At 37.2% G+C, this 71,356-nt stretch overlaps 7 protein-coding genes and 1 non-coding gene across 21 annotated transcripts; 4 read left to right on the forward strand and 4 right to left on the reverse strand.

Moving 5' to 3' along the window:
• The first annotated feature begins 2,580 nt into the window (after positions 1-2,580).
• Positions 2,581-7,921, forward strand: LOC114305557 (uncharacterized). 13 transcript variants are annotated; one of them, XM_028250663.2, is made up of 6 exons: positions 2,581-3,141; positions 6,456-6,552; positions 6,647-6,771; positions 6,899-6,974; positions 7,281-7,340; positions 7,575-7,921. In XM_028250663.2, exons 1-5 carry the CDS (start codon positions 2,995-2,997, stop codon positions 7,295-7,297), a joined length of 462 nt encoding a protein of 153 aa, XP_028106464.1. In that variant the 5' UTR covers positions 2,581-2,994; the 3' UTR covers positions 7,298-7,340; positions 7,575-7,921. The 13 variants fall into 13 exon arrangements, 8 of the variants coding, with proteins under 8 accessions (XP_028106464.1, XP_028106465.1, XP_028106466.1 ...); XM_028250664.2 differs by having other exon boundaries at positions 2,582-3,141; positions 7,564-7,921; XR_003644416.2 differs by having other exon boundaries at positions 2,584-3,141; positions 6,899-6,996; positions 7,564-7,921.
• Positions 7,922-8,075: 154 nt separating this feature from the next.
• LOC114305560 (uncharacterized) lies at positions 8,076-9,094 on the reverse strand. Its single transcript, XM_028250670.2, has 2 exons — positions 8,392-9,094; positions 8,076-8,258 (listed from the first exon to the last, which is right to left on the reverse strand). Exons 1-2 carry the CDS (start codon positions 8,729-8,731, stop codon positions 8,242-8,244), a joined length of 357 nt encoding a protein of 118 aa, XP_028106471.1. The 5' UTR covers positions 8,732-9,094; the 3' UTR covers positions 8,076-8,241.
• A 2,041-nt stretch (positions 9,095-11,135) lies between these two features.
• LOC114305558 (uncharacterized) lies at positions 11,136-15,740 on the reverse strand. Of its 2 annotated transcripts, XM_082875934.1 has the most exons (3): positions 12,107-14,074; positions 11,637-12,029; positions 11,136-11,516 (listed from the first exon to the last, which is right to left on the reverse strand). In XM_082875934.1, exons 2-3 carry the CDS (start codon positions 11,974-11,976, stop codon positions 11,500-11,502), a joined length of 357 nt encoding a protein of 118 aa, XP_082732060.1. In that variant the 5' UTR covers positions 11,977-12,029; positions 12,107-14,074; the 3' UTR covers positions 11,136-11,499. The 2 variants fall into 2 exon arrangements, with proteins under 2 accessions (XP_082732060.1, XP_028106470.2); XM_028250669.2 differs by having other exon boundaries at positions 11,637-15,740.
• A 215-nt stretch (positions 15,741-15,955) lies between these two features.
• On the reverse strand, positions 15,956-16,854 carry MEE60 (maternal effect embryo arrest 60). The gene has a single exon (XM_028250671.2). It carries the CDS (start codon positions 16,710-16,712, stop codon positions 16,140-16,142), a length of 573 nt encoding a protein of 190 aa, XP_028106472.1. The 5' UTR covers positions 16,713-16,854; the 3' UTR covers positions 15,956-16,139.
• Positions 16,855-17,911: 1,057 nt separating this feature from the next.
• Positions 17,912-18,589, forward strand: LOC145790497 (uncharacterized). Its single transcript, XM_082868441.1, has one exon. The coding sequence runs from the start codon at positions 17,912-17,914 to the stop codon at positions 18,587-18,589; it is 678 nt and encodes a 225-aa protein (XP_082724567.1).
• An 818-nt stretch (positions 18,590-19,407) lies between these two features.
• Positions 19,408-22,387, forward strand: LOC114305569 (uncharacterized). The gene is made up of 3 exons (XM_028250679.2): positions 19,408-20,435; positions 21,000-21,399; positions 22,139-22,387. Exons 1-3 carry the CDS (start codon positions 19,408-19,410, stop codon positions 22,385-22,387), a joined length of 1,677 nt encoding a protein of 558 aa, XP_028106480.2.
• Positions 22,388-24,299: 1,912 nt separating this feature from the next.
• Positions 24,300-25,649, forward strand: LOC145790557 (uncharacterized). The gene is made up of 4 exons (XM_082868667.1): positions 24,300-24,344; positions 24,869-24,992; positions 25,102-25,181; positions 25,326-25,649. The coding sequence occupies exons 1-4, from the start codon at positions 24,300-24,302 to the stop codon at positions 25,647-25,649; spliced, it is 573 nt and encodes a 190-aa protein (XP_082724793.1).
• Positions 25,650-51,882: 26,233 nt separating this feature from the next.
• TRNAD-GUC (transfer RNA aspartic acid (anticodon GUC)) lies at positions 51,883-51,954 on the reverse strand. Its single transcript has one exon. It is a non-coding gene; the product is annotated as a tRNA-Asp (tRNA).
• Positions 51,955-71,356: the final 19,402 nt, after the last annotated feature.

Below are 71,356 nucleotides of genomic sequence, written 5' to 3' on the forward strand. Positions count from 1 at the left end.
ATCATTAAAGTTCTCTTTAAAATTTAAAATTTAAAATTTAGAACTCTTTATCATTATTGTTTACTCTCCCATATATATGTGGCACCTAGGATGTAGGGGTTCACCCTCTACCTATAGGATTCATTGTTTCTTGGTGGTACCACTTCATCGATATTATCGTTACATTGAAGTTTTACTCTATTTTCACAGCATTATAATTTTTTTCCCTTCTCCTTTTTGCCTTTTACTATGGCTAAGAGAGGAAAAGAAAATAAAACTGCCTCACAAGTCAAACTCAAATTTTAACATTACATATAGTTTAAAAATGCGCAAACCATAATGTTTTGTTTTTTAAATTCAAAAAATATGTTTTTTTGCGAATTTTTTATAATTCTGTAACTATTTTAAATTTTTTTAAAAAGAAAATGCTAAAAACAGTCATAAGGACTACTATTAATGCTGAAAAAAATATGTAAAAAATATATTGCAGTGTATTGAAATGTATGAAATTTTCTTGAGATATATAAAAATTCTACTGAGATTATAAATATTTTAATATTTTTTTCATCTTATTAACATTAGCAGGACCTTATTTAAAAAAATAAAATATTTGTGAAAAAAATTATAAAAATTAACTTTTTTATTTTTTATGATTTTTTTTTCAAATTTCTTCAGAAATATTTTACTGTTTTGATATATCTAAAAAGTAAAATAAATTAATTAAAATATTAGAAAAAACTAAAACAAAAAACAAAAGGCAAAAAACTCAAAAATAGTTTCCAAAAACTAAACCAAATCTCTATCTCCAAATTCTTTACCCATATCCTCAAACTCATTCCATGCCATTCAATTTCAATCTAACCTCAGCTTTAGCCTATAGTCAAGTATTCAAACTATTCCCTCTTGAGATTGTTCAAAGGAAAAATATACTGACAAAACATGTGTTTTGATATCTCCTTCATTGCATGGTATCTTCTTCTCTGATTATTTATTTATTTATTTATTTATTTTTGGTAATAGAAGGAGAGAGAGAGAGAGAGAGAATAACAGAGTCAACTGTTTGGCGAGGGTGACTGCCATATCCGAATAAGCTCAAGTGGGTGAGTGAGAGCGACGACCTTATCCATCTATCTTCTTGTGGGACACTACCCTACCCAACCCATATGCTAATCTATGTCAGGGAGATCATAAAATATTCTCATATTTGTATTTTTTAATCAATCATCATTCATTATATTATTTATATTTCTCAATCACTCGACATAATACTTTACTTACCTACATTCTCCCTCAACCACAATATTATAAATTATTACGTGTTTATATTCCGAAATTATTAAATAATTACGCATACCTATGTCCTCTCTCTCTCTCTAAAAGATCAATTTTTGTGAAGCAAAGATATGTCAAACATAGGTTGAAGAAGATGATGTAACAATATCCATTAATTTAAGGGGACACAACACATGTGGACCTGTGGTGGTGGTAGTGAGGGATTGAAGCTAGCAACTTGTCCACTTGGCAAACCCATGTGTGTGAAGCGTGAATGGAGAGGGTCTTGATCATTAAAAGACATAATTAATGTACAGAAATATATACAGATCATCATTGAAAAATACGTTGCTCGAATTCATTTATTTTGGACCTGTGGTGGTGGTAGTGAGGGATTGAAGCTCGCAACTTGTCCACTTGGCAAACCCATGTGTGTGGACAGTGAATGGAGAGGATCTTGATCATTGAAAGATATGTAAACATAATTCATGCACTGAAATATGTACAGATCATCATTCAAAAATACTTGCACGGATTCATTTATTTTGTTATATGTAACTTATACAATTTATTGAAGTTTTGGCACAACTTTTTCGTTCTTAAATTGCCCTGCAAATATCTCACATCTTCATTTTGAATTTTTATAAGATTTTTTTTAAAAGGAAAATTCATCTACATGATTTTGTCAATCAGAAAAAATTAACCAATTGATTTTTATTGCACAATCATTGAGTATATTGAAAGATACTCTGCGGTTTATATTTAATTTTGTAGGATAAAGACCATAATTTGGATCACATTATCTATAGCATTATTTTATTTTTCAGAATCTGTTTTCTTAAAAATATGAAAAATGAATTAAGAAAAATAAAGATCAAAAAGATGTTTTTAATTTTTCTAAAGATTATTTTTGCGCACACAAAAAAAAATGATTTTGAATCTTTTATTTTTTCACCAAATTATTTTTTTATTTCAAAAAGCAAGTATTCTTGGAATATCATGTGACATTGACACTCTTTATATAATCTTTTCAACAAATGAAGAATGACAAAGACACTAATACAATGTTTGATTAACTTATTTTTCATAATTATTATTTTTAATTGAATCTCATTCCAAATACAACATAAATAAATCATTTCTAGTCCCCCTAACTATTTAACAATAAAATAAAATAATAATAATAATAATTAACATTATCTCGATTGTTAAAGTGAACAGAAATGAGTGAGACCTCTAAAATTAGAACTGCATTAATTTGTCATTTTTCTCCTCCTATTTTGTCTTTTACCTCCCTCTATTTTTTTTAAATTTTTTTTTTTTAAGGGTGACAGCTCATTAGAGCTGGTTTTGAGCAGCTCTAATTAGAGCTTTCTAGCATAGTCCTAAAGTGAAAATAACTTCAAAGCACCAAACAAATCTTGGAACATGATCAATTTAAGTTAGTGATGACTCGAGGCCTATAAATAGCAGAGACCGTTTGATTTTCTTGACAAACTGAGAACTTCACGTGCTCTCTCTGTTCTTCTTCGCCTCTCTGTCTCTCTGCTCTGCTTCTCTGTTACTGTCTACCTCTCTCTCTGTTTCTCGTCTGTGCAAAATCTTATCCATTTCACTTTTGTGTCTGTGTCTGTGTCTGTGTCTGTGTCGGTGGGTCGTTCAGAGAGATATACATCTATTAATAGAAAGGTAGTTAATATAGTTGGTGAATTGGTTGAGGAAAAAAGGAAATTGGTAAGTAAGATGGAGAACACAAAGCAAGTGAGTGGTGGTGGTTCATATTCATCTTCTTCGTCATTTACTTTGGATCTCTTTGGTCCCAAAGACCCCTCGTCATCTTCTTCATCCTCCACCGACATTTTTGGCTCTGTTTTTGGTCCACCCTCTACGGTAACTCCCATTCTACAACTCCTCTTTACATTTTGGATTTTATTGCTTTGAATATTTATGTGTTTTCTTTTGGATGAGGTTTCTAAATTCAAATATACTCGAAAAAATAATCTTCAAATTCTACTCTTTTTTTTTTTTTCTTTTTTTTTAAGGGATATGATTCAAACATTAAAAGTTATTATTATTTAATGGATTTAGATTTATTTTTATAGATAATTTACTCAAAAATTACTTAAAAATAAATTATTGAGATCGACCAAGTAGAGTTAAGGTGGGTTGTAAAATAACAAAAATATAAAATATAACTAGTAAATCACAAAATTGTTCCTCCATTAGGCTCGACAATTTTTTTATAAATTAATTTTTTTGTTAAATTTGCTACAGTACCTCAACAACTTTGTTGAGGCACTATTCATTAACTACATGATTTATTATTATTTTTTTTAGAGCAAAATTGGGCCAAAATCTTTAAACCAGTCGTCCACCCGGATATTCCCTGGATATCCCACTGGATGTCCCATGAGTGCCTGTAGCAGAAGAAGAAAAAATGCCAAAAATTAGTCTAACTGGTCGACCGGTCGGTCAATCGACCAACAACAATTTTTTTTTTTTTTTGGCATTTTTGTATTTTTTAAGAATTATGTGGATGACACCTCATCAATTTAATAAAAAAAAATAAAGAATAACTAATACAATAAGAAATTAATATTTTAATAAGATTGAGTTAAAATAGAGAGTTTGATACAATGAGTATTAAAAAGATGACTAGCTAAAATAACAAAAATAAATCTTTAGTTATAATTTGACTCAAAATTTATTGAGACTGAGACTGATATGGATGCTCTAATCCGCTAGAGAAAACCTCATCCATCTTTTAGACAATTTTCTCTCCGGTCTAGTACTTTGGGCCCACAATAGTATCCGTTAAGATAATCTATGTGTTCATCTTTTTATCTCTATCGGTAGATCATTCATAAAAATATTAAATTAATCTTATAATTGTAACTATAGGATGTCATCATTTTTTTAAATGATATTATTATTATTATATTTTTATTATTTTTAAAATTCCATCTATTTGTTTAATATAAATATGATAAAATCATGTCATTGTAATTATCCCATTAATCTAATTAATTTTTGGAAAATTTGGGGTTGTGTGGGGTGTCCTAAATAAGTGCACTTTTTATCTTTTTGGACTAAAAAATTGAGGAAAAAAAGATGAATATTTGGGTTAACTTTTTGACTTTTTACGAAAAAATATGTATTAAAAAATTATATAAATAAGTGTGTAGGAGAAAGTAATGAAGTAGCACATACACTTTGGGCAGTGTAGTGGGCTGGTTAGGAGATGGAAAATGATTGCCTCTTTTTCGGGCTTGAATTGGACGGTGTTGTTCGGCCTGTGGGGGCCCACTATGAGTCCCGTTTTGCTAATCGGAACCGTTCAATGTGTAGAACTCGTCAAATACTATATGTTTGTACAAAATCACGTCAATTGGATATTGATAGCTATCTGATCGTGTTAGTTTTTTTGTCAACTGTTAACTATAACACCATCCATTTTTTATACAAAACTGATTTGATCATGTAGTTAACGATATCCGATCAACGTGATTTTTTATAAGTATTTAGTACTGAACGACTTCTACATATTTTACGGTTCAGATTATCAAAACAGGACCCGTGATGGGCCCCCACCGGCCCAACATTACCATCAAACTTAGTGAATATATGTATGTAGTTTTTTTTTTGTTCCTTTTATTGTACTCTCCTTTCAGGTCAGTATCTAGAGTGGTGTAAAATTGATTTGTATTAAAATATTATGTATATAATTTTTTTATATTTTTAATTTGTAAATAGTGATGACTTTTTGATTTTTTTTTGTAACTTTTTGACTCTTTAGATTTTTTTAAACACCCCAATCCAGGCAGTCAAAATCTCTCCATTGAACCATTATTTGGTAAAAAAGGACAACCCAATTTATTTTTGTTCATAAACCCCCTAAAGAGAAAACACATAATTGAATAAGAACATAAAATATCTTCTTCTTTTTTTTTTTCTTAGACAATATTGTCAGAGTAACTTGTTACTGTGAACCAGAGTAAGACAAAGTAAATAGAATAATTGTCAAATAGAGTAACATGTTACTGTTACTGTTTACATCAATTTCAATGGTAATAAAAAAAAAATTATAATTTCATAGTCAACATGGATCTTATTTGATATATCTCGATGAGAGAATTCTAAAAATATTAATTTTATTAAAAACCAACATATACATCAAAAGTTATATTATTTTAAAGTTTAATATTTTGATAATAATAACATTTAGACTTTTTAAGAAAAAAAAATTTATACTTATCCTTGATATTTTAAAATTTTATTATGATAAGATTTTAACCAAATCCCCTATTATTTTTCTACATTTTCTAAGTACATAAGATAAAAAAATGAAGGTTCAAATCATGTTAACAGATACTGTATGGGCCCAAAAAGCTGAATTGGACTCATCCAATCACAAGCCCAACTTAGGAGACGTTGCTCACATTTTTTTATACTATAATAACAGGGTTTTTAGTTTAGCCCTAAATTATTTATTCATAAATTTCTATTCACCTGCTTATATTCTACTTAATTCAAATTATTTTCTTATATTTTAATAATTTATGAGTAATATAATTATCAAAATACCCCTAATTATAGTATGCGCATTAACAGTGTAAATGTTACATAATGTGAATATTATATGAATGTTCACATCACTAAATTGTAAAATGTTCAAAAAATACTTTAAATATAAGGATTAGGATTTTGTGGACCAAATATCCATATAATAGGACTTATTGAAATATAAGAATGTATTATGAATTAATTGGGATACAAGTAGTTAAAAAATGATTTTCTAATAAATCTCCCTTTAGTTTAAGGTCCTGATATTAAGATTTTATAAGATAAATGACATATACAATTTTCACAGTAGTTGAGGTCCAATATTTTCACAAGAGAAATTTTTAGTATTTCATAGAAAATTTTTCAACTTTTCACAGAGAAATTTCTCTAATAATATTATTGAAGGATCTTAACGAAAAAAATATATATATATTAGACCTCTCCTATTACCCAAAGTTAAAGAGGGATGCTTCACTAATTTTTTCATAAATAAATTAGCACTTTCAACAAAATCTGATTTTAGTTCTTTTTCATTATTCCGTTTATCTGGCGTTAATGACACTAACGGAAATTGACAAGTGTATCATTTTATGAAATTAGGTAGCAAGTTCTAAAGTGTTAATATTTTGTTCTGATTTTAGGGTTTAGGGAAGGATTCTTCTCACACTGGATTTATGGGGTCAATGAAAATGCAGGATTTTGCAAGTCAATATGGCATTGCCAAACATGGAACTCCAGGTTTGAGAAAAACTCATCAAACACCAATAAACACCTTCTATTTTTCTCACCAAATTATTTTTTTTTTAAAGTGTATATCTGGTCTATATTTCAGATAACATGAGTCAGAGAGGCAAAGGTGAAGCTTCAGTAGAGCCATGTTATTTCAGCTCATCAATATACTATGGTGGCCAAGAAGTTTACCCACCAACTACCCACACCACTGTTTCTCAGCATATTGTGAGTATAGATATAGCCCTTTTTACATTCACTAAAAGCAAATACATATTCGACACTTATAATAGAGATTAAATGACTACACTACATAACATCACTGATTTTTCAAACATTTTCACTACTTGATCAGTTCAAGAAAGATGGGAGAGATGATGATCCAAATGGAAGTAACTTGAATGGTGCTTCAAGAGGAAATTGGTGGCAGGGTATGATTGCTGACGATTTGTAGTAAAGCGTATTCTCTCAAGTTTTTTTTTTTACCAAATCCAAGTTCATAGTAATTTTAAACGTACTTCCCAACCACATGTTTTGTGAATTCATCATTAAACAAATCAGTTTGGGAAATAAGTTCAAAATTACTTGAATTTGGGAAATTAGATATATATATATATATATTTTAAAAAACGTGAATTTGGTAAATAACTCGTATTCTATTCTTGGGGTGGTTTTATTTTTATTTTTTTTGGCGCAATATTTGCTGATGTTTTCAAATATATGTTCTTTTCCTGCAGGGTCACTCTATTACTAAGTTTTGCCTTCGTGTCATGCCAAGTCCCAATCCACAGAGAAAGGTAATTTAGAGTCAACGATTTATATGGAGAATTTGTATTTATATTTTGCTAAAAAAAACACCGTTGCTCTAGAATTGATGCGTTCTTTTTGGCAATTTATTTATTTATTTTTTTTTTTTTAGGACAAAAGTTGATCATTATTTTTTGTCTAATGGCTCAATCAATTTGATAATTTGAAGCACAGTGTGGGCTCTTCAATGTTTTTTATGGTTCCTAAATTCAGTTAACTTGCAGAGGGTTGGTGATAAACTCTACAACTATCTTCACTATGTATGAGCACTGCAACTGTCTTCACTCTCTATAAAGCCTATAACTGCAACGACTCGCAAACTGTTGGGGTTTGTTCTCACTGTTTTTCTTTTCTTTTTTTTGAAAAAAAAAAATTGTCTGGGACTCTACTGGACAATACAGGCCAAGTCTTCTATATGAGCCAACAATCTGAGAAGTTTAGTATAATTTTTCAGTACTAGTTGTAGCTAACTTAAGTTATTTGTAATGGAACTGCTGTAGTTGTTTTTAGCTTTGGCTTGTGTTGTATGCATAGCTCCTTTGATGGTATATGTCCAAAACCTATTCATCAATTTCATGTTCTTCCTCAGTTTGATTTAGGTTCTTTAGATGTCAATATGATTTCAATTTTGAGTTGGCAGGCTGGACTAGGTTTCCACACAAACAAACTGAATCCAAGCCATACACATATACTGAATCCATCATCGACGCAACAAGAAGCATCTCTTATTACAACGACAATTTTATTTTTAATCACAAAAGTTTGGATATGACAGTAACTTTATTAGCACGATACACTTGCTAGGATAACACAACTCTAGCAAGACTAACAACACACTGGTTACTCTGTATGCCATATCCACAAGAAGAGATGACTTCTAGTCTTCAGTCTTCAAGGTAAGGTATAAGCTGCAACACCCAATTCAGAATTAGAGTGCCAATTTTCAAAAACAAAAAACAAAAAAGAACATTGCAAAGGTTGGAAAAGAAAAGATTGATCAGAAGTAAATGAATTGATAAACAAAAGTAGTAAATATCGAACCTCCACACTTATAACCAATAGGACGATCAGCAATGTTACAACGCTTGGAAATGGTCATGGCGACTTCAGGCTTGACACCGGAAATTTTAGCAGTGTTAGAAAGCATAACAGCGCAGAGGCAGGGAGGGTTCTGGTCCAATTTCTTCACCATAAGGCAGCAAGTACTGGAAGGCGTAGCATTCGCATCCATTGCTGCTGGTCCACATGGAGCCAATTTCAAAGCTTCTGCATCCGGGGAAGATTTTCCACACTCCCCAGCACCACCGACTCCATCGAAATTAGTAATGCCCAGAAACAAAAGAAATCCAAGAACACAAATGTACTTCATTGGAGCTTCCATCTCTACACTACAATGTATGATCACTTAGAACTCCATTGCTTTATACTGAAAACAAGACTAGCAAGTGGCTCACCCACAAAGTCATGGTGGAGGAAGCACTAGAGCAAATTTATTGTTTCTATTGTAGCACTTATTGGGGTTTATCTGGCCATTTTAGCCCAGTGAACAGTCAACACCTGCTAAAGTCATTAAACACATCATTCTATTTTCATTTTTGAAGATGCAAGGGGGGTTTTATGAACAACTTTCGGCTTGGCAGCAACAAGAATCCACTCTGAGATTTATGGAGCCTTAGGCGGGCTTTGAAAGTGGGCCTTCCTACGTATATTTTTTTATAAAAAAATTACGGATAAAATAATAAGTTACCAATAATTTTTTTATTATTTAGTAGCTACAAAAAGTTTCCTTACACATATAACTATTAAAATTTATTTTCATATATTAATATACGAAAAAAAATCATTACAAAGACTTAAAAAAGATAAAATAGTGTCTTGTTATATTATAGTTTAGCAATAATCAACACAAACAATATAATTCATTGATATCTGATAACAAAATGATTAAATATTGTAATATGATATCTAATAGCACAATCATAATTCACACAAATCACAATCCACTAATTATTTGATAACAAAACCCAAATTATTAGTAAAAAAATGGGAGAAAAAACTAAAGCAAAATTATTCAATTAAATTATTAGAAAGAGAGAGGGCAAAAAAATTAGGGCAAACAAAATTAAGGAAAAGAAATTAGAGTAAAATTATTCAATTATAATATGATAAAGAGAGATGGCAAAAAAATTAAGATAAAGTTATTTATTCTATTAAAATCTTGACATTAGATTCTATTTGTACTCATTATATCATACATATTTGTTTGGACTAATTATATAAATTTTTAACTAGACCTAACAATGATTATATATATATTTTTTTAATTTGGCCCAACAGATTTTTTTGAGCAGCCTTTTAGACAGGGTCCCAAACAATAAAAAAATAAAAAATAAATAAATAAATTGGGCTTTGAACTTTGAATATAATATAAAACTAATATATTTGGAGCCTTATTTTGGGTCAAAATTTGAGAGCCCTAAACACAGTTCTTAGTGGCTTTAGCCCAGGGTTGGCCGTGCAAGAATCAAATATCAAAAACCTCTTGCTCTAGAATACCGATGCATTCTTTTTGACAATTCGGTTTTCTCATTTTGCTTAATTAGTTTGAAGATTAGAAGCACAGTGTGGACTCTTTCTTTCGATGTTATTTTAGTATGCTTATTAGATGTAATAGCTATTAGTTGTTTGTAACAGAACTGCAATAGTTTTTAAGATTTGGATTGAATGCATAGCTCGGTTGAGGTGAAATGTAGATATTTTACTTTCTCTTTCTCTCTCTCAATGTGTTAAGTAAATACATAATTTCGAGAGTAATCAGATCAAAAAAAAAAATTTTAATTATTTGCGACGGAAGGTTGTCTTAATCAAAACCTATGGAAGTATTTGTGAGGGTAAGGTTATGGTGGCAAATAATCCTTGTTTATTGCAAAAAAATAAAAACTAAAATTCCGTCATAAAAATTTAACTATTTGCGATGGCATAATGTTACAGTCACGAAAGGGTGTGTAAAATAACCTCGTTTTATAAATTAATTGAATGTTTACGGCGGCATAATTTTGCCATCGCTAATAAACTTTAATTTTGAAATGAGCATAATCTACAAATGAGCTTTCTTGAATTTTGATGAATGATTAATCTAAGTTGTGATTTTTTCTCATTTTTTATTTTAGGAAGTGCCCTTTAACTGAATATATAAAATCGATTTGTAAGTAGCTTGAAATATGCATTTTGTATTTAGTTTGAAATGTGCAAGGAATGTGGAAAACTTTATGGTATATCTAATGGGTAAAATGATTAATTACAGCAGGGGCAATGCAATTTCAAAAATTATGAGGGAGGTTTGTGTAATTATCAGATACCTCAGGAAATGTACATGTAATTAGCCTTAATTTTTTTTTATGCAAACAGTTGTGTGGTAGAGATGGAAATGATTCCTTTCCATACCATTATCTTCCATATTCCTATATATTTCATTTTGTAAACATATTCTGAACTCACAATGACAATTAGAACCGTTCATCATGCACCGTTCATAAAAAAAAACAAACTGTTGATCATGCAGGTACTGAGAGAAACCTTCAAGTATACTGTGCCCTCAATGAGATCATCAATCTTGTGATCAAGGTATCAATATTTTTTGCCTTAGGTTCTTTAGATGTCCATATTATTTCAATTTCAAGTTAGCAGGTTGGACTTTGTTTCCACAGTATTGAGTGCTAACAATCAACACAATCTGAATGCAAACCATACACAATCCATCATCGATGCAACTGCAAACAATCTGATTACCACAGTAATTTGTTTATTAATCACGAGTCTGCACATGACAGTGACTTTATTAAGGTAGATATACTTGCTAGGATAACACAACTTTAATCACAAGGTTCGACACGACAGTAACTTTATTAAGGTAGATATACTTGCTAGGATAACACAACTTTAATCACAAGTTTCGACACATGACAGTGACTTTATTTAAGCTAGATGCACTTGCTAGGATAACACAACTTTAATCACAAGTTTGGACACGACAGTGACTTTATTAAGCTAGATACACTTGCTAGGATAACACAACTCTAGCAAGACTAACAATACACTGGTACTTTGTATGTCATATCCATGAGAAGATGACTTTGTGGTCTTCAGTCTTCAAGGTAAGGTATAAGCTGCAAGACACAATTCAGACTTTTAGGACTAAAAAAATAACAGCAAAGATCAGAAAAGAAATTATTGATCACAACACAGAACTAAATGAACTAATCAACAAAAGTAATGTGGTATCAAACCTCCACAGTTATAACCAACAGGACGGTCAGCGAGGTTACAACGTTTGGGAATGGTCACAGCAATTTCCGGCTTGACACCAGAACTTTTAGCAGTGTCTGAAAGCATAACGGCGCAGAGGCAAGGGGGATTCTGGCCCATTTTCTTGACCTGAAGGCAGCAAGTATCAGAAGGTGTAGCTTTGTCATCCATTGCTGCTGATGCACAAGGAGCCAATTTCAAAGCTTCTGCATCCGGAGAAGATTTTCCACATTCGCCAGCCCCGTCGACTTGCTCAAACTCAGCAATGCCCAGAAGCAAAAGAAACCCGAGAACACAAATGTACTTCATTGGAGCTTCCATTTCCTCAATGTGATGTGTGTAGCTCAGATTCTTGCACTACAATGTATGAACACCTACAACACCATGGGCTTTTATACTGGAACAAGACTATACTGGAACAAGACAAGCAAGTGGTTCAGCAGGAGCTTACCAGAAAACCCATAAAGTCATGGTGGAGAAAGCACTAGAACAAATTCATTGTTTCTATTGAAGCACTTAATCCATTAAATATAGGTATAGGAGTCATCTGGCTATTTTAAGCCAATGAACACTCGGCACCCAAGTCATCATTCACACTACTTTTTTTTGTCCTCAAAGATACAAAGGAAGCTTATTATGAACAACTGTCAGCTTGGCAGCAACAAGAATCAAAGATCACAAAGCTACCTCATACTCACTCTAGAAGTCTATATCTCACCAAACCCAACGAGTAGCTGCTTTTGATGAACCCATTTGAAAAATCATGTCCACTAATGATCCTGCAACACTAGTCAACCCCATTAGTAATATCGTATGAAGCATGGATACTCTGAAATGGTCCCCGTACACGTATCGGATACGGATACACATCCGATACGGCGAGATATGTATACTAGTATCCCAAATTTTTTTTTAAAATCTTTTGAATTTCGGATACGTGAGGATACTTCAAGGATACGCTTGGAATACTTTCGGGATACGGAGGGGCAAAAAAATAATTTTAAAAACTTGTAATGGGGTCACTGTGTAAATTAACAAAAGCAATCTAAATAAAACAAAAAAAAAAAAACAAACAAGCAAACCCTAGCTCTTAGCAACAACTCGAACAGCAGCAACTCTAACTCTCTATCGCGATTCGCAAACAGCAGCAACAAACCCTAGCTCTCACTCTCTATCACGATTCACGAACAGCAACAACTCTGAGTCGTCGTCGTCGTCGTCGATCAAGGTTCGTCCTCTCTCGCTCTCGCTCTCACTCTCACTCTCTCTCTCTCTCTCTCTCTCTCTCTCGCTCTCTCTCTTGCTCGCTCGCTCTCACTCTTTCACTTTTCTGTCAATGTCACTCAATCTCAATCCCTCTCTCCCGCTCGATCTCACTCTCTCTCTCTCTCTCCCTCTCACTATACTGATCCCTTTGAATTTCTTTTTTTTTTTAGCTTAGCTAAGCTAAGCTATTAGTACCCACTTTTTATTTCCTCAAAAGAGAACATCAAAGAGCCTTGTGAGGTTTTTTTTTTTTTTTTTTTTTTTTTTTTTAATCATTGAAAGGGTAAATTTTTTTCTCCCTTAATTTGAATTGCATTATGGTTGTTATGGGTCTTTTGCTTTAGGTTTTATTTTTATACATACTACATTACTAAAAATTATAAAAATAATATTTTTTACAAACGTATCTCCGTCATGCCAGTATCTTAGTTTTTCAAATTTTGCCGTATCGCCGTCTCCGTATCATATCGTAACCGTATCTGTGCTTCCTAGGTAATATCAATTAAGCATAAAGCTTCGCTAGTAACAAAGCACAATCTGAAAGAGTTGAAAATGAAAATTGGGAATTGCATCAATACTACCAAAAAATGTTTCATCAAGGGGCTGGGAAAGATCTAGGTGTTAAGTAGTCTGGCAAATTATGACTAACCATTTGTTAATATGAATTCTAAGAGCATCTCCAATGCATCCTCCATAACTTCAAATATAAAAGATTTGCTCCTCCAACCCATCCTCAAAATCCATCTCTATTTGGGAGGAGGATGAGTTGATCCTCCATATTTGGAGGGAGGATGAAAAATAGAAGATGCCCTCCAAAACACTATACATTCTATATTTTTTATCATATTACAAATAACTTTTAATATGTAAATTTAATTTTATAAAATTCGCATCATTAAAAAGTATGAAATCATACCTTTAAAATGAGTATAATATTAAATATATTTTACAAAAATTTTAAAATTAAATATTTGTTAATGAACAAAAATTACTTTTTGATGAAGGGAAGATGAAGGTTTGTGGTTGGAGTTTGAATGAATAGTAACATTCTCTATATTTACTTTTTGAATAAAAAAAATTATTTTCATCCTCTTAGTGAGAGGATTGGATTGGAGATACTCTAAAGAGTCGGAGACAAAGACGAGTAAAAAAAAAACACGATTACACGCAAAACTGATGAGAGTTGATCTTTCTCCTATAATGCTGTCAATATTGAATTTTTCATTTTTTGTACCTTCATACTTCACAAGCAAAGATAATCTATCAAAGAATCTTACATTATAAAAGTTTTAGACATTTTGAATAAAAGGTACCTAGACGAGGCCCAATCTTTGTTTGGTAGTAACCAGTAGAGGTGGGGCAAGCATCCACTTGATCCACCAAAACAAAATGACCTAAATCAATCCGCCACAGAATGGACGGTTTCAATAGTCCCAGCGGACAAATGCGGATGCATTTTTCCCAATCTAAGTTCGGATAGATGGCAAATGAGAGGCCACCTGACCTAATTCGATCCGCCAATACTTCTAAGAAAATAAAGTTATGCTTTTATACTTTGTGTGTTAAAAAAGAATTTTTATTTAGTAATTATATTTGCTATTTATAAAAAATGAAGAATTAAAAATTTTGTGTGAAAAATAGTAAATAATTATTGAAAAATAGTTCGAAAACACACCCAAAACAGTAAAGCCCAAACCGCCAAACCAATCCGCATCCACCTGCACGGCCTGCTCAATCTACATCCGCCCGCACGGCCTGCTCACTCTGCATCTGCTAACCAAGTAAATAGACGCAGATTTATTTTTTTCCAATCCGCTAAAGTTCGAACAGATGGTAGATGAGAAGCCACCCGACTCAACCCGATCCGCGAGCACCCCTAATAACCATGGTTCATAAGTGAAGCAGTTAATTATTTTTTTTCAAATTTTCTATTTTCAAACATAAAAACAACAGGGCAATTGGTGCCATTGGTTTGCCCAAGAAGAGAGGCTGATGCTTGCAGCTCCCCAAATACAAAAATTGAAGTTCTTTTCTATACCTTGGGGTTCAACACTGAAGGGACTTGTAAGTTCTATTCATTTTTCTGCCTTCAAAGTTTTCTTTTCTTTTCATACTTTACAAAACATTGTTACAGATTCTTACCCTGACCACATAAACTCCCAAACTAGGCAATCTCCTTGCTCTTAAACCTCAAAGTGGAAGCTCATCCTCACATCCAACAAATAGTACATCCCCCCATGTCTCACAGCTATGCATCATTACAAGTTGATTGTAATATTACAAAGTATAAGTACCTACGCATTGATAGGTTCATGCCACAAATATACAAAGGCAACTCAGGTTGCAACAAGAGTTCTACATCACAATTTAGATATGTTTTTTATATCATAAATATATTGTGACAAATCAGGTCACAACAAGAATTCTACTTCACAATTTCCTTCTTCTTTTTTACCTTTTTATTTTTTACTACAAAATTTCGCGACTAATATAATATGATAGGGATATGAACATGGTTCAATTGCAGGTAGCAACTTTTAACAGCATACCATCTCATAACAAAAGACACTAAACTTTATATAAGCACCTATTAAAAATTCAAGAAGAAAACAAGAGAGCTTCAATAATTGAAACCCATGAACTCCACATAAATATCCAGCTATCACCATCACCAAGTTATTTTGGCTCTATTCCACCACAAATCATTACACTAATGTTCCATCATACCGGACACTAACATTATGTTTGTTTTGATTTTTAGCAGTTTTTAACATTTGGTACCACCACAATTTTTAAGGCAATGTCTACATTCAAATACACTAAGGCCATGTTTGTTTGGGCGGATTGGATTAGCATTCCCATGACTAATAGTCCTAGGACTACGAATCTGTTGGATTATGTATCCTATCTTAACTAATAGTCAAGTTTAAAAATAATTAATCCCTACTTCAATTGTTTAACCAAACACCAGATTAATAATTTTATTGGACTATTAGTCCAATCCCAAGCTCATGTTCACCCAAACAAATAGTAATTAAAACAAAATGCATCTCTCTCCATAGATTCAAATATATACAATTTCACATATACCAGCAGATTGGGACTCAAATTTGGATTAAAACAGAAATATCTAATTCCATTAACACGACATTCTCAATTCAAACAAATCGCTTTTTAAATCCAAAATCCGACCCTATCAACAAAACCCAGAAGAAACCCTAGCGAGTAAAAGCATACAAAACAGCACAAACATAGATGACAAGAGCAGAGGGAACCAAGATCACGAGAGGAACGACAGCTCCATAGCTATGAGAGCTCCCACAAGCCAACGTCCCAAGCTTGATCTGCACCACGTTGACCAAAGCCAACATGAGGAAAACACACCCGCAAACCGAACCCGCAGCCGAAACCAAGTACCCGACCCGAAGAACGCCCCGATTGATTTGACCCAGATCGAATGTGAGGTCACTGATGTGGTAGGAGCGGTGGTTCCGGGTTTGGTTACCCGAATTGGAGATCCGAATGGCTTGTTTGATGCCCAAGGCGACGAGGCTGGAGAAGAGGAAGGAGCTGAAGGAGTAGACGTGGAAGGTGACGAGGTCCTCCGCGATTTTGGGGGTGGCGGCGCAGGATTGATCGGCGATGAGCCAGTTGGAGGAGTCGTAGGGGTTCCAAGCCAAGCCGATGAAGACGGCTAAGGTGAAGAGTGAGTTGACGTTGACGATTCCATCGAGAGCTGTTATGTGGATGCTGGTGCTGAACTTGGTCGGAGCCGAGTCGGAGTCGGCCATTTTTTCAGAGTTGATCGGACGGTTGAGATGGTTTTAGATCTGGGTGATCGGGTTTTCTTTGTTTATGGATGTTAAATTAGTAAGATGAAGAGATTGCTTTTTCGAAAGGGGTGTATGAACACTCTGACTGTTGGCAGAGTGACGAAGACGCAATGAACTAGGGAATATTGCCAACGTGTTACTCAGCCTTCGTTCGGGACTTACCTTTTTAATAAAAAAGTTAAAAAATTATTTTTTTAGTCAAAAAATTAAAAATTCATATTAAAAAATTAAAAATTATATTTTCTCACTATTTTTTACAAATCTTTTCGTAATTAGCTAAAAAATCATCCCAAACATATAAGTTTTTTTTATCTACTTTTTTAGCCAAATAGTTAAAAAATTACTAAATTAGTCTGTTCCCAAACGAGGTCTCACTGTCGGAATTAATAATTAATTTATGAATAAATTATATTTTACCTTATAAAATTTGATAAAACTCACTTTGCTTGGTTCCCATTTTTTAAAAACAGTTTTCAAAAAATTTTACACTCTTATTTTTCGTGTTTTTTTGTTTTTACTGAATTTTTTTTAATATTTTATGCAAATTTTTTACTTTTTAGACACACCTAACATAAATACACCTAAAAAGTAAAAAAATTGTAAAAAAAATCTTTTAAAAATTCACTAAATACCAAAAATACAAAAAAAAATACAAGAATTTAGTACATTTTTTATATTTTTATGTATTTCTTAATTTTTTAAAATATTTTTTCACAATTTTTTTACTTTTTAGACACACCTAAGTAAGGTGTATCTAAAAAAGTAAAAAAAAATGTTTAAAATTTTAAAAATATTCACTAAAAACAAAAAAAAAAACACGAAAATCAAAAAACTCAGTTTTCAAAAAACTTAATCTAAAAAACTCAAACCAAACACAGTGACTAGAATTTCATCTGAGATTTTTGAAATGACAAAATCTCCCTTTCAGACCCTTCTTTGAACAATCAAAACTAACATGAAAACATTTCTTTTCTTTTCATCGAAGATTATGGTCTTTCTTAGCAACTCTCTAGTCCATCCAGCCGTTCTAAAAATTCAGATACGAAAACACACGACGACTCCTTTGGCGATTTGAAGGTGGCCTCACGCGAGGAGCAAGATCACCTCCAACAAAGCACTAAGAACTCAAGGCTAATGGCGATCTGGATGATGAGAACATGGCTGATCCCCTTTTGATGCAGGGGTTTAATGCTCCAGATCTGCTCCCCAAAGCACCTGCGATTAGGTCTTTCAATAAGGCTCTCACTAATCGACGGTTTAACAAAAGGGCTTTTGATGATGATCTTGATCGCCTTTCTACGGATGATTTGGGGATTGGTTTCTTTCTTATTAAATTCCAAATGAAGGAGGATTGTGCTAAGGTTTATACCAGTGGTCCTTGGATTATTCTTGATCATTATCTCACGGTGAGAAAGTGGACGCCAGATTTTAAATCTTCTCAGGCTTCAGAAACTTCCACTGTTATATGGGTTAGATTTCCTTTACTCCCCATTGAATATTATAATGAAAAGGTTCTCTTCCACATTGCTAAGACGATTGGGAAACCGCTTAAAATCAACATCAATACAGCTACTTCTTCCTGTGGAAAGTTTGCCAGGGTCTGCATTGAAATCGATCTTAGTCAGCCTCTGTTGTCCCGTTTTGCGATTGGTAAGTATATTTATGGTATTGAGTATGAACATGTACACTCTTTTTGCTTCGGGTGTGGTAGAGTCGGTCATCGAGTAGGGAGTTGTGCTGCTACTCCAACTAAGATTTCCGGTGACAACAATTCAGCCAGAGCTCTAGGTCATGTTTCGACCGTTGGAATAGAGGAGGTGGCGAGGCCCATGTAATCTGTAGATGGGCCCAATTCTCATAATGACCCAAATATTGCTACAAACCCCGATAATTTTGGTCCATAGATGTTGGTGAGTAGGAAAGGCCCTACGAATAGTGTTGGGCTGAGATTGGAGACCAGAGTTGGGTTTAAAGGGAAAGCGCATGCCAAGGGGCAAGGGAGACCACTTCAGCCAAACAAGACTCAAGGAGCTAGCTCATCCCTGCCCCACACCCAGTTCTTGTGATAAAACCGCTGCTTCTAGTTCAGTTTCTGATATAAAGGTATCCTCTCAGAATAGCTTTTCTGCTCTAGCATGTACAGAGGAAATGATCATTTCCAATGCACCTCTTGCGTGTACAGATGAGCTGATGGGAAATTCGGAGGCAGTTAGACCTACTCCCTGTCCTCAGCTTCCTGCGGCTGGAAATTCATCCTTGGTTCAGTCCCCCACCCTTGACTCGAACTCCCTTATCCTTCAAAATAAGAAACCCCCAGACCTTCCTTCCTCTTCTTCTGAGCTGTTGAATTCCAAACCTTCGAGTGCTGAGAAACATGGAGATACCAGAAGAGAATCAACACAAAATCCAGTTCAGTACGATCTACCTTGCATTAGATCAATAGAAAGAAGCAACTCACCTAGTAAGTTCTGTTTGGTGGATTGGAGAAGTTCGCCTCATAATAGAGAGAGAAAAGATGAATCCCTATGGCAGCAAGAACACCATAGTCAAGCTGAGCTCCATCAACTCCGATGTATTCGATCGGCTGAAAGTAAGGAAAATTTTGGGAACCCCTGATTTCGGTCCCCTTCCGTCCTTTCCTAACCCTATGTCAATGAAGTTACTTATATGGAATTGTAGAGGAGCTGACAACAAAGTTTTTAAAAGAACCATGAAAGAGCTTGTTCAAACCCACAAGCCATCTATCCTGGTCCTGATGGAAACAAAGGTGGAACTGAGCTCTTTAGGGCAGTTCTTCAACAAAATGAGGTTTACAGCCTCCTCCCATGTAGATTCGGTAGGGCGCAGTGGTGGTATATGGGTTCTTTGGGACCCCTTTCGGGCGACGGTGAAACCCTTAGAGGTCAATGCTCAGTTCATTCATGCTAAAGTTCAAAGAGATAATTTTGAAGACTGGATTCTTTCAGCTATCTACGCCAGCCTCAACCGCAGAAACAGGGACCTTCTTTGGGCAAACTTGGAAGCTATAGCAGATAATATGACCTCTCCATGGTTGGTGGCAGGGGATTTTAATGATATTGCATCCCTAAGTGAAAAGAGAAGTTTTTCTACTAATATCAGCCAAGCTAGGACCCAAAAATTCAATGCAAGGATGAATAGATGCAATCTTATGGACCTGGGATGCTCTGGACCTCATCTCTCCTGGTCTAATGGCAGACAAGGCATGGCTAATACCCTTGAGAGACTCGATAGAACAGCTTGTAATTCTGAATGGCGCCTTGCTTTCACTGAAGGGGCCGTTCGTAATCTTCCTCGGGCCTACTCAGACCACTCTCCTATGGTTGTGTACACAAAAGGTATGTCTTCTCTCATTCCCTCTGCTAGGCCTTTCCGTATGGAAGCTGCCTGGTTCACGGATCCTGAGTTTAAGTTACTTGTTAAAGAAGCTTGGAGCACTAGCCATAATTCGATTCCCGAAGCCACGGTTTTGCTTGCTAAAAATGCTATTTCTTGGAATAAAACCCATTTTGGAAACATTTTTCGTAAAAAGAGATGGCTTTTGGGGCTAATTGAGGGTATCCAAAAATCCCAATCCATTAAGTATTCTCATAATCTATTTATTCTTGAAAAAGATCTTGATAAAGAGTTTAATACCATCTTGTATCAAGAAGAGTTATTGTGGTACCAAAAGTCTAGATCTAATTGGATCTCCTTGGGGGATCGTAATACTAAGTTTTTTCACATTTCAACGATTGCCAAGCGTAGAAGATCCAGGGTGTTTACCCTAAAAAATGCTCAAGGGGCCTGGATTTCTGAGTCCTCTATCTTAAAAAACCATGTCCAATCTTTTTTTGGGTCCCTTTTCTAAGCCGATCAGCATCTGAGATCTCACCGTGTTTCTACCATCTTGCAATTGAAAGTTAGCCTTGATTCCAACCGTGCCATCACTAGACCTGTTATTGATTTAGAGGTGTGGGATGCTATCAAGAGCATTAAAGCCTTCAAAGCCCTTGGCCCTGATGGTATCCAATCCATCTTTTACCATACTCATTGGGATATAGTGGGCCCTTCCGTGTGTAAGTTTATTTAGAATTGTTTCTCCTCTAAAAGAGTCCCTGATGATTTTAAATACTTCCTTATCACCCTTATCCCTAAAATTGATAATCCTGAGTCTATTCATCAATTCAGACCCATCAGCCTTTGTAATGTCTTGTATAAAACCCTCACTAAAATCTTGGTTTGTAGGCTTAGGCCTCTTTTAGCCAGTATTGTTGGTCCTTTTCAAAGCAGCTTTATTCCTCAGAGCATGACTTATGATAACATCATTATAGCTCAAGAGATCATTCATACGCTCAGACGGCTTAAGGGCAAGAGGGGTGATATGATCTTGAAGATTGATTTAGAAAAAGCTTATGATAACGTGTCTTGGCATTTCCTTTATCAGACCCTTGTTGATTTTAACTTTAATGATCATTGGATTGAATTGATTATGAATTGTGTTACCAATGTTAAAGCTTTGGTTCTATGGAATGGTGAGAAACTTGAGGAGTTTCCTATAGAGAAGGGGTTGAGACAAGGTGACCCCCTATCACCATACCTCTTTGTGTTATGTATGGAGAAACTCTCCAATATGATATCTGAGAAAGTTCATCAAAATAGGTGGAAGGGTGTTAAGCCTTCTTGTAAGGGGCCTCTCATCTCACACCTTTTTTTTTGCTGATGATCTCTTACTGTTTGGGAAAGCTTATGTGAGTAATTGTAATACCATTATGGAGGTGCTAAATGATTTTAGCGCTGCCTCTGGTCTTAAGATCAGTTTAGCTAAATCTAAACTATTCATTTCTCCCAATATTACATGCCATGAAGCTAGGAGTCTTAGTAATGTGTGTGGCATTTCCTTGACTTCTGATCTTGGAAAATATCTTGGTATCCCTCTTATCCATAAGAGGTGTAATCGTCACTTCTTTCGGTTTATTACGAATAAAATTCAATGTAGACTTTCCAGTTGGAAATCGAACTTGCTATCCTTGGCTGGGAGGTCTACACTGGTTTAAGCTGTCTCATCTGCTTTGCCCTCTTATGCTATGCAAACTCTTACTCTTCTGGGGAGTATTTGCAATGATATTGATAAATCAAACCGTAACTTCCTCTGGGGAGATACTGATACTAGTAAGAAAGTCCATCTTGTGAAGTGGACGAATGTGTGCCAAAGTAAAAAGATGGGGGGGGGGGGGCTTGGCCTGAGAAGGGCTAAGTCTCAAAACTTGGCTATATTGGCTAAGTTGGGTTGGAAAATTTTGATTAAGGAGGACTGCCTTTAGGTTAAAGTCCTTGAGGCTAAATATTTTCCTAACAGTGATTTATTCTCGTATTCTAAAAAAAAGTCTGTATCTCACATTTGGAGAGGTATTCTCCAAACTAGAGCTATATTGAAGAAATGGGTGAAATGGTGTGTGGGTGATGGTTCCCGTATTTCCATTTGGTATGATTGGTGGTGTGGTGATGAGGCTTTGGCTTCTATTTTCCCCAATCATCCTCTTATAACTTCTGATAAGGTGGCCTCTCTTTTAGATGTTGAGGATAACTGGGATATGGATGTGGTCCACACTAAAATACCCAGTGAGGCTCTCTGATGTGTTCTGAAAGTAACGCTACCGCGTTTTGTTACATTTCCTGATAGTCCTCATTAGAGGGGGTCTATTGGGGGAGGTTTCTCCACTGCTACAGCTTGTAGAATTGCTTCTAATCAAATGGATGAGAATATGGATTTTGAGTGGGTTTGGAAACTGAAAATTCCACAAAAACTTAAATGTTTTCTCTGGTTGATCCTTCTGGGCAAGCTTCTTACCAATGATATGAGAATGAGAAGAGGATTGTCTGATAATGCGGAATGTCCTCGGTGTGGTTTCCACACTGAAGATAATGAGCATATCTTTCGAAACTGTGTGGTCACTAAGGCTATTTGGAGCAATGTGGCTGGTAACCCGTGGCTATCTGCTGATAGCCAACTGGGTCTTTTCTCTTGGATCAAAAAGAATTTGAAACCTCGGCAGCTTGTTGACCCTTTTTGGAATCTTCTTTGCATTGCTTCTCTTCGGCAAATTTGGCTTGACAGGAATAAAAAAGTTTTTGATCATGTGGATCCCATTTTGAATCAGTCTTTATACCTTATTCATAGTTATGCTAACCAGATTTTGCAAGCCTTTAGTATGAATGTTGCTTCCACCTCACAGATAACCCCTCTAATTAAATGGTCTCCTCATTTTTCAGGGAAAATTAAGCTCAATACTGATGGGTGTGCACGAGGAAATCCAGGGGATGGAGGCTTTGGTGGAGCCTTTCGAGATGAAGCAGGATCTTGGCTGTCCGATTTCTTTGGCAAGCTCGATAACTGTTCTAGCCTCGAAGCTGAAATGTGGGGCATTTATCGCAGCCTGACCATTGTTTTGAAGAAAGGACTCCGTGAAGTTATCATTGAAACCGACTCTACTATGGCTGAGGAGCTTCTGACCAAAGGCCCACCTCCAAGTTGTTCATTCCGTAGCATCATTGAGGACTCTCGCCACTTGCTGCAACGCTGCTGCTGTTCCATTCAGCATATCATGAGGGAAGCTAATCAATGTGCAGACATTCTTGCGAACATGGGAGCTGATCAAGCTGAATTTCTAGTGGTTGTGGAGGAGCCACCTGCTGAAGTGCGTAGCCAAGTCCTTGCCGATATGGTGAGAGTGGTTTATAGGAGGCTGTAGTGCCTCTGTTTTGTTTCTTTTCTACTTTTGTTTCTTTTTCCTATTCCGCTGTACCCAAAAAAAAGAATAATCAAAACTATTTTGGTTCAATTTTTTTTTTTTTTTCCTCCATAGAGTTTTTTGGGTAAGTACCTCCATAGAGTTGGATTCCCTCTAGTCTCTCGTTTGGATTTGAGTGGCCGTTTGTTTTCAGAAGTAGAATGAAAGGAATTGATAGTAAAGAAATTAAGTAAAATTATATTTATTTTGATGATAGTTGTTAGTATGCAGATTGTTAAATTACTACCCTATAAACGAAATATAAACCATTAAAACAAATAAAACTATGATTTTTACTTAACAAAAAATACAAAAATATTAAACATTAATGTTCAAAAAAATGCCCAACATGTAATAAAAAAAAAAAAAAAAAAGTGCTGCTATTAGCACCTGCCAAAATTCTCTAGACTTCCATTTTATAATTTTTTTTTTATTACAATTATACCTTAAAGTAAAATTACATTAAAAGACATTATTTAACGGAACACCCACCTATCAAATAAGAACTAATACTCTATAATATTGGACATCCAACCTCACCCCCACTCCCACCTCCAACTCCAACTATACGTATTCCATGTTTTTAAACCATAAACCTATTACTTTTCATAACCAATCAATATAAACCCTAAATCTATTATTTTTCATAATCATTTGAAACCCTGAATGTGTCATCTTCATCATCAACCCTATTAAACTTGAAAGTTTTGCTTCAAGTATAACGTATACTTCATTACTTATTTCACTATGTAGAACAATGGAGGACGAAGACAACAATTCTAATGAGATCAGCGTTCCATTGGTAAGTTTATCTGTCTTAACATTCTCAGTCATTTTCGGTAGTTCTTATTTTGTTCGAGCTATTCAGTATTAGTTTTTCGACTGTTAAGATTATGTTCAGTAATACAGTATTGAACATAATCCTTTCGTTCAATACATAAGTTTCGAATATTAATGCAGATAGTTAGTACTGTTAAATCAAATATCATCTCTATTTTTGGCACTGTTAAATTGAACAAAACCATTAGTTTGGGGACTGTTGAAATGAACATCATTTTTTCAATTTTGAAATTACATTCACACTTGTTTTTAGGGTGATGCTTCGACTAGAGGTAGTAAGGTTGATTCAGAACTTATAATAGATTATAGTAATGAATTTATTACTCATGAAGTGGGTCTTTGATTGTTTTACAAATAATGTATCTTTTTTATGTGCAATAATTGGTTAGTTTAATTTATTTATTTCAGATATTCAAGAGTTGAGATGAGTTAATCCGATAGGCACGTCAAGTTAGAAGAACAAATGGATTCGTTATTGTCGTGCAGAAATCAGATGAGGGTGGTATTCGTGGTAGGAAGCTAAGACTTAGCATAGCTTATGAGAGGAGTGGATCTTATAAGGACACTCGAAAAAACAACAAGCCTAAGATAAAAAAAGCAAGACTGACTGGTACAAAAAAAATGTGAATGTCCTTTTTTATTGAAGGGCAAAAAATTAGCCACAAATGATGACTGGATATTGATAGTTGTTTGTGGTGTGCATAATCATCCTACTGTAGAATATTTTGAAGGTCATTCTTATGCTGGAAAGTTGTCACGTGAGGAAACCTCTTTGTTGGTAAACTTGCCGAAGAGTATGGTATGACCGAGTGAGATATTGGTTACATTGAAACAACATAATGATGCAAATGCTTCCACAATGAAGGCAATTTACAATGCACGTCATTGGTATAAAGTTGCTCAGAAAGTTGGGAGATCTTAAATGCAACAACTATTAGGTCAGTTAGTGGTAAACAAGTACATTGAGTGGCATAGGAGCTGTGCAGATACTGAGACAGTGACTGATTTGTTCTTTGTACATCCTACTAGTTTGAATTTGTTACGTGCATTTCCAAAAGTATTGTTGATGGATTGTACTTATAAAACCAATCGATATTGGCTGCCCCTTCTAGAGATTGTAGGTGTGTCATCGACAGACATGGCCCTTTCAGTTGCATTTGCATACCTTCAGTATGAGAAAGAGGATAACTACACATGGACACTTGGTATTTTGCGTAATGTCATAGATGAAAATACTCTTCCTTCTGTTATTATCATAGATAGATAGTTGGCCCTTATGAATGCCATATGTATGGTGTTTCCTAGAACTACAAATTTGTTGTGTAAATGGCATATTAGTAAAAATGTGCTTGCTAATTGCAAAAAAGCAATGTCCCAAGCACTTTTTGTGATAACTTAACCCGTACTATGCTTAATTATGCATGTAATTATGTGTTTGATATGAACTTACAAGTTAAAGTATATGAATTATGTGAATTTGGACTAATATCTGTTGAATGTAGGAATATTTGTTGCAATTGGAACCTTGAACTGAAAATTGAAAGCCTTAGAGGTGCGATAAGCTAAAACCGACTTTAGATCTGTAATTAGCATGATTTATAGATCTTACGGAGAAATTTTGAAAAATTACAATTCGTAATGTTTAATTAGCCTAAATTATATATCTCTAGCTCACTAGCTCTCTTGTATTCTTCATTCTTGTTGGGAATTGCTAGAGAGTTGGGTTAGAGAGAGAGGAAGAGAGGCAGCTAGGATTTTGCTAGAGTTGCAAAGGGTAAACCTTAGATTTGAGTTACGGTTTGTTAATTTACTTCTAATCTTTGTCTCTAACTAATATTTGTTATGAAATCAATAAGAAATTAGGAACTTAAGCTAGGGTTTTGAGTTATATGGTAGCTTGAGCTAAAGGCATGAAATTGAACTCTAATCTCTCCATCTTTGTTTGATTTAAGTTCATTCTTGTGATTAACCCATGAAACAAACCCTAAATGATTCATGAAAATAAGATTTGTTGGAAGATTATTCATGGATATATGTATTTTGAACTTGTATGTTGTGAAATCTTGAATTTATGAAAAGATGAGACTTTAATTTTGAATTCTAAGCAAGACTGATGTGTTTGAGTTGTAAGTACACTTGTATAAGGTTAGTATTTCATGTTTTAAAGGAAGATTACATGAGATCTTAGCTTGAAATTGGGTTTGAAAACTCAATCTTTGATGAATTTTTCGAACTATCTAATTTTGCCCAGACCACATGAGCGGCCACGGAATCCTCACGAGCGGAACATGAACAAAAACAAGAAATTGCATTCTGCTTAAACCAGAGCTCGAGCAGCCCAGTAATTGCACGAGCAGTCAAAGTGGGCGCATGTGCGGCCAGCCTTGTTTTAGCTTATACCTGGTAACTTCAAAAAAGCATATCTCCTTCATTCAGACTTTGTTTTAGGTGCTTCTTGAGCCTAAATTCAAGCCCTAGAAGTATAGTTTCTAATGGTGGTGGTCTTACATCCAAATTTTAAGTACACAAATAGATGTGCTCAAATTAGTGAAGACTGTTTAATTTTTTTTAACCGTTTCATGTCATTTCCTACCCTAATTTAGTTCCCTTTCGCTTCTTGCTATTTCCTTAAACCTTAAATCTGTAAACATGATATTTTCAATGGAAAACATATGAGGTTGTTGTAGGAAAAATTAATTTAAGTCATGAACATTTATGGCCATTTAAAGTACATCTTTGACACAAGCTTTGTACATGAATCACATGTATAGAAATTTAGAATTAAACACTTGAGAGGGGTTAAACAATGGGGAATGATTTAACAGATATGTAATGAATAAATCGATTGAGTGAATTGAAAGCAATGTGTTTTAAAATGTTATGCTTGGTTATGTTTCTGCAGGCTGAGTCATTAAAGAGTATCATCCGACCAAGCACTGTGAGTAATTTCTTTGAAAAACTTATGCTTCATATAAATTATGTGCCTTGACGAGTGTTTTCAAAATGATAAAATATGCTTGAAATTTTCAGAGCAATTATGCTATGGCAAGTTTCTGAAAGAATGTTTTAATAATAATGAATAAGTTTTCTTTTGAGCAATGATTATGATAAATTGTAAAAATGTACTTTGACCCTCAATAATTGTTATTTGTCTATGATCTGTCTTAGACGTTTTGCATAAGCTAATGATTCGCGATAAACGTTCTGTATGACGTCAACCTTTGACGATTATCCTGTATGGTAATTTAGCAAGTTAATTAAGGCCTTCGGGCACTCCGCTACGACTTGGAGTTATGAAAGGTTTGATAAAAGGTTTGGTAAGCGATATTTGATACTATGTGATTTGAAACAAGTTTTAATGTGATTTGGAATCAGACTTAAATGTATCATTTGATTGAAATGAAGGAACTTCATTAATATTATACGACATGTGCAATATGGGCCTGAGGTTGCTTGTTATATGTTTGGGCTTGAGGTCGCTTGTTATATGTTTGGGCCTGAGGCCACTTGTTATATAATTGGACCCGAGGTTGCTTGTTATGTGTTTGGGCCTGAGGCCACTTGTTATATGATTGAGCTTGAAGCCGTTTGTTATATGTTTGGGCCCGAGGCTGCTTGTTATACGATTGGGTCCAAGGCCGCTAATTATATGTTGGGCTTGAGGCCACTTGTTATATGTTTGGCCCGAGGCTGTTTGTTATATGATTGGGCCTGAGGCCGCTTGTTATATAATTGGGCCCGAGGCTACTTGTTATATGATTGTGTAACGCCCTCAAAATAATACATATAAACCCAACATTCATGATATTCATAGACAAAGAATAAAGTATATTTCCATTCATCAGAGTATTCTTACAAAAAGTAATACATGTTGACAACAAAAGTAAATGCCCTATAGGCCTACAACTTTCTAAGTCAACACTTGGTTACAACAAAAGAAGAGTTCTAACTCTCTATACAAATAAGCCCTTGGCTTGAATTTACATGTATCACCAAAATAATAGAACAACCAAAAGAGTCTTCAACTCCCAAAACCATCCCAGCTAAGACCTTGGGGGGCAGCATAACACCTGAACCTGAAAATGATGTCCCATATAGGGTAAGCCAACGCCCAGTAGAGATATGCTAAACATAATATGGGCAATAACTAAAACATTGGCATTTGATAAATGTTTAACTCATATAAACAAATATACATCTCTTTCCGTTTCATTATCCAAACCAATTTATAGATATGGTTCTCTATTCATCCAAACAGTTCAAATAAGACTACAACTTATATCAACAATACTTCGATTAAAATCAATTAACATGAGACTACAACTCGCATAATTAACACTTCAACACTTCAAGTTCAAATGAGACTACAACTCATATTATTAACACTTCAATACTTCAATTTATCTACGTTATACAAACGCAATTAGGATTTTGGGACTTTCACCCTGGACACTCCGGCCAACTTAGTTATCACTGGAGTCCATCCCCTCTCTCCTCCCAAATCCGGTTTAGGAGTACATCCCCTATCTTCTCCCAAACCGTGGAGTACATCCCCTATCTCCTCCCAAACAATATACATATACAATGTATTTAAACACTTCTCATATACAATGATCAAGCCAAGCACATATTCAATGTGTTATTTCATCCGTCATATTCAATGACATACTCAATTGATTAGTTTTAATTCACCTAATCATCATACAGTGTCTACAACAATCGAGACTATCTTCCACCAATTACCCAAAACAATTATTTCCAAACAGATAATAAATTATCAAACAGATAAATTATTCACAATTTCAAAGGCGAGTGATTAATCAATCCAACTCCATCGTTAAATCCCATAATGACCCAATTTCATTATTTCCAACCCAATTTCATATTTCCATAACTTTTCCAAATTAATTATACAAATTAATTCATCAAAATAAATTAGGGCTTTTCTCCCTCTTTTTTCAACATTGACCCAAAGGTCCAAATATCATCAATAAACATCAATAACCTTATTTTAAGACCCAAAATACACATGTATGGGTTAAAAGAACAAAACCCTCTTTATACATTTTGAAACCCTAACACCCAAAATTCCCCAACTTCGACATTAAATGAAAATGACCACATGTTTATGTCAAAGACCATAAATATGAGTAGTTATCCCTACCTTAAATTTCAAAGCTCAAAGGAGAAGAAGAAGAAGAAAACTCAAGATGCTCCAAACACCAAATTTTTCGGATCAAAACGAAGGCCACACTAAGCTCCACACTTTTTACAAAGGGACTAGGCTTGAAGATCACTAGAGCTAGATGATTTCGTAGAGAGAAGGTGTATTCTAGAGAGAGGAGCTCTCAAATGAGGTTTTTGAAAAGCTAGAGAGAGAGAGAAAGTTGAAAAAGTGGTTCAAAATGCTTCACCTCGGACTGATATACTACACAGCCCGCTCGAGCTTGGAACGCCCCGCTTGAGCGTCAGACACAGACTCCCGCTCGAGCGTCAAAAGCGCCGCTCGAGCACTGGATGCACACTTCCAGAAGTTCTGTAGACGAAGGTCCCCGCTCGAGCGTGAAAATGGACGCTCGAGCATCCGATGACCTGCAGAGAAAAGTACTGAGGGTTGAATAATCCCGCTCGAGCGTCAAACTCCCCGCTCGAGCGGAGGAATAAAAACAAAGGGCCCGCTCGAGCGTCAGAAGCCCCGCTCGAGCGTGAAGGACAAAATCTGGGCATCAACTCTTTGTTTCTAAACACAACCAACCTGTTTCAAACCTGCCCAACACAACCCAAAACTCAAATACAAAGAGTAAAGGATGGAAACGAGAATAAGACAACACCCAACATCCACGGACCCGAGCTCGGAATACAATTAAACAATGAAGGGAAAACCGGGATCGCTATAACCTCTCCCCTTAAAGAATTTCGTCCCCGAAATTAGATAAATAAGTTTCAAAAACATGATTTCTCAATTTTTAACAATATTACAAGTCAATACTCAACATTCTGACCCATTACTGATCATCTCATCTCTTTTCAAGAGGCAAATTACAATATAACTCAATATGCATTATCAACATGCTTTTTTTTGAAATTCAACAATTTCAACACATGTATTCCACAATTCAATAACATGTTCAATGTCAACAATATATTTGCATTTCCAAAACATAATTAACATATGCAATGTTAAAGTAAACTTCCATTTCCGAACCATATTCAATGGCTATAACATTTCCACAATCTAAAACACATATAATGTTTCCAGAATTCATTAACAAAACAAAATTCCCAATACATGGTTAAACATCAATAAACAAGTTCGGGTATTTCTCGCAGACCTCCAACTCACATTTCCAAGTGGGTTCCTCCACTCCGTGATGTTTCCACAAAACTTTCACCAAGGGTATCGTCTTGCCTCGCAAGACTTGATCTCGCCTATCTAAGACTCGCACTGGTTTCTCTTCATGCGGGGCATCCTCATCCACCTCTAAGTTGGTCCAATCCAATACATGTGACGGATCTGGCTCGTACTTCCGAAGCATACTAACATGAAACATGTCATGCACCCCGAATAACTGCGGCGGTAAAGCTAAACAGTATGCAACCTCCTCAATTCACTTAAGGATCTCAAAGGGACCAATAAACCGAGGGGACAACTTCCCACTCTTCCCAAACCTCATCAAACCCCACCTAGGTGATATTTTTAGAAAGGCGTGATCACCCACCTCAAATGCCAAAGGCCTCCTCCTACAGTCGGCACAACTCTTTTGGCAACTTTAGGCTGTAACAAGCCTCCTACGGATAAGTTCAACTTTCTCCGTTGTTTCCCGCACCAATTCCGGGCCCAACAAAGGTGCATTACCCACCTCGGCCCAACACACTGGAGACCTACACGGTCGGCCATACAAGGCCTTAAACGGTGCCATACCAATGCTCGATTGGAAACTATTGTTATAGGCAAACTCCACCAAGGGCAAGTGCCTCTCCCACGACCTACTAAAATCAAGGACATAGCCTCGAAGCATATCCTCAAGGATTTGAATAGTACGCTCGGACTGCCCGTCAGTCTAAGGATGATAAGCCGTGCAAAAGGTCAACTTACTGCCCAAGGCACTCTGCAAACTCTGCCACAACCTAGCAGTAAAACGTGGGTCTCTATCTGAGACAATCGACACTAGGACTCCATGCAACCTCACTATGTCCTGAATATACAAGTCGGCAAGATGATCTACTGAATCTCTCACGCGCATAGGAATAAAGTGCGCCGACTTAGTCAACCGGTCTACAACCACCCAAATAGCATCACTACCCCGCTAAGTCCTCGGAATACATACAACGAAGTCCATCGTGACATGCTCCCACTTCCACTCGGCAATAGGCAAGGGTTGCAACAAATCCGCTGGCCTCTGATGTTCGGCCTTCACTTGCTGATAGGTAAGGCATTTAGATACAAACACTGCCACATCTTTCTTCATCCCCCGCCACCAAAACTAGCGACCCAAATCGCAATACATCTTAGTGCCTCCCGGATGCACCGCAAGGTGTGAATGGTGAAACTCTCGGAGTACTTCTTCTCAACAAGACTACGACACAAACAGACGGTCTCGGTACCTCACACTCCGGTCGAGATACACAGTCAAACCCTTTTCAACCTTCCCACTGGAGATCTTCTCTCGGAGAGATTCTACCTCAAGGTCACTCCTCTGTGTCTCTAACACTCGATTCACAAGTATGGGATGCGCAACTACAGAAAACAAGGCTGCAGACTCAACAGATTCACCCAGAAACAAATCAAACTCACCAAGTGCACCCAACATCTCCCATTCCCAGATGGCTATACAAGCTACATCACTAATGGATTTCCTACTAAGGGCATCAGCCACAACATTGGCCTTTCACGGGTGATAGTGCAACTCAAAGTCATAATCCTCAATGAACTCCATCCACCTCCTTTGCCTCAGATTTAAGTCTTTCTGTGTAAACAGATACTTCAGACTCTTATGATTTGAAAACACCTCGAATCTCTCACCATACAAGTAATGTCTCCAAATCTTCAAGGCAAAAATCACCGCTGCTAACTCTAGGTCATGGGTAGGATAATTCTTCTCATGTATTTTCAACTGACGTGAGCCATAGGCTACGACTTTCCTCTCTTACATCAGCACACAACCCAAACCCTCTCGTGAAGCATCACAATATACAGCATAACCCAAACCCTTCTCTGGAATAATCAAAACTGGTGCGGTGGTAAGTCTAACTTTGAGCTCTTGGAACAACTTGTCACAAGCCTCACTCCACACAAATTTGACCCCTTTCCGCGTCAACCTAGTCAATGGCGAAGCTACCCTGGCGAAGTCTTTCACAAACCTACGGTAATAACCGGCCAACCCCAGAAAACTGCGGATCTCAAAAACACTCTTAGGTTGTGCCCAATCCTGCACTGCATCTACCTTGGATGTATCAACAGACACCCCTTCTCCGAAGACCACATGGCCTAAGAATTTAACCTCTCTTAGCCAGAACTCACACTTCCCGAACTTAGCATACAGCTTATGGGCTCTAAGCAACTCAAGCACCACTCTCAAGTGTTCCTTGTGCTCCTCATCCGAAGGTGAATAAATCAAAATGTCGTCCACAAAGATGACCACAAAGCGATCTAAGAACTCCCGGAATATCCGGTTCATCAAGTCCATAAACACTGCTGATGCATTGGTGAGCCCAAAAGGCATCACCAGAAACTCATAATGGCCATACCGCGTACGGAATGCCGTCTTCGGGATATCTTCCTCCCTGATCCTCAACTGATGGTAACCCGATCTCAAATCTATCTTAGAGAAACAGCGGGACCCTTTTAATTGGTCAAACAAATCATCTATACGAGGCATAGGGTACTTGTTCTTAACCGTAGCCCGATTTAATTTCCGGTAATCAATACAAAGTCTCAAAGCCCCATCTTTCTTTTTAGCAAAGAGGGCCGGTGCTCCCCACGACGAAGCACTAAGGCAGATAAATCCCTTATCTAGTAACTCCTGGAGTTGAATCTTCAACTCACTCAATTCGGCTGGGGCAAAACAATACGGTGCCATGGAAATCGGTGCCGTGCCAGGCACTAAGTCGATAGAGAACTCGATCTCTCAATAAGGTGGCAAACTGACAAGATCCTTGGGAAAGACGTCCGAGTACTCACAAACCACTCTTGGCAACTCAGCCTGGGTCTCATTACACTCACTACTCATACAGCTAGCGAGGAGATAACTAAGCTCACCTCACCCTCACGGATCATACACTAGTGGCAAAACACTACCCACCCGATCTCCCAAGAAGTGAAAACAATCCCCGCTCAAGGTACACACAGTAACCCTCCGGCGGTAGCAATCAATAACAGCCCGGTATAACGATAACCAGTTGTAGACACCCCATTTTTGACCGTCCTCAAGACTTGGACGTCACCATTTGACCACTCGGTGATCATCCATGTTTGTGTTCGTTTGGAGTTCCCGGAGGCCTCGGCTCGCGTGCCTTGCCTCAGGATCTCCGAACTCGATCGTTTAGTGTCTGGTTTTGCACCAAACACTTGTGTTTTGCCTTGGAAGGGCAGGGTAGGGCTTGTAGACCATCCCCACCCACCACCGGCAATGGCTAGAGGCCACCGGCAATGTATATTGCCGGCCGGCACTATTTGTTGCCGGTCAGCACTTTTTAGTGCCGGCCGGCACTCTTTTTGGCCAAGATGGCATTTTTGGCCGGCCGATTACTGTGCATCTGCTTTTACAGATATTTTAAGACAGCTGTCTTGCTTTTGCTCCCCTCCATACATGTGTATGGAGGGATCTCCCTCTTATGAAGCTTGTCTTGTAAGCTTTACAAGACAAGAAGTGCCATATAGAGAGGAGAGGCTCTCTTGGCTTGAGAGGTTGGAGAGAGTTTAGAGATTTTGAGAGCAAAAACAGCCATTGTTAAGCTCTGGTTTTAGGGTTTGAGTTAGATACAATTCCTATATCTCTTTCCCTCTCTTTTGTGCTCTAGGTGTTTTGTGTCTTACTATTGCACACAAACACCTAGTGTTTCACCTTCCTCTTGGAACTGAGGTTCTAAGGGACTGATTTTGAAGTTTTGGTGTTGGATTCAAGCTAAAGGAGGCCATTGGAGCACCATTTGTGAAGGGATCATCAAGGGTAAGAAACTTACACCTTTATTCCCCATTTTTGCATTGATTTTCTACCTATCTTAGAGCTGTTTTTGTGCTTATTGTATAACATAAAAAAGTTCTGTTTTTAAGCCCTCTTTATTGTTTATTAAGAGTGTTTTGTTGTTTGAGGGTGGTTGACCCCCCTTAAGCCTTGAAAGGCCTCATTTTAGGCCATTTTGTGCTAGCTCCGGGATTTTGGTGTTGGGGTCTCTTCACCACTGAAATCTTGAGGGATTTCAGTGGTGAAGATGATGCCTTGAAGTCCCAAGAAGGAGAGGGCCACCCCCTCTCCTTGTTGTCCTTGAAAAGGGCATGTTTTGGCCTCTTGAGAGAGCATTATGCTTGAGTGTGTGTTGAGCATGTTTAGGCTGTTTTTCATGCTTATATATCCATAATATAACATGATTTTAAGTTGGTTTTGGTACTCCATGCATGCTTAGCATAGTTGCCTTGTAATGCCTTGTTATGCCTTAACATGTCTTAGGTTGTTAGCCTTTGTGGGAGCATGTTTTAGGCTTAGTCTTGTGAAGATTTTGTGCATGTTTTGCCATGTTCTAGGTCTGTCCTAGGTTGTTTGGGTTGATTTTGGCATGCTTGATATAGCTCCTTTGTATTTGGGCTTGTTGGCCTTGAGTATGTGCATGTGTAGCATGACATCTTCGCATCGATTTGGTGATTTGGGGTCCCCCCACATGTTATTTCAGTCCCATTTCCATACTTGTTTGATTGCCTTGCATGCCTCTTTAATGCTTTGGAAGCTTGTGTAGCAATGCTCCATGTTTTGACCATTATGCATGCCTTTGTTTTTTTGAGTCATTTGGATGCCATCTAAGTGGTCCTTAGGCCTTGTATTAATGTCCCAAAACTCTGTTTTTGGTCAATGAGTTCATGCCATGTTTGGTCTTACTAAGTGTAGTTCAATGCCCCATTGGTTTGCTTTGAACACTTGGGCTATTTATTGCATATTTGGCTTGATGTATTGCTTGGTTTGGCACCATGTTTTAGCATGATTTCAATGCTTATGTTGCATGTTAATTAGTCCATGATTCTCCCTTTCAAATGTGTTTGAGGGTTGTTCAATTTGTGCTTAAGTGTTGACCTTCAATTAGGTGCATGTGTGCATGTATATTTGGTCCTTCATTATAGCATTTTGGCTACTGTTTTAGGCCTATTTAGAGCTGCCTAATTCATGTTTAAGTCCATCTTTCCATCCATTTGCATTGCCATATGTATGCTTGTATGCTTGCATAAGCTCCCCCCCCATGCCATGTTGCATCCTTAGCTTGTATGCTTAGGTTGCATTGCATCTTGCATGCATTCCTTGCCCCTTGATTTGGTGATAGGGATTAGGACTTTGGTTTGATTTGGTTTGCATGCATTTGAAATCAAAGTTGCATACTTGGTTCTTTGGGCCATCATGCGTGGAAATGCGTGATTGGTGGTCCGAGAATCGAGGCACATGCCCCTTTGAGTCATTATCATGATAAGGGACATGGTTGGTGCATATATGCCTTGAATTGTGCTGCCATGCTTTGCCTTGCCCTCTGTTGCTGTCATTTGCAGATTCTGCAGGAACACTATGCCGACCGGCAGTGTAAGGTGCCGACCGGCAACAATTTATCTGCCGACAGCTTCATTTTGTGCCGATGGCCACACACCACTGCCGGCGGTAATTCCACTCAGCCGGTGGCACTCCCCAGTGTCCAGGGATTCTGTCCTGAGGTTTTGACAGCCTCCAGAGGAGTGAAGGAAGGAAAACAGAGGCAGCCTACGCATGGCGGCGCGTTTCCCGAGGCATTTTCCCTGTTTTCTTAGTTTTAGTTAATTTGCTTAGTTGATTAGACAATTTGTAATATTTAATTAGCTTGCGTAGTTAATTAATTTGTAATATTTATTTGGTCCTTCCGAGTGAGGGTAAATATGTAATAAGTGTGCGTGAGTGTGTGTATGTCTTCCAACCTCACGTCTTTCTTCCCTTTTATTTACCTGCTTATGATGGTAGATTAGGGCACGTTTAATTTAGCATACCTTATGCTATGCATGCGTGCATTCATACATTTGCCTTGCATGCACTGGGCTCGGCGCATCATTCTAACTGCATTTGTATTTCAATTCCAAATTGAATACGTGTTAGTTGAAGCATTTCACATGTCATTGTAGATTAGCCGAGCCTATCTTAGTTGCATCTTGCATGTGTTGCATTAGCCATCTTAACATGAACTAGGATCATGCATATGATTATTAACTAGTTTTTGTTTTGGCTCGGAGTACTCGGTAAGCATTTATGCTTTAGCATACCGCATGCGTGTGAGTGTTGCCATAACAGCATGATTACCGTGAGGCTAGCTGCTTATGTGATATAACTGCTTGAATGCCTGTGGATGGAGGTTAAATTACCTAAATTGGGATAACGCATTAAAACTGTGAGTTTTAAGCCCACTAGATAGTGGCAAAACCATCTTTTCTAAAAGCCCACTCGAGGGTGGCAAAACCTGCATTTTAGCCTACTTGCGAGTAGCAAACCATTTTCAAAACAAACATGAAATGTTTTGTTCCAATTTCGGCGATTTGGTCTGTACTTGTTTGCTGCGCGCATAACATAGTAATTCTAGGCTAACAATTGGTTTAAGAACACATAAAGTTTTCAAAAACGGATATCACGGTTAGTAGAGGCCGGTCTTCGGACCGGGCGAAAGGGGGTGCTCATAGCTGACCTTCCCCGATCGTACCCAAGCTCCCGAGCCAAGACAACTCCGGTGATGACGGACATGTGGCCTTCGGCACCGAGTCAGGGTTTCCTAAATTCTCCCATAAAAAATATTTAGGTGGCGACTCTGTAATCTGGCAAAGCAGTCCATGTTTGGCACTACTTTTTCAAAAATCTGTTTCTCAAAACGATTTGCCAAATTTGGACTCTTTGGTTCAGATTAAGAACCGTGACACAAATCGAGTCTGAACTGTAGCATGAGGCCCTCACCGGGGCGCGTCTACACCAGTCCATACCCAAAATCACATCAAAACCTGACATAGCCATTACTACAAAGGAAAATGGAAGCCGGCGGTCAGCGACCTCTATATCACAACCTCTACACCCCTGTTTTAAAATCAACTCACCCCCAACAGGTGATACTACACAAATAGGAGAAGCTAACTGTGCTAACTCCAACCCCAAGACAGATGCAAATGCAACAGATATAAAGGAATGCGATGCACTCGTATCAATCGACACATTAGCAACCGAGTTGCAAAATAGAAAGGTACCTCTCACAACAGATGGAGCCGGTACAAGATCTTGCCCGGTACAAGATCTTGCGCGGTAACAGCATACACACGCCCTGTACGCCCCTGATCTACCTGCTCACCTCTCGGAGCAAAAGACTGCTACACAGACTGAGCCGAAGAGGCTCCCTGATTGGCCCTCGAGGCCTGAACTGACTGAGCTGGCTGAAAACTCTACCTCGACCTAGATGCACCAGATATGCCACCCAACTGCGGGCAAAACCTCTTCAGGTGCCCCGCCTGACCACACTAGTAACAAGAGAGCGGTAGGCCTCTGCCCTGACTCTGGCTCTGAGGACGAGCCGAAGATGAAGCTGCTCTCTGCCCTCCTCCTCTCTGCAGGCAAGCTGGAGACTTGTGGCCCAGCTGACCACATTTGTAACAAGTAAAGTCTCCTTGACTGCCTCTCCCAGAGCCTGAACTCGGCACTGGAAAGGTAGATCTCACAAACGCACCCTGGGACTGCTGAGGGTTAGAACCCCTCTACCTCCTACCATCCCCTTGGCCATCCTGACTTCTCTTGGAGCCCCTCATCCTCTTCTCCTCCTCATGCATAATAATCTCAAGATGGGCCGCAGCATCCACAAGGCGCCCATACTCCCGAGTCATGGACCTCGCAACTCTCATCTTGAGCCCGGTCCTTAACTTCTTCTCAAACTCAAGACAACGGCGTTCCTCAGACGCCACTAGCTCAGGTGCGAACCTCGATAAACTGGTAAATGCGGCCTCAAACTTGGCCACTGGTGTATTCAGCTGCTTGAGCTGACAGAACTGATCCCTCAACTTCTCCCTAACAGCAGGAGGCAAAAACTTCTCCTGGAAGGCGCCGACAAAAGCCTCCCAAGTCCCACCAATACGACCTCGAACAAACTTCCACCACTGACCCGCGTCTCCCTTCAGCTGGAAGGACGCCAAGGTCACCCTCAAGGCTCCGTCTTCGATACCAAGCATCTCAAACGTCTTCATCATCTGCTCAAGCCACTCATCAGCCTTAAGTGGCTCTTTAGGATCACCCATAAACTCGTCCAGATTAGATCGGAAGAACTCCCTCTTCAGAAAGAACGGCCCTGCCTCAGCAACATAGGCATGGACCTGATTCTCAGCCCTGAGAATGTCCATGGATTCCCTCAAAGCTCCTTCCATCTCGCGGGCTAAGGCATCCATGGCCCGCTGACCTACTGGCCAGGACACATTGGCCTGACTAATACCTTCCTGCTGCGCCAGAATTTCATCTGGTATAGGCATCTCCTGCCTCCTAGCCTACCTCGCCTATGTAGACGCGCCCGCGTGGGGGCCCTCGCTTCTATAGTTCGGACTCGATTTGTGTCACGGTTCTAAGTCTGAACCAAAGAGTCCAAATCCGGCAATTCGTTTTGAGAAACAGATTTTTTAAAAAGAAGTGCCAAACATGGACTGCTTTGCCAGATACAGAGTCGCCACCTAAATATTTTTAAAATGGAGAAATTTAGGAAACCCTGACTCGGTGCCAAAGGCCACATGTCCGTCATCACCAAAGTTGCCTTGGCTCGAGAGCTTGGGTACGATTGCGGAAGGTCAGCTATGAGCACCCCCTCTCGCCCGATCCGAAGATCGGCCTCTACTAACCGTGATATCCGTTTTTGAAAACGTTATGTGTTCTTGAACCAATTATTAGCCTAGAATTACTATGTTATGCACACAGCAAACAAGTATAGACTAGATTGTCTAATTTGGAAATAAGCATTGCATATCCGTTTGTTTTTGAAAAACACTTTGGAATTTGCTACTCACAAGTAGGCTAAAATACGGATTTCAACGCGTTTTTCCAACTCAGACAATCCAACCTTCACCCACAGGCATTCAAACAGTTTATCACATAAGCGTCTAGCCACATGGTAAGCATGCTGTCATGATAGCATTCACACACATGAGATATGTTAAAGCATAAATGCTTATCGAGTACTCCAAGCCAAAACAATAAACTGGTTAGCCAACATGCATGGTCCTAGTTCATGTCAAATTGACTAATGCAACACATGCAGGATGCAATTAGAATAGGCTCGGCTAACCTATAATGACATGTGAAATGCCACAACTAATCACGTATTCAATTTGGAATCGAAATACAAATGCAGTTAGAGTGATGTGCCGGGCCTGATGCATGCAAGGCAAATGCATGAATGCACGCATGCATAGCATAAGGTATGCTAATTTAAACATGACCTATTACTAACCATCAAAGCAAGTAAGTAAAAGGGAGAAAGAAGTAGGGGTTGGAAGACATGCACACACTCACCCACACTTATTACAAGTTTACCCTCACTCGGAGGGACTGAAAGAATAATACAGTTCGAATAATGAATTAACTATCCTAGCTAATTAATTATTACAAATTACCTAATTAGTTAACAAATTAACTAAGCTAGGAAAAACAGTAAACCGCCTCGGGAGGAGAGCTCGATGCAATGCATGCTCGGTCTTGCTCGGGAATTCACTGTCATGCGCAATCTGTCTCTGTTTTCCCTGCTCTGCTCCTCTGAAGACTGTCAAAGTCTCAGAGTTGCTTCTCTGGACATTGGGAAGCACCGCCGGCTGAGTAGAATGGTCACCGGCAGTGGTCTGGTGGTCATCGGCACATAATGAATCCATCAGCTGCCAGTTTATTCCCGGTCGGCACTCTATGAAGTCGATCGGCAGAGAATGCCTGCAGAACCTGTTTGACAGCAGTAGAGGACAGGACTTTGCATGGCAATACAATTCAAGCCATATATGCACCAATCATGTTCCTTATCATGTGAGTGAGTCAAAGGGACATGCTCCTTGGTTCTCGGACCACCAATCGCACATTTCCATGCGTGATGGCCCAAGGGACCAAGTGTGCACATTTTGATGTCAAATGCAATGCAAACCAACAAACCAAAGGGGTCCAATCCCTATCACTAAATCAAGGGACAAGATATGCATGTTCAATGCAACCTAAGCATGTTAGCTAGGGATGCAACATGGCAATGCAAACAAGCAAGCAATGAACAAGCATGCAAGCTAGCGGACATGCAAGACATGGTGCAATCAAAGCATGTAAAGTGTGAGACATGTAACAATACGTAAAGATTGGACTTAAACATGATTCGGGCAGCTCTAATTAGGCCCAGAACAGTGGTTGTTTTAAGCAAGCAACTGTTTGTTGGATTGGAATAAATCATCAACTGTTTGTTTTAAGCCCACTAGATAGTGGCAAAACCATCTTTTCTAAGCCCACCCAAGGGTGGCAAAATCTGCATTTTAAGCCTACTTACGAGTAGCAAACCATCTTTCAAATAAACGAACATGAAATGCTTTGTTCCAATTCAGGCGACCCAGTCTATACTTGTATGCTGTGCGTATCACATAGTAACTTAGGCTAATAACCAGAATAAGGACACACAATGTTTTCAAAACTTCATATCACGGTTAGTAGAGGCCGATCTTTGATCGGGCGAGCGAGGGTGCTCACGAAGTGACCTTCCCCAATCGTACCCAAGTTCCCGAGCCGAGGCAACTTTGGTGATGACAGACACGTGGCCTTTGGCACCGAGTCAGGGTTTCCTAAATTTCCCAAAATAAAATATTTAGGTGACGACTCTGTATCTGGCAAAGCAGTCCATGTTTGGCACTTCTTTCAAAAATCTGTTTTCTCAAAACGATTTGCCGGATTTGGACTCTTTGGTTCAGATTAAGAACCGTGACAATTTTAGAGTCCTGAGCTGTAGTGACCCCAAATGAACGGAACGGGACTCACCCTCCCGGGGCGTTCGGGGACGTCTACAGTTGCATATTGTGCTCGTTCGGAAGTTTCAGAGTCTTAGCTGCGAGCCTTGCCTCCGGACTTCCGGACTCTTTTGTGTTTTGCCTCGATTTTCGAACCAAGCCCTATTTTCTCTATTTTCTCTTCCCGAAGGGAGGGAGAGGTCTTGTAGATCTTCTCTCAGTGGCCGTAGGCTATGTTTCGTGGTCGTAGGCTATTTTGCCCGTTTGGAGTCCAGTTTCTGGTTTTTCGGAGCCGTTGGCCGTGTGCCTCGGTTCGGGACTGCTTAACCATCTCCGTTTGCTCTGGTCTTTGGCATACATCTTATTTACTCCCTTTTGAAGGACACTGTGGTCCGAGAGACCAACTTCGTGGTCGAACACCACTTCCGGTGCCTAACAGTCAGTTTTCGGGGCCTCAGGCTGCGCGTTTCGGCCCCGAACCTTCATTTTGCATCGGTTTGGGCTCATTTTTGGCGGAGACCTTATTTTCACTGTTAGAAAGCTTGTAGGAGGGTGGGAGGCCAGCAATTTTTCTGAAAAGCCAACTTCTTTTTGGTCAAAAGTGGTTCAGCATGAATCCGGGAAGGAGAAAAATCTGCGTGGCTTCACCGAAACGGGCGTAACTCTTTGCACAAGAGGAATTAAGATATGAGGCCACCACCATTGGAAAGCTTACTTCCGGGGCTTCATTTTTCACTCAAGAATCTCCTAAGTCCAAGTCTGGGGGGGGGAGGGGGAGATGTGGTTGGTTGAAGTCCGGTTGGACCGAATCTGCGCGGCTTCACGGAAAAGGGCATAACTTTTTCTACAGGAGGAATTTTAATGCACGGTTTGCGCCATTGGAAAGCTAACTTCTGGGGCTTCATCCTAGGGGGTGACCGGCCACTTTTCCCCTTTGACCTGGCCGGCCGGTCACCTTTTTCTGGCCGGCTGGCCACTTACCTGGTGGATGACTTTTTTTCCCCTTTTAAACTGGCCGGCCATTTTTGCCCCTGTGAGTGCATTCCAGCCATGTATTTCTTTTTACACTTCACCCATGTCCGAGGGTTTGGCACTTTTGGAGGGAAACTTGACTCATTTTCCCTCCATTTCCCCCCCCCCTTTTTCCCCCTCTTTGGCCTATATATCAGCAGCTCCAGCTGCTGGTTTAGGGTTACAAAATTCCCCTCTAAGCCCTTGCCTTGTATCTCTCTTCCTCTATACTCCCAAGCTCAAAACCTTCAATTCCAACACCCTTCTCTACACCACCACCTAGCACCATACCTCCAACCTCCATTGCAGCCATTTGAAGTTGTTTTCCAGAGCCTAGGAGTGCTGCAACTCAAGCCAAAGAGGCTGTCAAGACAAGTCTTCAAGGGTGAGCTTCCATTTTCCCTTTTCTACCATTTTTTTGATCTATTTGCAAGTCATTCTTGCTTTCTGTTTTGGGCTCCGACCCTAACTGGAACTAGGCTTATTTTGAGCCATTTTTCATGTTTGTTTAAGGGCCTCTCACTGTTTGAGGCCTCCTTGTTGCACTTGCTTCATTATCCCTCTTGTATGCATATTCCTTGTGTAGTATTTTTGGCCTACATGTAGACTGTTTTGAGGCATGTCATAAACTGAAAAGTTTCTTATTTTGAGCCCTTATTCAATGTTGTTAAAGGGCTCATTGCTGTTTGAGGCTTTCATTTATCAGTTGCCTTTATATCTCTCTTTTGGCCATATTTTTGCATGATTTGTTAGCCTCTTTTGCTTCTGTTTTTGGGCTGTGGTCCGAACTACAAATGACCTTATTTTGACTCCCTCTTCATGTTTCATTAAGGGTCTTTCACTGTTTGAGGCATATTTTATATACTTTGTGTTATATCTCTCTTTTTGGCCTTATTTTGTGTAGTAATTTAGGCCTGCATGCATACTGTTTTGGATCCGGCCATCAACTGTAAAGTGCATTATTTTTGGCCCCTCTTCAACATTGTTGAAGGGCCCCTTTGTGTTTGAGGCCAGCAACCACCACTTGCTTCTTTGTCCCTTTTTTGGCCCATTTCTTGCATGAGAGCTTAGCCATACCTGTGTTAGTTTTTGTGGTTTGTTGTGTACTGTAAAAGGTCATATTTTGGGCCCCTCTTCAACATTGTTGAAGGGCCCTCATCTGTTTGAGGTCTGAAGCTGTGACTCACTTCTTTATCTCACATTTAGGGCCATTTTCGCATGCTAGTTTTGCCCTATTTGTGTTTGCTGTTTGACCCTTCTTAGAACTGTGAATGTGCTTATTTTTGGGCTGTCTTGAATCTGTCTTCACATGTCATGAGCAAATAATGCATGCTTGATGTAGCTACAAGTCATTTCATGTGCTTAATCTTGCATTTCGGGACCATTTCATGCATCGGGTGTCATTTTGCCATGATTCGGGACTGTTTTGGGTCATATTTTAGCACTGAAATTTGCATGTTTGCATATCATATTCCATACCTTGACATGTCTTGTTAGAGTGGCATTTTGTGCTTTAGGGTCAGTCCTCGATTTGCGTGCATGTGTGCACGCATTCCGAGCGTCTCATTTTTTATCTCATGGCCTCCTATGTGAGTGTGGCCGAGGTCCACTCATGTTGGTGTAAGCCCATATTGCATTGTGTATGCCATTTCATTTCATAGCATTGCGTATGCTAGGTTGTATGTCAGCGCATTGTGTATGCCATGTTATCTCGTGCATCGTGCATGCCATTTCATAGCATTGTGTATGCTAGGTTGTATCTTAGTTGCATTTCATGCATATCATGCATATTGCATCGTGCTTGGGATAGGGGTTAGCCCGAGCACGGGAAACGAGGTACGTTTCTTACTCCGAGTGACGGAACATGTCTCAATTCCCCAGTCACCGACACTCCGGATTATCCATGATGGAGTCTAGGTTTTGCTTTGTTTTCATGTGCATTCATTCTACATTGAGTTGCACAATTCGACTCTTCGGCCATCATTCATCGAGATGCGTGATTGGTGGCACGAGGATCGAGGCATGCATACATTTGTGAAAATACATTGCTATGCCCCTTTCCTGCTCTCTGTTGCAGCAAGTTAAGAAACAGCAACCTTTCGGAGCTTGGCGCGCTTTCCAAGGATAATCGCAAAACAGAGGCTAATTGGGGCATCCCAGTGGATTTCCGCGCAAGGCAGTCCAGACATGCATCATCCATCATCTGAAGAAGAGTCAAGGCAGTCCCTGGCTTGCATGCCAGTTTATAGCTTTCTTAGTTAATTTGTAAATTAATTAGGGATTTGTATATTATTTGGACTGTAATTATTTGGGACTATATACTATTTATTCGGACCCTCCGCGCGAGGGCACAACTGTAATAAGTGTGCGTGTGTGTGTTGTATGTCTTCCAACCCCACGTCTTTCTTCCCTTTTATTTACCTGCTTATGATGGTTAGATTAGGGCATGTTTCAATTAGCATACAGTATGACAGCGTGTTTGCATCATTCATCTGTTTTGCATGCACCGGGCTCGGCGCATCATACTAACTGCATTGTATTTTCAATTCCAAGTTGAATACATGTTAGCTGTTGCATCTCATATGCCATGTTTAGAATAGCCGAGCCTGCTATAGTTGCATTTTTGCATGTGTTGCATTAGGCATTTCTGTATAATTAGGATCATGCATGGATTTCTAATCGGTTTCTGTCTTGGCTTGGAGTACTCGGTAAGTTTTATGCTTCAGCATCCTTGCATGCATGTGAGTGACTGCCATAAATAGCATGCTTACCATGAGGCTATATGCTTATGTGATATAACTGCCTGAATGCCTGTAGGTGAAGGTTAGGTTATTTGAATTGGAACAATTCATCAAATGTATGTTTTAAGCCCACTAGATAGTGGCAAAACCATCTTTTCTTAAGCCTACTTGCGAGTAGCAAACCATCATTCAAAAAAACAAACATGAAATGTTCTGTTCCAATTCAGGCGATCCAGTCTATACTTGTATGCTGTGCGCATCACATAGTAAATCTAGGCTAATAACCGGGATAAGAACACACAATGTTTTCAAAACTAGATATCATGGTTAGTAGAGGCCGATCTTTGATCGGGCGAGCGGGGGTGCTCACGAAATGACCTTCCCCAATCGTACCCAAGTTCCCGAGCCGAGGAAACTTTAGTGATGACGGACATGTGGTCTTACGCAAACGAGTCAGGGTTTCCTAAATTTCCCCCAAAATAAAATATTTAGGTGGCGACTCTGTATCTGGCAAAGCAGTCCATGTTTGGCACTTCTTTCAAAAATCTGTTTTCTCAAAAACGATTTGCCGGATTTGGACTCTTTGGTTCAGACTTAGAACCATGACAATTTGAGAGTCCTGAGCTGTAGTGACCCCAAATGAACAGAACGGGAGCTCACCCTCCCGGGGCGTTCGGGGACGTCTACAAATATATATCAAACCCTAAACCTAAAACCAGAGCTCTCACAATTCTTTTCTCTCTCAAGTGTCTAACCTAGAGCCAAGAGGGGAGGGCTCCTCTTATAGAGGAGCCAATCTTGTAAAGTTTACAAGGTAAGCTAACAAGGAGTCCATCCCTCCATACACATGTATGGAGGGGAACAAAATGACATACAGCTGTCTTAAAATATCTGCAAAAGCAGATGAACAGTAGTCGGCTGCTCAAAGTTGCCATTTTGACAAAATGGGGTGCCGACCGGCAACAAAGAGTGCCGACCGGCAATATATATTGCCGATGGCAACAAAACACCAGCCGGTGGCCTCTAGCCATGGCCGGTGATGTGTGGGGATGCCTCACAAGGCATTCCCTGCCCCTTCAAGGCAAAACACAAGTGTTTGGTACAAAACCAGACACTAAACAGTCGAGTTCGGAGATCCTGAGGCAAGGCACGTAGCCGAGACCTCCGGGAACTCCAAACGAACACAAACATGGATGATCACCGGGTGTTCAAACGGTGACGTCCAAGTCTTGAGGACGGTCAAAAATAGGGTGTCTACAGCCTACCACCATGTCCTCATCCTGACATCCTAATAAAGGTAATGAAGACATTAGCACATTCACAAATGTGTCGAAGCTATAACACTCACATCCTAATACATCGGACAACTATAATTCATTCCACGTAAGCACATAATCACATAAGCACTTACGAATTTCATTTCCGGATAAAGACAGTCCCGAGGTGTTACTAAAGTTCCAGTTAGAAATAGCAGTGATCATGTGCCTTTCTAACAGGACTCCCAGAAACCCACGGATCCAATCAACATCCTAGAAACTAAATCCCATACCCAAATAGTCACGTAAGCATGTTATCACATAAGCACATAACATCATACATAAGTCTCTAACAAGCAAGACAAACCCATTGTGGTACTAACCACTTCCTACGTACCCAATGTATTCAAACCCAGTACGCTCTGATACCAAGTTGTAACGCCCTCAAAATAATACATATAAACCCAACATTTATGATATTCATAGACAGAGAATAAAGCATATTTCCATTCATCATAGTATTCTTAAAAAAGTAATACATGTTGACAACAAAAGTAAATGCCCTGTAGGCTTATAACTTTCCAAGTCAACACTTGGTTACAACAAAAGAAGAGTTCTAACTCTCTACACAAATAAGCCCTTGGCTTGAATTTATATGTATCACCAAAATAATAGAACAACCAAAAGAGTCTTCAACTCCCAAAACCATACCAGCTAAGGCCTTGGGACGGCACAACACCTGAACCTGAAAATGATGTCCCATATAGGGTGAGCCAACGCCCAGTAGAGATATGCTAAACATAATATGGGCAATAACTAAAACATTGACATTTGATAAATGTTTAACTCATATAAACAAATATACATCTCTTTCCGTTTCGTTATCCAAACCAATTCATAGATATGGTTCTCTATTCATCCAGACAGTTCAAATGAGACTACAACTCATATCAACAATACTTCGATTAAAATCAATTAACATGAGACTACAACTCGCATAATTAACACTTCAACACTTCAAGTTTAAATGAGACTACAACTCATATTATTAACACTTCAATACTTCAATTTATCTACGTTATACAAACGCAATTAGGATTTCGGGACTTTCACCCTGGACACTCCGGCCAACTTAGTTATCACTGGAATCCATCCTCTATCTCCTCCCAAATCCGGTTTAGGAGTATATTCCCTATCTCCTCCCAAACTATAGAGTACATCCCCTATTTCCTCCCAAACAATATACATATACAATGTATTTAAACACTTATCATATACAATGATCAAGCCAAGCACATATTCAATGTGTTATTTCATCCGTCATATTCAATGACATACTCAATTGATTAGTTTTAATTCACCTAATCATCATGCAGGGTCTACAACAATCAAGACTATCCTCCATCGATAGCCCAAAACAATTATTTCTAAACAGATAATAAATTATCAAACAGATAAATTATTCACAATTTCAAAGGTGAGTGATTAATCAATCCAACTCCACCGTTAAATCCCATAATTACCCAATTTCATTATTTCCAACCCAATTTCATATTTCCATAACTTTTCCAAATTAATTATACAAATTAATTCATCACAATAAATTAGGACTTTTCTCCCCATTTTCTCAACATTGACCCAAAGGTCCAAATATCATCAATAAGCATCAATAACCTTATTTTAAGACCCAAAATACACATGTATGGGTTAAAAGAACAAAACCCCTCTTTATACATTTTAAAACCCTAACACCAAAATTTCCCAACTTCGACATTAAATCAAAATGACCACATGTTTATGTCAAAGACCATAAATATGAGTAGTTATCCCTACCTCAAATTTCGAAGCTCAAAGGAGAAGAAGAAGAAGAAAACTCAAGATGCTCCAAACACCAAATTTTTCGGATCAAAACGAAGGCCACGCCAAGCTCCACACTTTTTATAAAGGGGCTAGGGTTGAAGATCACTAGAGCTGGATGACTTCGTAGAGAGAATGTGTATTCTAGAGAGAGGAGCTCTCAAATGAGGTTTTTGAAAAGCTAGAGAAAGAGAGAAAGTCAAAAAAAGTGGTTCAAAATGCTTCACCTCGGACTGATATACTACACAGCCCGCTCGAGCGTGGAATGCCCCGCTCGAGCGTCAGACACAGACTTTCGCTCGAGCGTCAAAAGCATCGCTCGAGCGCCGGATGCACACTTCCAGAAGTTTTGCAGATGAAGGTCCCCGCTCGAGCGTGAAAGTGGACGCTCGAGCGTCCGATGACCTATAGAGAAAAGTACTGAGGGTTGAATAATCCCGCTCGAGCGGAGGAACAAAAGCAAAGGGCCCGCTTGAGCGTTAGAAGCCTCGCTTGAGCGTGAAGGCCAAAATCTGGGCATCAACTCTTTGTTTTTAAACACAACCAATCTGTTTCAAACCTGCCCAACACAACCCAAAACTCAAATACAAAGAGTAAAGGATGGAAACGAGAATAAGACAACACCCAACATCCACGGACCCGAGCCCGGAATACAATTAAACAATGAAGGGAAAATCGGGATCGCTATAGATTGAGCCGAAGGCCACTTGGATATATGATTGGGCCTGAGGCCGTTTGGATATATGATTGGGCCTGAGGCCGTTTTGAATATATGAATATATGACTACGAATATTGTGAGAATCTTATGATCGTCTATTTACACTGTTTTACCGTATTATTACTCACTGAGTTTCGCTCACCCAATATTATGTATGCACATGTTGGTGATCAGCAGTATGGAGCACACCCCTAAAGTCAACTTCAAGAGCTATTTTATAACCCAATCGAGTCATGCCTCTGAAATGGAGCTTTGTCTTTGACTCACATCACACCTTGACCTTATTTTGTTTTTGCCATTGTGGTCTTGAGTTTGTAAACACTATGTACAATTTTTCTATGACTCTTATATTTATGATGGACATGTATATGTATTTTTGTGTTACGTAATTAACTCTATGATTTTGCTCATGATTGGCACAGCTCAATAGACTTTTCATTATTATATGCTTCCGTTTATGGCCCCATTAGCATAAATATTTTGTATGATCGTTTAGACCTTTGGTAATCTACGGATTATTGGCCGGTTATGACCCAAACTTTTAGGGGTGGGTTCGAGTCAAGACACTTTTAGCAGCACTTTGAATGGATTCAAGTTGGTGTGGAGGAGATGAATAAAGGAGACGGATGGTCAAGGAATGAGAGAGTATGAAAAATTGGGTGGGTGTGCATTTGATTATGAAAATATTATGAATATGGGTAGATTTGGTAATAAGTGGGGGTGCCCAAAATATACATTATTAAAATTTAGGGTTTAGGGTTGGGGTCCAAAGAAATGAGGGGTCCAAAGAATTTTGACAAGTGCTAATAGCAGTACTTAAAAAAAAATACTAAGCCGAAGGACTAACTTCTAATACCAACTCTCCCACCTCCATCTCAATCCCTTCTCCATGGCCCATCCTAATCCGGAAGCCCGTCTTAATCCCTTCTCTATCTCTCAAAATAAACACAACATTAGTAGATCTTACCTCCATCTCAATCCCAATCCCTCTTCCATCTCCCAAAACAAACGGGGCCTGAGGGTATTATTTCAATTTGTAGGACTCATTTTGAGTTCTATTTTTGTTATTTGAATTTTTAATTTTATAAGAATCTTTGTTTATATCATTTACAAAAAAATAAAAAAATAATTTGATAATCATAAATTATTAAATTTATTGAATTTTTGTCCAAACAAATAAATGGAAGATGACATTATAACTTGACTTCACTTGATAATGAAATTAAAAATTATAAAATCAACATTAAAACTTTATTGTCATAATTGAGAGGATCAAAGTAAAATTTTAATAAAAATGCATTAGTGCTAAATAAAATTAATCAAAATCTTTCAGTTACATGCTCTGTATAAAAACAGTTAGGCTATGTTTGACATGAATGTTTGGGTTGGGTTAGAGCTATTTTAGTCACAAAAAAGATAAAATAGATTTTTTAGCACAATAAGTTAAAATGTCACATTCAAATAATATTTATTTTATTTTTTCTCTCACAAAAGTCAAAAAAGTCAAAAAATTTATCACAGACGAGACTTTTTAACCCCAGATTAAAATAGTCAAAAAGTCAAAAAACCAACTCACATCTCAAACGAAAACTTAGATAAGTCATTTTTTTCTTTTACTTTTCAAATTTGTCTAATCTACATTAATCTTAAAACTAAATTCTTTTTATAAACACATTTAAAAAAAAAAGGAAATTACTACAAAAAAAAAATTAAGATTTAACCCTTATAACAAAATAAATTATGAGTTTTTTATTTTATCAATTTAAATTATAATTTTTTATTTATTTTTAATATAAATTATTTGCCTATTTTTATTACTCCATCCGCCCAAAATATTAGTCCCTTATTCCATTTTTTATTATCCTAAAATATTAGTCCCATTTCAAAAATCAAGGACTAAAACAATATGAGTTTCTTATTTTGCCATTCTTTTAATTTCATTAATAATATAAAAAATACAATTATAACATTGATATTCTAAAAAAAATGTATTGTCAAAGGGTAATTTTTAAAAATTAATATTTTTAAAGTGCAATAATTGTATTACTAAAAAAAGTTAGATTCCCCAAAAGGAAATATTATTTTTGGGACGGAGGGAGTAATTAAACCAACGAAAATTTATATTCTAACTATTACCCAATATAAAAAAGTCTCGTTTGGCATGCAACAATTTTAGCCTAAAAATCAAAAGTTATTAAAAATCAAAATGCTTAACTTTTTCATTTTTTAGCTAAAATATGATGTAAAAAATTAGTTTGTTTGTGATGACTTTTTGATTTTTTACCAAAAAGATGTAGAAAAAGTAAAAAGAAAATGAAAATTTTAAATTTTTGGTATAGGTTGTTGATTTTTTGATTTTTTTTAGTGACTTTTTGACTTTTAAGCTAAAAAGTAATATTACCAAACGAGACCTAAGTGTATAGAAAATGTCTAAAATATTATTTCAGAATTTAATAACTGATTTTTTTTTACATAGTTTAAATTGAAAATAAATTAAAAAAATTAAGATTTAAATTAATAAAATTAAAAAAATAAAAATTTATTTGTTATAATGGTCAAATCATAATTATTACTATTATTATTATTTTTTTTGGAGTTGGGGGAGTGACTTTTGTCACAATAAAATAAAAAAAAAATAAAAAAGTTTACATGCTTTCTATAAAAACGCGCGGCTCCCCCATCATCACACGGAAACTTTTCAAAAAAGTATAAAAATTTTAAAAAGAGACGCCGTTGCCGGGGATCGAACCCGGGTCACCCGCGTGACAGGCGGGAATACTTACCACTATACTACAACGACTTGTGTGTGTATATCTTTTTTTTTCTATCCTATATATTATTTATTTCCATGTTTACTTTTTCTCCTGTACTTTATTTTTGTGGAAGCATAAGAAACTCCAAATGACTAAGATCACATTTTCAGTAATTAAAAATTGCAAACCATTCCTTGAGAGTTTTAGGTCTTAATTCACCTCATCAGGATATTGAATTATCAACAATGTTTATTTTATTCAAACTAACATTTTAACTTTTGTTTTGTTCACGCACACAAATGCCCCCTCTAAAACATGCCTCGACAAATCATTTTGTGATAACCAATTCATACACATGCGACCTTAATTAGGTTGATTAATTTACAATGCCAAACCAAGCTGAAGGAAATTGTAGGATATAATTAACCATACTTTTAGTGAAGTTAAAACCACAAAATTTAGAGAGGTGACAGTTGTGACAACTAATTTAAAGCTTGAATTCAAGCTCAAGCATAACAAGATCAAACTGAAATTACATGCTTGTAGAAACCACAAAAACATCCCTTGCCACTATAAGAAAAGTGGGCTTAAAAGACGAAACTTTTTGCGACGACACATTTATTGTCTCAAAAAATGACTTTTTGTGACAGCACAACTTGCCGTCGCAAAAAATGTGACCTTTTGAGATGTCACAACTTGTCGTCGCCAAAAAATGTGACATTTTGAGAAGGCACAACTTGCCGTCGCAAAAAATGTGACTTTTTGAAACGGCAAATAGAGTATTTGCGACGGCATAAAATGCTGTCGCAAAAAATGAGAGTATTTGCGACGGCAAAAATTGCGGTCGCAAAAAAAAATAAAGTATTTGCGACGGCAGGGATTGCTGTCACAAAAAAATAGTGTTTTTGCGATGGTACCAGCTGCAATTGCACACAAAAAAAAAAAAAAGTTTTTTGCGACTGTAATAGGTACCGTTGCAAAAAAAAAAAAAGGTCAAAATATATATTTATACATATATATTTTGGTTTTGAGATAGCTTCATATATATATAGTCACAAAATGGTTTAAATAAATGCAATGGTATATTTCTGTCATAAAAAAAAAAAAAAAGACGTCGTCTTACTCTTTTGAATATTTCTCTTTTCACCTATTTTTTCATCTTCCTATCTCTCTATCTCTGTCTCTGTCTCTGTCTCTTTTCTCTTTCTCTCTCTCACTCATCACTCTTCTCTGTCTGTCTGTCTCTTTCTCTATGTGTCTCTGTCTCTCTTCTCTCTCTCTCTCTCTCTCTCTCTCTCTCTCTCACTCATCACTCTTCTTTGTCTGTCTATTTGTCTGTCTCTTTCTCTATGTGTCTCTGTCTCTCTTCTCTCTCTCTCTCTCATCACTCTTCTCTGTCTGTCTGTCTGTCTGTCTGTCTCCTTCTCTCTATGTCTCTGTTTTTGTCTCTCTTTTCTTTCTCTCTATCACTCATCACTCTTCTATGTCTATCTGTCTGTCTGTCTCTCTCTTTCTTTCTCTCTGTGGCTCTCACCCATCTCTCTTCTCTCTATCTCTCTCTGTCTCTCTTCTCTCTATCTTCTTTTTATCTCTCTCGCTCTCTTGCTCATCTCTCTTTGTCTCTCTCTCGTTTATCTCTTTTCACTCTTTTTCTTTCTCTCCTTTGTCTATATCTTTTCACCTTTTTTTTTCTATTTCTCTCTCTCACTCATCACTCTTCTCTGTTTGTCTGTCTATCTGTCTGTCTCTCTTTCTGTGTCTCTCACTCGTCTATCTTTTCTCTCATCTCTGTCTCTTTTGCTTATCTCTCTTCTCTCTATCTCTTTCATTCATCTCTCTTCTCTCTATCTCTCTCATCTCTCTCTATCTCTTTCGCTCATCTCTCTTTTCTCTATCTCTCTCATCTCTCATCTCTCTCTATCTCTCTCGTTCATCTCTCTTCTCTCTATCTCTCTTTGTCTCTCTCATTCATCTCTCTTCTCTCTATGTCTCTTCCACTCATCTCTCTTCTCTCTATCTCTCTCTCCTTGTCTCTCTCTCTCTCTCTCTCTCTCTCTCTTCTCTCTTTCTCTCACCCCACTGTGTTCGCATTGCTCACTCTCTCCCCCGCGTCTTCTCTATTTATTAAGCTCCTTCTCGATTTATTAATCCACTACAAGAAAATGCACTTTTAGCGACCACTTTGTCTCTCTCTCGCTCATCACTCTGTCTCTATTTCTCTCTCTCTCTCTCTCTCTCTCTCTCTCTCTCTCTCTCTCTCTCCATCTATCTGTCTCTCACTCATCTCTCTCTTTCACTACCCATATCCTCTACTACCTTCACCACTACTGCAAATGTCATTCCACTACCACCACTACTACCACTGTCGTCACTTCACCTCTACGACTGCCATTACTACTACCATCGCCACCACTCCACTACCACCACTATCACTACTGTCACTACTACTGCCATTACCTCTTTTTCACCCCTGTCACTCCATCTACTCTACGACTACCACAACTTCACCACTAATCTCTTTCGCTATCACCACCATCGCCACCATCATCTCTTATCCACCACATTCACCACTATTGCCGCTCCCTCTCCTCTACCACAAAAAATTAGTTCATAATTTTTAGTAACAAAAAAAAAAAAGGTCGCAGAAAAATATTTTTCATTGACCACAGAAAATTAACTTTTATTTGAGTGGAAAATATTTTTCATTAAAATATTACCCCGACTTCTACCAAATAAAAAATAATAATAATTTCTTTTCATTAAAATAAAAATGAAACAAATCAATTTTCAATCTTAGTAACTAAAAAAATGAAATTTTTTTTAAAAAATTCATTAACTACAAAAAAAAAATATTTTAACAAAAAAAAAGTTTTTTGGCGACAGCAACCCCTGTCAAAAAAAAAAAAAAACCAAGAGGTAAATGGCATGGTTTTGTTATTTAAATTTCATTTGTGACCCAAAAAAAAAAAAAAAAAAAGATTTTGATTTTTTTTTTTCATTTCCGCTCTGTTCCCCTCCCCCCAAACAAAAAGTCCCCAATCTCAAACCCCGCCCAAAACCACAAATCCCTAATCTCTCTCTCTCTCTCTCTCTCTCTCTCTCTCTCTCTCTCTCTCGATCGACGGCGAGCGGCAGCAGACGACGGAGAGCGGCAGACAAGGGCGAGCGGTGGCAGACGACGGCGGGCAGCAGACGACTGCGAGCAGCAAACGAGGCTACTGTGTGAATGGAAGGGGCTCCGGAGTGCAAAAGAAGCAACAACAGCGTCGGAGGAGGAGGTGGAGGAGGAGGGAAGGCGGTGATAGGGATGATGTGCGGGACACTCACCGCTCACTCGATCACAAAGGAGAGTTGCTCCACTACATACACGCTCGTTTCGCACTGCGGGCTTTGCATTCCAAGAAATATGCTTTACTCATTTTGCTTCTAATCGATCATTTTCTCGCAGACTTCAATTGGTAAATCAATCTTTCTTTATTTTTTTATTTTTTGGGCCACAGATTACTGTTCTTCATTTTTTATTTTCATTAATTTTTTCCCCATACCTTTTCTTTTCTATTATCATTTTTTGGGTGAATTAATTGTTTCTTCAATCCTATTTGATGGTTTCATCTTTGTGGTCATGTGTGTAAATTGTCATTGCTACTTTGTAAATGCACGATGATTTAGCAAGTCTATGAAGTAGATAACAATAGCAAAAAGAAAAACCACACAATTACATTGTGAAATGTGTGATTGTGATTTTTTTTTCATCTCATGTTTGAAAATCAAACTAAATCCACCAATACTTTATGACAAGATTGGTTGAAGACAATCTAGATCGATTATGCATTTGATTGTTTGTAGATTCATTGTAGAAAGTGATATATTGCGTTCCCTTTTGGTGCATTGGTATTACAATAGGAGGTTGAGTTATAACCACTTTAATTAGAAAATTGGGTGAAAATTTGGGAGAAGTTACAAGAGGGTGTGCACTGTATGTAGAATGTTTTGTAGAGTTTGCATGCCTTGTCCACCTCATGTATGGGAAGATTCACTTGTAACTTCATTGAATGATCATTTTGTGTTTTTTTTTTTTTTTTTTGATTCCCCATTGACAAATGGGTCAAAAAATGTTTCCATCTTGAAGTCAGTTATAGTTAACTCCATAATAGATAAGAGAAGTCGAAAATTCTCCAACATGCTGTTAATGAGATAGGCACCTATAAATGTATAAAAGATCATGTGAATCAGGTTATCCCTTTATTGAGTTGGAAAAATTGAAAGATCTCAGTAGTTGGTCATTTATTACATTATATGAGAATGAGTATGACATGTGAACATTATGCATCTTAGTTCATGTTTGACTTCCAATTCAGTTTATCAAATTTTTGAAATACCCCCATTATCTATGCTGATGCCCTAGGTTTTGCAACTTTTCTTAATTCCCCCAAACCTAATACACACACACACACACACACACATTAATCTGTTACTGAACAATTGTTTTAGAAATTGTAATAAACTAACTAGCACAACTATTTTAATACTCTCTGCACACAAAGTGTTCATTCACATTGAATTGAAGCTTGATAAAAAATATTCATTGCCCTTTTTAAGCTCCCATTTCTTCCTTTTGCCTATTTAGGAGTGTTTCAAACTACACAATTCCACTGTAACACCTAACACTAGTGCACTCTTAGCTTTTCTATTGAAGGTGCTCTTAAGAAAGAAAAAGAAAAAAAAATTAGAAATGGATTTTGCTAGTAATAAGTGCTCTTAGTGAATAAGTAAAAGATAAAAAAAATTAAAAATCAAAAAACATTTTTAGGGTTAAGAATTCTTACAACCTTAAAGCTCCAGGTGCCCTCATTACTAGAGCAAGAGATATGAGTAAGGTGTGTAGCAGCATCCTCTCCAGTAACTGAAACTCATTATTTTATAGGAAATTTAAACAGCTTATAACATGCAATTTTCTAATTCTAGGCAGTACTGACTAGCATTGTCTTGAAACAGAATGTGACCATGTTGGCTATTGTTAGCACTCGCATGCTTGGTCAATATGGCTTCCTTGCCAAGGTAAAGGAGCTAAGTACTGTGTCAAGTGCTTTTTGTCCTTGGGTTGGTTCCATTGCTCTTCTAAGATTTAATGCACTATGCATGGAATTGACTTCTGTGCAGGTATTCTCAACCTTTGAAGATTTAGGCATTTTTGTGGATGTTGCAGCTACAAGTGAAGTTAGTATTTCCTTGACTTTGGATCCATCAAAGCTCTGGAGCAAGGAGTTGATTCAGCAGGCAAGCATACGATATCGTTTTTTGTCTAGGTTTTCATCCCTACATAGTTCATGTTGACTGTTTGGAAAAAAAAATTTTGCCATATGGATGATCTCTTTGAATGCATGAACCCCTTTAATGGGTGCACATGTTGATACCGTATGCAAGGAGTCTGATAAAATGAAACCCTAATTATTTATAATCACTTTACCAAATACAATATGCTTTCAATCTTTTTGGTATTGGATATAGTGACATGGTTTTATCTTCTCTGGTTCTTCAACTGTGAATTTCTAACCTTATGTGGTATTATGTCTTCTTTGAACAGGAGTTTGACCATGTTGTGGAAGAACTTGAAAAAATTACAGTTGTAAATCTCCTTCAGAAAAGATTAATTATATCTCTGATTGGGAATGTTCAAAGGTCATCGCTGATACTAGAGAAGGTAGTGTATCATACTATACTTTAGAGTCTGTTTGGACTTCTTGTTTTTTGTGTGGTATTTTATGTTTTGGTAGGATTGGGTGACTCCCTTGTCCTGTGGTGATACATTTGTGTGGATTACTTAATTTTAATTTATCTCCCTTTTGTTTTTCTTTCTTTTTATTTTTTCTATAACATATATATATATATATATATATCTTCTCCAACCCTTTATTTCTTGCATGTTGTGGGATAACGAAATGTTTTGGATTTGTAACCATCAATGTAGTAGGGTATGATTTGTGGGAATTTGACTGAAGAACAATTTGTATTTCAGTTTGCAAATGCACTTCTAGATCAGAATTTTGTCCATTTTTTAATAAAAGTTTCCCTGTTGAATTTATTGTAGTATTCTGTTGACCCATTTTTTTTTTCTTTTTTATTTTTTTGTGGGGGGTTGGGAGTCCAAAAAAGGGGGTTTTAAAAGAAAATGTGTTCACTTTGAACCACAAGTTTTGACTTTCCACGTAAATGTTCTATTAAAACTCATCTTAGCGGTCATTAGGAAATCACTGTTATTCGTTCTTTCAAACACTCAAGTAATCCCCTATATTCTCGATCTTTGTGTTCTCTATTACATGGTGAGTAGCATTTTTCACCCTTTAATGAAGCCAGATTCGACCATCATTGGCTTCTCATTTGTGTATGACTATTTGGTTCTAATTTTGATTCTTTCTCTTGGGTGCATTTCCTGGCAGGTGTTTTGTGTCCTTCGCACCAGTGGGGTCAATGTTTAGATGATCTCTCAAGGTGCATCTAAGGTATTTAGACAACCATATCCTTTTTCTCTCTTGCATGTATTTTTGCACGGCATAATTTAGCTCTCAGACCCATGATGAGGTCTTTGTCACAATGACCACCTTTTCACATATGTTCAATGATTCAGGATGTAGCACTAATTGTGCCATTTTAGTAAATTCTGATTTCAAAAATACCTTGGTAAAAAAAAAGCACAAAAACAATGCATCTAGCAAATTCATTATTATTTATCAAATCAAAGCAATCTATAAACTTACAACTTTGTCAAATTATGCAGCAACCAACAAGTATCTAGGATGCATTAATGAGTTACAAACTTGTGTATACCAAAGGGTCATCAAAAGTACTTCTGGTAAAAAAAAAAAAAAAAAGTTTATCAATTTCAACAACTCAAGTACTTCTGGATGTTCAAATGACGTAGTTAAAATGTGTGTTAAGTATGAAAATAAGATCCAATTATTTTTATCCCTTTCCCTCTCTCTCTTGTCAAGGGCTTTGCCGCAATTTCCTAGTTCTTTAAAAAACTTAGAATTCGAGGTGTTAACACCCCAAAATCACCAAATGGCGTCGGATTAGCATGAAACTTGGTACACACCACCGCCTTGGCACGAGACACTTGTGGGAGAAGACGGGACTCGAATCGAGTTCCCGGTTTGGGAGTTAGAGGCGGATTTCACTATAGGCAAACTAGTTCTTTAAAAAACTTAGAATTCGAGGTGTTAACGCCCCAAAATCACTAAACGGCGTCGGATTAGCACGAAACTTGGCACGCAAGACCACCTTGGCACGGGAGATTTGTGGGAGAAGACGGGACTCACATCGGGTTTCTGGTTTGGGAGTTAGAGCCGGATTTCACTTTAGGTAAACTAGTTCTTTAAAAAACTTAGAATTTAAGGTGTTAACGCCCCAAAATCACCAAATGGCATTGAATTAGCACGAAACTTGGCACACATGACCGCCTTGGCATGAGAGACTTGTGGGAGAAGACGGGACTTGAATCGGGTTCCCGGTTTGGGAGTTAGAGCCGGATTTCACTCTTAAGAAACAAATTAATTTCTTAAGAAACTTAAAATTTGAGGTGTTAATGGCCCAAAATCACCAAACGGCGTCGGAGTAGCACGAAACTTGGCACACACAACCGCCTTGGCACGAGAGACTTGTGGGAGAAGACGGGACTCGAATCGGGTTCTTAGTTTGGGAGTTAGAGCCGGATTTCACTCTTAAGAAACAGTTTGTTTCTTAAGAAACTTAGAATTTGAGGTGTTAATACCCCAAAATCACCAAACGGCGTCGGAGTAGAACGAAACTTGGCACACACGACCGCCTTGGCACGGGAGACTTGTGGGAGAAAATGAGACTCGAATCGGGTTCCCGGTTTAGGAGTTAGAGCCGGATTTCACTCTAGGTAAACTAGTCCTTTAAAAAACTTAGAATTTGAGGTGTTGACACCCCAAAATCACCAAACGACATCGGATTAGCACGAAACTTGGCACACACGACCGCTTTCGCACGTGAGACTTGTGGGAGAAGACAGGACTCGAATCGGGTTCCCGGTTTAGGAGTTAGAGCCGGATTTCACTCTAGGTAAATTAGTTCTTTAAAAAACTTAAAATTTAAGGTGTTAATGTCCCAAAATCACCAAACGGTATCGGATTACCACAAAATTTAGCACACAGGACCGCCTTGGCACGAGAGACTTGTGGGAGAAGACGAGACTCAAATTGGGTTCTTGGTTTGGGAGTTAGAGTCGGATTTTGGTTTAGGCACAATTATTTACTTAATTATCTTTCTAATTATATAGTAGTTAAATTTTTATATTTTTTTGTAATTAATATATTAACACATAATTATATTGTCATTAATTATTTTTATTTTTTTTTCCAAATATTTTCGAAGTAGGAGTTTGCTTCTTGTGGATTTCATGCCTGTGAAGAATGCCACTAATTTTTTTGTTTTTGTATCACAGAGAATGCTGAGGAAAATTTTTAATTTTGATTTATGTTATTTTGAATTATGAATAACATTATGTATTTAAACATTATATATGTATTATGGAACATTATGTATTGGGTTAATTTTGTTGATGTATAGTTATGAATGTAAGAATATATTTATTATGGAGAAATTATTATTTATACAGGAATTTTTATATTATTATGCAATTATTGATTTTTTTTAAATTGTTTTTCATTGAATACAGGTAATTTTAATATTTTAAATTAATTTACAGCAGGTTTTTTAGGTTTTTTTTATTATTTTATTATTTTATTATTTTATTTTTATTTTTGCAACGGCACCAAACCGTCGCAAAAAATAGGTATTTTATAATTTTTAATAAATATTGCATTTTTTGCGATGACACCACACCGTCGCAAAAAATCAAAAACCTTTTTCACCGCAAAATCAATGCCGTCGCAAAAAGAAATATGCTGTCGCAAAAAAAAAAAAATTGCGACGGTAATTTCTACTGTTTCAAATAATACTTTTGGCGACGGTAAAAGAGTGCCGTCGCAAAAAGGTCTCTATTTTTACACATTATTGGCGACAGTAAAATGCCGTCGCAAATAGTAACATATGCCGTCGCAAAAACAAAGGCGACGTCATGAAAAGTTTTTGCAACGCCCTCTATTGTGACCCCGCGTTTACCGTCGCTAAAATTCATTTGCCGTCGCTAAAAGTTTTTTGAGACGGCAAAATAAGTATTTGCAACGGCATTTTGCCATCGCAAAAAATCGAATTTTTTGTAGTGTGCAAAGAGTAATGTCCATACAATGCATTGCATATTATCCACCTACCTTTTGAAGATTCTTAATATTTTTTTTGCAAAAATAGAGGGATTTTTTTATTTTTTTATTTTTTCTTAGTGGAATCCTAACAATCCGTTTGGTTTAAAAAAATGAAATGATTATATTTTCTTACTGTCATGTTTAAATAAGTAAGAATTTGATCCATGTGATATAGATATATAGAAAAGGTTTTTTTTTTTTTTCTCCCTTCATATTTTGATAGATAATCTTAATATTATGAAAAAACATACATCCATTTCTCACAAATTTTGTATCATATGCGAAACAAAACTGACATATATAATAAAAATAATTTTCTCTCTATATTTCTTATTATTTCTCACTTAATTTGCAAACCAAAAAGGAAACAAAAAAAATAAAAATAAAAATAAAGTTCTATTTCTCATCATTCTTCGTCAAATCGCTCAATCTTTTGTTTGTAGATGATGTCCCATTATTCCTCAAAGCAGATGTGCCTCAATGCCATAAAGTCCTCAATATCTTGGAAGTGCATAACAATGCCTCTAGCCAACGTATTAATTTTGACAAATCTAGCATTCAGTTTTCTTGTAACTCTGGCATAGCAGTACAAAAAGAAATTTGTGAATCTTTGAGAATGGCTCTAGTCTAAGCTGGGTCCACATATCTGGGGTTGCCTTCGTATTAGGAGCAATCAAAGAATGAAGCATACAACTCTCTAGTGGAACAGGTCTGGGAAGGTTGGTGTAATGTCCCGCGTCTTGGACTTGAATAGTATTGTGTAATAGGGTAATATGTTTTTCTTTCGGTGTTTGGATTGAAGGTATCTGTTACGACCCAAACCCACCTTATAGGTTGGCATTGTAACCGGCCAGTAATCCTAAGATTACTAAAGGCCTCTAAAATAGATTATTATAATATTAGGAGCTAGTGGAAGCAAATAACAAATATATAACGTCCATTGAGCTGTGTGGACTTATATAAGACCAAAAATTTAAAACTTTTTATATACATATTTACACATCATCTTTACGTCATCATATATATACAGATTAGACAAGAAGGGACAAAGCTCTATTTACAAAATAAACAAAAACTTGTTTAACCAAACAAGAAAACAAAACTTAAACTTTAATCACATAGCCATAACCATTTGACATATTCGGAACCTTCATATGAAGCACATAAGTTAGCTGACAAAAACAGATTCTAGGCAGACGTCTTTAAGCCTGGTCACGCGCTTGATTACCTACATACATAAATAATACAATGAGCTAGAGCTCAGTGAATAATAACAAAGTAAAGGGTTTTAATGATTGATATCCATCGCAGAGTCAAAAATCAGAGTTTATATCAGAAACAGAATCTTATGCATATTCAGATTTTAAATCAAAAACAAATTCATATACATGTTCATATCCATGTACATATTTTGCATAAGATCATACGTAGTACACCCATTAGTACTAACAGATCAGACACGAAGCATTAAGAGTCATACTTGCCAGTTCCGTAAATGAACCTTCAGTACTGGGAACAAATAACATACTTGCTAGTTCCACTCAATAACCTCCAGTACTGGGAACAGATCACATACTTGCCAGTTCCACAAAGGAACCTCCAATACTGGGAACAGATAACATACTTGCCAGTTCCACACAGAAAATTCCAGTACTGGGAACAGATCACATACTTGAACCACGAAATTATTGCTATAAGTGCTTGTCAGAAACTGGATAATCATTCTTTGTACATAGCATAACATTTCATAAAACATATCTTCTTCCACATATAGAAAATAAATAAAGTTGAATATACCTTTACTAAGTTATTACTCACATATAGTTGCAGAAGCAAATCAGACAGATTGGACAGATCAGATAAATCAGGCAAACAATAGCATGTGACTTACACAAACACATAACATATACACATTAAAACACAATATCAATTCCTTAATCAAACTTGACTTTTCTTGTCTTTTTCTGTCTAAATAGTCTGGAGTTCTACTACGCTTATTCTTTCTTATTCAAATGAACCGGGTTCGTATTTCACACATTCGTTTATTACTAAGTCATTTTCAATAGACTGGTTTCTTACTTGGCATCTTAATCAATTATTATTAAATCAATGACTTATTCCTTAACCAACTAAGTTATGTTGATTGTTAGCTTATTGATCTTTATTGAGTTATAAATCATGTTTAGAATGTTTTGGGAGGAGAGGAGATGAGATGAAAATATAAACAAAGTGTGATTTTTCAAAACATATTGAAAATAGCCCAGCTGCTCGAGCCACCACTTGGTCGCTGAAGCAAACTATACTGTCTGTAAAAATATTAGAAGCTCAAAATGTACTCTTGAGCCACCAATTGGTTGCTCGAGCAGCCTATAAATTTTTTTTGAGTTGTAAAATTGAAGATTTAGCTTCTAAGTTTCATTTCAAATTTAGATTCATGCATGACTCAATTTAAACATGCAATGTCATTAATAAAAAAAAAAAAAATGAACACATCCCTAACTTCCAAATCTCAATACAAAAACCTTCTTAATTTGTCCAAATTTGAATGTAATTCATATAATCCATAAACCCAACTTCAAACTCAGAAGTTCTAAAATATGAATTAAGCTTTCAAAATACAATTCCAAAACTTAAGTTTAAACATGGCTTGTCTAAAAAAATGTAAACTCTTAAATAATTAAGAAAACTTAATCAATTTTAAACTATTTACTTCAAAACTCCTTAAATAAAAAATTAAAGCTCATTTTTCATAAACTCATACTTTTTAATCCAAAACTTAATTAATGTTTCAAAATATGTTCAATTTGAATAAAACTTTTAAATTGAATTACATGCATGGATTCAAAATTAAAATTAAACCAATTCCTATTTTCATAATAAAATCAAAACCTTGTCTAACTTTAGGATTAATCCTAAATTTCCATAAACTTGATTTTTATAAAATTTCTTCCTTCGTCTCTTCAAAACATGAAATTTAATTATCTTAAATTCTTCAAAATCCATGATGCATGTATAAAACACTTATCAAAATCCAACTAATTCTACATTATCAAATTTGACTTCTTAATGTATGTCAAAACTCAATCTCAAACTCATAAGCTTTAAAATATGAATTAAAGTTCTAAAATCCTGAAAATCCACAATGCCTGTATGAAATTTCATTTCAAAATCAAGCCAACTTTAGATTGTCAAATTTTAAATCATAATTTATTTATTGATTTATCCAAATTTAGATTTAATTAATTTTCTTCATATCACACCCAAAACTTGATTCATAATCATAGATGTTCCAAAACATATTTAATTTTGAATAAAACTCTTTCATTATATTACATGCATGGGTTAGAGAACAAAATCAAGTCAATGTCTAATTTCCATAAACGCGAGCCTAGCTTAAGTTCATCATCTTCTTGCTAATTTCTTCCAAATTATATGAAATTGAGCCCAATTATTTCTTAATTTCAGCTTTTAGCTAAATTATTAATAAATCTAAGCTTCAATTTTTTACCTTAAGTCTTCAATGGTTGAACTCTTGTCAAATTCTTGAACTTCTCTTCTGAAAAATCTAGAAATCCCCTAGATGTTGATTTGTGATTATGTATCAATTTAAAGCAGAATATAACAATCCCAATCAAACAATCAAACAATCAAGACAAAGAAACACAGCGATTTAACGTGGAAAAAACCACAATTGGACACCTCCAACTGTGATAAAAAAACCACGGGCAACAGCCACAAGACAATCCACTAAGAAGAATTAAAGGAATTACACAGGTATACTCTCAATTACCTAGCGAATCCACAACGCCTAACTGAACCAACCTTTATGTGCCTCTTCCAACCCCATCTTCACCACGGAATTGTCTTTCTGATGAGCCACTCCGGATTCCACCAAAGCTTCAGGCTCGAATTCTTCAGAATCCACAACTGAAGAATAACTCTCTCTTTTGTGTATAACAAACAAACCTTTGATGTACTCTCTTTAGATCATGAGTTGAATACTCAATAAAAACATCAAAGAAAACTCCCAAAGTATCCCCAGATATAAACCCTAGAAACCAAAAAGAAGATCTGGAGCAGTTATCCTAAAATCTGACCCAACACGCGAATTTATAGAATATGTCCCGCGATCTCCGCTCGAGCTCAACACAGCCCGCTCGAGCGGACTGACCAAAAACTGCGTGCGAACAAACTGAGATGCGCTCGAGCGTAGGAGAATCCGCTCGAGCGTAAAATCACACATTCCAGTATTTTTACAGGCGACTGCAGAGTTGCTGAGAGCTTCCAATCCCCGCTCGAGCGTCACTTTCCCCGCTCGAGCGGGAAGGCCAAAACTGGAAAAACTGGAAAAATATACCATGCTCGGACAGGCAACTATGGATGCATTTTTGCATTTTGCTTCGGGGGCGCTGCCCCTCGACCCCGCCGTGGCGCTGCCCCGGACCCGCCAAGGGGCGCTGCCCCCTGGACCCCCGCGAGCTGACCGGGCAGCTCGATCCCCGTCATAATCAGCGAAGTGGCAATCTTGAATGCTTTAGCATCACAAACTTCTCCGAATGGCACAATTCGGGTTGGATTCGCATCTAAACACTCATAGCCTTACTGAAATAAAAGTGCGAATAAAATTACAACTCAAAGGAGTTTTGTCAAACGGGTTTGCCAAGAAATAAAACCTAACATCTTCAATTCTTCACTTTTCCCTAGGTTTTTCCTTAGCTTTTCTACACAATTTCCAGCAAATAAGTTCCAAGAATTGATACACATTCTCTCTCTCTCTCTCTCTCTCTCTCAATTCCCTTAGTAGAATGAATACATACTCACTCCATTCTTCTTTTATTTCCTTAACCCCCTTTCTTTGATAAATTTTGTTTTTGCCTCAGCAAATGAGCTCTCTCTCTCTCTCTCTCTCTCTCTCTTCACATACATATAAACATGAAGACTCACTAACACTCAAACTCTCTAGAACTTTCTTTCAACACCTCAACGTGTCAATTAACTGGGTAGAATTAAATTAGCATACAATTATATATCAACTTAATTAAACCCCACTTAATTTTAATAAATCTTAATTAGTGCATAATTTAATTAATCATAATTAATCACAAATCTCTCATAATTTAATTAATCAAATTTGGCTTCCATTAGAGGCCAATTAATTATATTTAAATTTATCAATCTGAATCAGATTTTTAATCAAACTTCCAAAAGGCTCCAAACATCAAATTAAACTTATTTTCAACCTCAATTTTGGTTTCTTAAATTATTAAGGCTTTCAATTTCAGATTAAACTTCAAAATCTTTGTCAATAAATTACATATTCAATTGAACATCTCATAAATAAATTTAATTCATAATAATCTTAAGTTTCAATTCTCATGACTTAATCAACTCAAATTTGGACCCACTTAATAAAATCTCAATTTTACTAATTTGAATCGAATATTTAATTAAACTCTCATATAGTCAGATATTCGAAATTAAAATAATTCAATTCACCAATTATAATCTCTTAAGCCATTTAGGCTTTCAATTACTAAGCCCAAAATAAATCCTCAATAAAATCATATACGAATCAGTCTCCATAATTTTCATAAATCCCAGATCAAATTAGAATAATTGGCATTTAAAATTCAATCTCCTTAATTAATTAAGGGCTAATTATTATACATCGTGGGGTCATCACAGTATCTGGTCGTTTAGACTCCCTTTCTACTCATACTTAAACTCTCTTAACTTTTTCGGGTTAAAAAATTTGAGTTTTGAGCTTTGGAACTTGTCTTGGGTTGTAAAAATCAATTCTGTGTTTCTAGGCAAAACCGCTCGAGTGGATCCTCACAGAGTTTTTCAAACTTTTTTGAGTTTTCTAGGCAAAAAACCGCACCAGTGGATTTTGGTGGAAATTTATGGGCAGCTGTCACAACCCAAACCCGCCCTTATAGGTTTAGCGTCGTAACCGGCTAGTAATCCTTGGATTACCAAAGGCCTCTGAACAGAATAACTTATAATTAGGGGCCACGAAAGCAAATAAAGAAACATACATAGTCCATTAAGCTGTGGAGACATATATGGGACAAAAGATTTTTAAACCTTATACACATAGACGTGACATCATAATGTAGTAGTCTTACGTCACATCGATTACAGATATAACCAAAAGGGACTTAGCCCAATATACAATTAGCAAGAAACTTGTTCATAACCAGGAGAGAAAAAAAAGCCTTATACGTTCACAAAACATGACCACAAGACATACGAAATCTCCTCGGGAGGCACAAAGGTTGGCTGACAAAAACTCTTCAGGTGGTCTTCACTAAGCTCGGTCACGCGCTTGGACCACGGTATTATTACCCCCAGGCGAGGGCCACGTGAATATAGGATTCCATAATTACATATCAGGAAAATGGACATTCATTCATGATTCACAAAATAGCATTTCAGAAAACAGATCATTTCATATCATCAGAAAATAGTTGAAGTTAAACATAACTTTACAAAGTTATTACTCACAGATGGCTCCAAAAAAAACAAACAAAATAGGCAGATCAGACAACTTGCGGCGCGTGACCTACATAGATACAAAACAAATATGTGTAGAATCACACACCCGGAATCATAGCCTAGTTCTTTCTTATATTGGTGTGTTCTACCTCTTTTCCTCATTATTCTGTCTTAAATAAGGTTTAGGAATGATTAGGATGAAATGAGGATGCCAAAATGTGATTCAGAACACTTAGTCAAATTTGTTGAAAATAGAGGTCTCGCTCGAGCGCAACTTCCTTCGCTCGAGCGGACGTCCAAACATGTGAGTGGTCGCTCCAGCGCAACTTCCCTCGCTCGAGCAGTCTATAAACTTTGCAAAAGTACTGGTTGTGTGAAATTTTCGCTTGACGACCGCTCGACGGTCGCTTAAGTGTGTGACTGAGGTCTTTGCTCGAGTGCAACTATTGTCGCTCGAGTGGTCTACAAAACATGTAAACTTCTAGGAGCATGCATTTTACGCTCGAGCCAACTATAGATCGCTCGAGTGGAGGTGCAAATCACGGAGTGGTCACTTGAGCGCAGGATTTGTCGCTCGAGCGGAGAGGCAAAATCTGGAATTTCCAGATTGCTCTGCCAAGTGTAAAATTCAATTTCAAAGCTGCAAATCATGATCTTTTGGGCCAAAAACTTGAGGAAACACTTGTAAATGGATAAAACATGGTGAATTCAAAATCATTTCATAAAATCAAGTCCCAAAAGCTTGCCAATTGTGCAAAACAACACTTCATTCTTTGAAAACATAACATGCATGCTTTATCTGGACTTCAAAGCTTCCAAAACATGATCAATTAAGGTCATGTGGTAAGAAATGTGATCAATTCTCAAAACAAGGCCAAGATGGACACATACAAGTATGACTTGAGTGAAATTCAAACTCAAAATGCCATGATATATGCATGCATGCCTGGAATGATCCTCTTTTCTAATTCATTAGCTCATCTCTTGCATAACTTAGCTTAATTCTCAAGAATTCTTGTATTAAAGTCTTGATTACAAAGTTTAAGGACAAAATTCTTACCTAGAGTCTTAATTGCACAAGTGTAGAAACTTCAACTCCCAATTTCTTCGCAAGTCTTTAACAATTCCTAGCAATTTCCCCTTTCTCTTAGCTTTGAACTCATTTTTTCTTTCATCTCTCTCTCTTCCCCATGTTTTCTCTTCAAGGTAGGGTGATAGGAGAGTGTAAAGTGCGCTAATGAGTTCATATGGGCCTTATATAGGCTTAGTTTGTGGGTTAGTTAAATGTTGATTAAGCTACTCAATTGGACATTAATTATTCTAATTTAATAATTTCGAATTGAATTTTAATTAAACATACCATAATGTTCTTAAAATCCTAAATAGCACATAAATTAAGTCAATTTCGTAATCAGATGCCGATAAGGCCTTCAATTCACAGAACGAAACAAAAATACAAACAGATATTTTTACGATAAACAGATATAAACACAATAATGCAACACATACATGCAATTAATTCAGAATTTCACCTTAATTACTGATTAGGCTTATTTAATCATGAAATAACATTAATCAGAGGTCGGGATTGTTACAGTCTTCCCCTCTTTAAAGAGTTTGGTCCTCCAAACTCGAATTACCTTCGGTCTGTAAGAATATCAAATCCAGAGGGAGTAATTCAGGGTATCTCTTCATCATATCTTCTTCCGTTTCCCAAGTTGCATAAGTCTCTTCGTTGTTTTGCCAATTAACCTTCACCAATGGTTTTTTTTTTGTTCCTCAATCTCTTGATTCTGCGGTTTACCACCTGAATTGGCATTTCTTCATACGCATAATCATCTTTCAAAAGCATATAGGTTGGTTCAATGACATGGAATGGGTTTCGTATGTAATCCCAAAGCGTTAAAACATGAAAAACGTTGTGCATATTTTCCATCACCGGAGGTAAGGCCACTCCGTATGTTACTGAGTTGATTTTCTCTAAAATTTCATAAGGGCCAATATATCTTGGTGCTAGCTTTCCTTTCACTCCAAATCGCGTTTGACCATTTATTGAAGTTACTTTTATAAGTACATGGTCACCAACTTCGTATTCTCAATCTCTTCTTCGGACATCTGCATAACTTTTTTGGCAGCTTTGTGCAGTTTTCAATCTCTGTTGAATTAATTTTACAGTTTTCAGTTGTTTCTTGTACCAGTTCCGGTCCCAACAAAGGTCTGTCACCTACTTCAGCCCAATAGATCGGAGAATGACATTTCCTTCCATACAGAGCTTCGTAAGGAGCCATCCTAATACTTGAGTGATAGCTATTATTATACACAAATTTAGCCAATGGTAAGTAGGTCTCCCAATTGCCTTGGAAATCTAAGGCGCACATTCGAGCATATCCTCTAGAGTCTGATTGGTTCATTCAAATTGGCCGTTTGTCTGTGGGTGGTAAGCACTACTCAATCGTAGTTCAGTTCCCAAAGCATGTTATAAACTCTACCAAAATCTTGACATAAACTTCGAGTCTCTGTCAGATACAATGGATACTGGTACACCATGTAGTCTCACAATCTCATTCATATAAATGTTAGCCAACTTGTCCGTGTTATAAATAGTTTTAACAGGCAGAAAATGGGCAGACTATGTTAAACGGTTAATGATAACCCAAATAGAGTCTATACCTTGAGAAGAGCGAGACAACTCGCTAATGAAATCCATGGTAATATGCTCCCATTTCCATTCCGATATTAGAAGCAGTTGAAGGAATCCAGCGGGTCGTTGATGTTCAGCTTTACCTTGTTGGCAATGCAAGCATTTAGCCATGTAGTCAGTAATACTTTTCTTCATTCCAGGCCACCAGAAATTTTGTTTCAAATCATGGTACATCTTTGTATTCCCCGGATGCATAGTAAATTTAGAGTTATGCACTTCAGTCATAGCACGTTTTCTCAAATCAAAACAATCCGGCACACAAAGTCTATTATGAAATTTTAACACATCGTTTGCCAACACAAATCCCGGCCTCGGTTTTGAGTCTATTTCATCCACAATCTTTTTCAGGAATTCATCTTACAGTTGTTTCTCTCTAATCTCTTCAAGGATTGCAAGTTGAGCAGAAATGACGGCCAAGATCCCGCCATGTTCTCGCAACACAATTTCAATCTCATTCTTCTCCAACTCATGCAACAACTCTCTTTGATCGGTGAGCAAACATGATAAATTTCCAATAGATTTTCGGCTCAATGCATCTACAATGGTATTTGCTCTCCCTGGATAATACAGAATTTGCAAATCATAGTCCTTGATCAATTCCAGCCATCTTCTCTGCCTCATATTCAGTTTTTTTTGGTGAAAAAATATTTCAAACTTTTATGATCGATGTACATCTCAAAAGTTACTCCATACAGATAATGATGCCAAATTTTCAAAGCAAAGACTACAACTGCGAGTTCAAGGTCATGGATCGGGTAGTTCTTTTCATGTGGTCGGAGTTATCGAGAGGCATAGGCAATTACCTTCCCATTTTGCATTAGCACATAACCCAAACCTTTATAGAAGGCATCACTATAAATTTGAAACCCATCAGTTCCGTTAGGCAAGGTCAGAATTGGTGCAGCTACCAATTTGGTTTTTAATTCTTGAAAGGTTGACTCTTGTTGATCGTTCCAGTCAAATGGT

Source organism: Camellia sinensis, chromosome 1, assembly GCF_055761805.1.
Source record: "Camellia sinensis isolate YWXY chromosome 1, ASM5576180v1, whole genome shotgun sequence".
Lineage (NCBI taxonomy): Eukaryota > Viridiplantae > Streptophyta > Magnoliopsida > Ericales > Theaceae > Camellia > Camellia sinensis.

What these genes read in the sequence shown, in the direction of transcription:
- LOC114305557 (XM_028250663.2), top strand. Translation starts at nt 2,995, where the DNA reads ATGGAGAACACAAAGCAAGTGAGTGGTGGTGGTTCATATTCATCTTCT. An exon ending in TTTTTGGTCCACCCTCTACG is followed by an intron (nt 3,142 to 6,455) that starts GTAACTCCCATT and finishes TTCTGATTTTAG; the next exon opens with GGTTTAGGGAAGGATTCTTC. An exon ending in CCACTGTTTCTCAGCATATT is followed by an intron (nt 6,772 to 6,898) that starts GTGAGTATAGAT and finishes CTACTTGATCAG; the next exon opens with TTCAAGAAAGATGGGAGAGA.
- LOC114305560 (XM_028250670.2), bottom strand. Translation starts at nt 8,731, where the DNA reads ATGGAAGCTCCAATGAAGTACATTTGTGTTCTTGGATTTCTTTTGTTT.
- LOC114305558 (XM_028250669.2), bottom strand. Translation starts at nt 11,976, where the DNA reads ATGGAAGCTCCAATGAAGTACATTTGTGTTCTCGGGTTTCTTTTGCTT.
- MEE60 (XM_028250671.2), bottom strand. Translation starts at nt 16,712, where the DNA reads ATGGCCGACTCCGACTCGGCTCCGACCAAGTTCAGCACCAGCATCCAC.
- LOC145790497 (XM_082868441.1), top strand. Translation starts at nt 17,912, where the DNA reads ATGGCTGATCCCCTTTTGATGCAGGGGTTTAATGCTCCAGATCTGCTC.
- LOC114305569 (XM_028250679.2), top strand. Translation starts at nt 19,408, where the DNA reads ATGAAGTTACTTATATGGAATTGTAGAGGAGCTGACAACAAAGTTTTT. An exon ending in TATCAAGAAGAGTTATTGTG is followed by an intron (nt 20,436 to 20,999) that starts GTACCAAAAGTC and finishes CTTGGTTTGTAG; the next exon opens with GCTTAGGCCTCTTTTAGCCA. An exon ending in CCAATATGATATCTGAGAAA is followed by an intron (nt 21,400 to 22,138) that starts GTTCATCAAAAT and finishes TCTAAAAAAAAG; the next exon opens with TCTGTATCTCACATTTGGAG.
- LOC145790557 (XM_082868667.1), top strand. Translation starts at nt 24,300, where the DNA reads ATGGAGGACGAAGACAACAATTCTAATGAGATCAGCGTTCCATTG. An exon ending in ATGAGATCAGCGTTCCATTG is followed by an intron (nt 24,345 to 24,868) that starts GTAAGTTTATCT and finishes ATTGTCGTGCAG; the next exon opens with AAATCAGATGAGGGTGGTAT. An exon ending in AAAAAAAGCAAGACTGACTG is followed by an intron (nt 24,993 to 25,101) that starts GTACAAAAAAAA and finishes ATCCTACTGTAG; the next exon opens with AATATTTTGAAGGTCATTCT.